The sequence below is a fragment of the Musa acuminata genome, chromosome BXJ1-9, assembly GCF_036884655.1.
Source record: "Musa acuminata AAA Group cultivar baxijiao chromosome BXJ1-9, Cavendish_Baxijiao_AAA, whole genome shotgun sequence".
Classification (NCBI taxonomy): Eukaryota; Viridiplantae; Streptophyta; class Magnoliopsida; order Zingiberales; family Musaceae; genus Musa; species Musa acuminata.
In genome coordinates, this window is record NC_088335.1 from 9,516,438 (window position 1) to 9,587,139 (window position 70,702).

General features: G+C 40.0%; 8 protein-coding genes and 1 non-coding gene across 10 annotated transcripts in view; 4 read left to right on the plus strand and 5 right to left on the minus strand.

Moving 5' to 3' along the window:
• Positions 1–5,983: 5,983 nt before the first annotated feature.
• LOC135593094 (phosphoinositide phosphatase SAC2-like) lies at positions 5,984–28,711 on the minus strand. The gene is made up of 16 exons (XM_065082916.1): positions 28,149–28,711; positions 24,045–24,249; positions 23,800–23,965; positions 23,154–23,376; positions 21,652–21,728; positions 21,274–21,461; positions 21,098–21,195; positions 20,818–20,951; positions 20,606–20,734; positions 18,403–18,862; positions 16,153–16,274; positions 15,899–16,012; positions 15,060–15,248; positions 14,497–14,637; positions 13,860–13,956; positions 5,984–6,452 (listed from the first exon to the last, which is right to left on the minus strand). The coding sequence occupies exons 1-16, from the start codon at positions 28,242–28,244 to the stop codon at positions 6,333–6,335; spliced, it is 2,559 nt and encodes an 852-aa protein (XP_064938988.1). The 5' UTR covers positions 28,245–28,711; the 3' UTR covers positions 5,984–6,332.
• A 1,174-nt stretch (positions 28,712–29,885) lies between these two features.
• On the minus strand, positions 29,886–29,959 carry TRNAT-AGU (transfer RNA threonine (anticodon AGU)). Its single transcript has one exon. It is a non-coding gene; the product is annotated as a tRNA-Thr (tRNA).
• A 5,775-nt stretch (positions 29,960–35,734) lies between these two features.
• LOC103997917 (auxin-responsive protein SAUR76-like) lies at positions 35,735–36,397 on the plus strand. Its single transcript, XM_009419262.3, has one exon. It carries the CDS (start codon positions 35,789–35,791, stop codon positions 36,179–36,181), a length of 393 nt encoding a protein of 130 aa, XP_009417537.2. The 5' UTR covers positions 35,735–35,788; the 3' UTR covers positions 36,182–36,397.
• Positions 36,398–39,305: 2,908 nt separating this feature from the next.
• Positions 39,306–40,329, plus strand: LOC135594261 (dormancy-associated protein homolog 4-like). 2 transcript variants are annotated; one of them, XM_065084660.1, is made up of 3 exons: positions 39,306–39,638; positions 39,749–39,851; positions 39,942–40,329. In XM_065084660.1, the coding sequence occupies exons 1-3, from the start codon at positions 39,395–39,397 to the stop codon at positions 40,147–40,149; spliced, it is 555 nt and encodes a 184-aa protein (XP_064940732.1). In that variant the 5' UTR covers positions 39,306–39,394; the 3' UTR covers positions 40,150–40,329. The 2 variants fall into 2 exon arrangements, with proteins under 2 accessions (XP_064940732.1, XP_064940733.1); XM_065084661.1 differs by having other exon boundaries at positions 39,310–39,638; positions 40,015–40,329.
• Positions 40,330–43,096: 2,767 nt separating this feature from the next.
• LOC135594526 (uncharacterized) lies at positions 43,097–43,717 on the minus strand. Its single transcript, XM_065084895.1, has one exon. It carries the CDS (start codon positions 43,715–43,717, stop codon positions 43,097–43,099), a length of 621 nt encoding a protein of 206 aa, XP_064940967.1.
• Positions 43,718–46,817: 3,100 nt separating this feature from the next.
• LOC135593095 (trihelix transcription factor ENAP2-like) lies at positions 46,818–48,472 on the minus strand. Its single transcript, XM_065082917.1, has one exon. It carries the CDS (start codon positions 48,252–48,254, stop codon positions 47,073–47,075), a length of 1,182 nt encoding a protein of 393 aa, XP_064938989.1. The 5' UTR covers positions 48,255–48,472; the 3' UTR covers positions 46,818–47,072.
• Positions 48,473–58,621: 10,149 nt separating this feature from the next.
• Positions 58,622–59,299, plus strand: LOC135594262 (ethylene-responsive transcription factor ERF017-like). The gene has a single exon (XM_065084662.1). It carries the CDS (start codon positions 58,681–58,683, stop codon positions 59,257–59,259), a length of 579 nt encoding a protein of 192 aa, XP_064940734.1. The 5' UTR covers positions 58,622–58,680; the 3' UTR covers positions 59,260–59,299.
• Positions 59,300–62,063: 2,764 nt separating this feature from the next.
• On the minus strand, positions 62,064–63,611 carry LOC135593098 (protein TIFY 10a-like). The gene is made up of 5 exons (XM_065082919.1): positions 63,364–63,611; positions 63,047–63,227; positions 62,733–62,965; positions 62,590–62,647; positions 62,064–62,505 (listed from the first exon to the last, which is right to left on the minus strand). The coding sequence occupies exons 1-5, from the start codon at positions 63,515–63,517 to the stop codon at positions 62,334–62,336; spliced, it is 798 nt and encodes a 265-aa protein (XP_064938991.1). The 5' UTR covers positions 63,518–63,611; the 3' UTR covers positions 62,064–62,333.
• Positions 63,612–70,268: 6,657 nt separating this feature from the next.
• Positions 70,269–70,702, plus strand: part of LOC135593096 (pollen receptor-like kinase 3) — a 2,338-nt gene continuing 1,904 nt past the window's right edge. Inside the window, exon 1 of the mRNA XM_065082918.1 lies at positions 70,269–70,702. This exon is cut by the window's right edge and continues 1,015 nt beyond it. Within this exon, the coding sequence (XP_064938990.1) occupies positions 70,292–70,702 (411 nt within the window). The 5' untranslated portion in view covers positions 70,269–70,291.

The window sequence follows — 70,702 nt, forward strand, 5'->3', positions numbered from 1 at the left end:
TGATTTACTTTATAGTTTTCTCATATGAATTATTGATTATACATGTGGTAAATAAAATTAAAATCTAATTATTGCTTTTAGAATTTTATTTACTTATTCACATGTATATATATGAAATTGTGAAATAATGTATACCTTTCACATGAATGCATGATTTATATAAATTATTAATTGTAAGTATAAAATCTATAATTATGCTATATCTGAAATGCTGAAATGCGGAAATAACTTATATGCTAGGATTGAAATCAAAGTGTATAGATCTAATTATTACGATGCGTATCTTTTGATGCCATCTCATTAGAGATCTCGTACCGTCTTTGATCCAAGATTGCTGCAGCCACCGATCCACCGATCCAAGAGTGCCACCGTCTGTAGAAGTGCAAGGAGTAGATCCTTTCTCCTCTCTTCCTATACTTTCACAGGACCCACTGAGATTGATGGAATTTTGGGGAGAAAGGGTTTTGGGGGAGAAACTGAAATCTCTCGGAGAGGTGCGTCTGTACGTAATGTGCTAACACTCTCCCAACCCTAAAGGTCCTATCCATTTTATAGGCGAGAGCAAAGGGTCTACGATGAGATCTCAGGAGATTTCCTCCCATCAAGGTTTTCTCCCGAGGAATCGTTCCGTAAGTGGACTTAGTATATTGGCTAAAATATCTGAACGAAACCCAATTAGTTATTATATTATATATTTTATTTAATTATAAAAGGGTCACATAATCTAACATTCTCCCAGGCGACTTTGGCAACTACTAGTCAGATAAAACTTAGAAAAATGAATTACAAATAATATTCATCAATTTCTTTAATTTTTGCTAAGCAATTCAATAATAAAATAACCATAATAATTATTGAATATTAATGCTAAGCAGTTCAATGATAAATAACAATAATAATTATTGAACATTAATGCTAAGCAATTCAATAATAAATAATAATAATAATTATTGAACATTAATGCTAAGCAATTTAATAATAAATAATAATAATAATTATTAAACATTAATGCTAAGCAATTTAATAATAAATAACAATAATAATTATTGAACATTAATGCTAAGCAGTTTAATAATAAATAACAATAATAATTATTGAACATTAATCAGTAAGAAAACTCATATGATAACCATGATAATATATAAATATTATTTCACAATTTCATATATATACATATGAATAAATAAATAAAGTCTAAAAATAATAATTGGATTTTAATTTTATATATCACATGTAAAATTAATAATTTATATAAATTATGCATTCATGTGAAAGGTATACATTATTTCACAATTTCATATATATACATGTGAATAAATAAATAAAAATCCAAAAATAATAATTAGATTTTAATTTTATTTATCACATGTAAAATCAATAATTCATATGAGAAAACTATAAAGTAAACCATAATGTATAATTTTTTTAAATCAAAAATTAAATCCAATCAAATAATCAAAAATATAATTATGATTAAAATTAATCATAATTATAATAAATCATATTTATCCATTTATAATTGAGAATATGAATTAAATTTCTCAATTTTGATAAAACCATAAATATTTGAAATGTTATAAATCAGAAATATGCAAATGGCAGAACTGTAATTTTGACATAAATTAAACCCGAGGGTAAAATCGTAAATATGTTGACAGAACATAACCTGAAATTACAAAGTTTGCAAAGGGTAAAACTGTAATTTTTGTAAAACCCTAGCCTCGAGGACAAAACCGTAATTATGTCAAAAACCCTAATCTACCTTCGCCGCCGCCGCCTGCCCGAGCGGCGCTACCGCTGCTGCCTGCAGCGCGGCCGCCTGTGCACGGCTGCGGGCTGTCGCCTGTGCGCCACTGCTAGCTGTCGCCTGTGCGTGGCTGCCAGCGGCAGTTCTAGCCTGCGCACGACCGCTGCCGCCGCAGGGCTGCTTCTGCTCACGCGCGGTCGCTGCCGCTGCAGCGGTTCCTGCTCGGCGTGGCTAATGCCAGCGTGCGGCCGCCGCCTGTACACGACCTACTCACGCACGACCGCTACCTGGGCTGTCTGCTTGCGTGCAACCGGCCGTCGCATGGACGGGTTCTGGCCGTGTGCGGCCGGTCGTCGCATGGACGGGTTCTGTGATGCACACGCTACCTAGCGTGGTCACAGATTCGCAGGTGGGTCGACAGTGACCATTGTTGTTTAGCAATTTTAAAAGATAAAGGTAATTTTATGCATCGTAAATAAATTATAGATCTAATGCATTTAATCTAAAAAAACCGAGCTCTTATACCAATTGTAAACATAAAATCTATAATTATACTATATCTGAAATACGGAAATAACTTATATGTTAGGATTGAAATCAAGTTTATAGATCTAATTATTACGATGCGTACCTTTTGATGTTATCTCATCAGAGATCTCGCATCGTCTTTGATCCAAGATTGCTGTAGCCACCGATCCAAGAGTGCCACCATCCTTTCTCCTCTCTTTCTTCCCCTTCGGATCGTTGTGGGATCGCATAGCTTTGACCGGCGAGATTGAGGAGCTCGTCCCGGTCATACTCTCCTTGGATGAATATCTGCAGCGATGAATCCCAGCGCCGCCGCTTCTCCCCTGGAAACCCTTCCATCGAGAGGGTGGCTCTCCACTTCCCACCACCGCCCTGGAAAACTCGAGTTCGATCGTCGGTGACTCTTCCGCCTCCCCAGTTGTCATCTCGGTGGGCTTGGATCCACCGATGGAACAGCTTCGGCGGGACGAGTTCCCTGTGCGCATCAGGCACCAGCACCGCCCTGCAAGCTGAAATGCGTCACCTCACGTCGGTCACGTTCCGCCGAAGGATATGATCTACGTACAGGGTCAAGCATGCGCTACAGACTGCATGGGAGCATGCCGGCTTCGCAGGAGCCTCCGTCAGCAGTGTCGGCCTGTCGCACACCATGTACAAGGTGTTGGCGGCGGTGCAGCAACTCGAGTGGCCGAAGGACGCGATAAGCAACTCTTGGAGTTGCAGTTCCTCAGCCAGCTTGTCGTTCCATTCGGCCGGGCTGTGTAAGGTGCCGGTGACTACGTCGCCGTGGATGACGAGTGAAAAGAAGGAGGGAGTGTCTGCCATGGCGATCGAACTAGGCTGGCTACCGAATCACCTCTTGGGTAAAAGAAAGCTTAGGGATGAGACAGAGAAGAGAGGCAGGAGAAAATGTTGTTATATCTTGATAAAGATAGAGAAGGCAATCAGTAGGATTGCGATCTATTCTCTCTATCATTCACCTTCCTGCCAAAGAAAGCTTGATGGAATGACAGTGATTACAAGTTTAAGATGGCAGTTTACCCACTCAGCTTAATTTTTTAGATAAAAATAATAAAAATGTTTAATAGATATTATCTTATCAAGCTCATAATCTCTTAATTAAGCAATTACAACTTAACACTAACACTCAAACTAATCTATAGAGGTGTCACATCATAAATGAGATACCTACATTTAACTAAAAAAATTAAAAATATTTTCATTACATTAAATGATATTATGTGTGGACTCGAACATAAAACCTATCATTACGATGATGTCCCAATACGAAAAAAAAATCGATAACTAGAATAGAAAAATTAACAGAAAATATAATTGTTTTTTTTTATTTTGGGTATCACAACACTGTATGTGATTTTTTTTCATATGATTAATCTAGTCATATCAATATTTTATTTGTATTGTATACGAAAAAATTACCACTAAACTGTAATTAGTACTTGCAATTATGGCCGCAACGAGATACAACAGTAACAGTATCCACACCGAGCTTTTGAATAATGTTTATTGAGTCTGTTTAGTCGAGTTGTTTATTGAGTTGGTTTGGTTCAGTTAGAGTCAAGTAGAGGTTTATTTATTTATTATTAGAGTTCAAGTTCTAATGAACTCTGGGTGGAACTCTATAAATAGGGATGTAACTACTTCTTTTCGATTATATATGAAAAATACTATTCTATCTTTTGACAAATCCTAGGAGGTCGATCTCTTCGAAGCGATCAAGGAGGCCGATCCCCTCGAAGCGATCAAGGAGGGCCGATCCCCTCGAAGTGATCATCCTCTTTCTCTTCTTTTTTTTTATGATAAAACTTTAAGGTCTTATCATTTGGTATCAGAGCGACGATAAGACTTTAGGATCTTATGAACCAAAACAATACATAAGATAATTAGGTCAGATGAATTTTATTCAAACAAAGTAATCAAATTACAACCATAGAGATATTATGGTCAGAATTGTCTCTTTAGAAAAGTGTTGAGTTACCACAGCAAAATAGAAATGGAGAGGAAGCATGATTATTGCATGATAATGCTTACTTAAAGAATCTTTTAATCTGGTGTAGGAAAAACTAATTTGAAGATTACTATAAATCAGTGATTTGGAAACTTATATTTTTTTGTTTTTCAATGAACAAAATCTGAAAACAAAATTAAAATTTAACATTTTCAATTCTTTCTCTTTTTTGTTACTAAGCAAGCACTAGTAAAAAATCATGGGAAATATCAGAAGTCCAACACAAAAAATGGAAACAAACATATCAAACTTGAGACTTCAGATATAATTCAATAAAAAATTCATTTTGGTAGAAAGTCAACAAAAAAAAAATCAAGAGAACATGTATATCGAATGATGATTTCACTATATAATTTAAAAACCTTGATACTGAAATACAAATATATATTGAGAACTACCTTTTACTCAGAATGCATCTCTCTCTCTCTCTCTCTCTCTCTCTCTCTCTCTCTCTATATATATATATATATATATATATATATATATATATATATATATATAGAGAGAGAGAGAGAGAGAGAGAGAGAGAGAGAGAGAGATGCATTCTGAGTAAAAGGTAGTTCTCAAGCAATTTGATTGGTTTCGTTCCCTGCACCCGTCAATCCTCTCTACAGTAACATTTGCCTTGGGGACACCTCTGCCACCTGAGCTTTGCTGCCAGCTCCCGCGGCAGGAGATCCTCCCTCCCCCTCTCACCCTCCTCCAACCCCTGGAACTCCTTGCAGTCAGGACCATGGTGCCATGGCACCTTACAGTAAGCACAGAGCATCCTGTTCCAATGCGGGCACTCAGACACTGTTATGGCCTCCTCACCATCTCCAGCTTCCAAGAGAGCTGAGCACTCGTTGAAAGGGCAGTAGAACTTAGCTTGGATCGCCGACTGACACAGCACGCTGCAACACCGCTCGAATTGATTGACTGATGATTATCTTATATAATTATTATATTTTAAATAATTTTATTTATATTGTAAGTAGTTTTATCTAAGTAATTTATGATTTAGAAAATTATTATCATGTAGATAGTTTTTATATCTAATTTAATCATGAATGATATGACAAATAGTTACCATTAGATATTATTATAAATAGAATCATTTGACATTTCGCCAAAGATGTTATTATTCATGGAAACCGTGGACTTGCCCACTTGTTTTGACTTCCTCGGACATTTCCTCAATTTTAATCACACATCCGAAATAGATAAGAGACTTCCTACTATTGTATTAATATTAATTGGACTTACTTAATCATTTGAATTGATTCGTACTTAATACATTAATTATCCCAATGCTTGATAATACATCAAGTCATTATATTTACCCTGCATATAACAAGCACATTTGAAGTCTGCCTTTTGACATAATGGATAATCCGATGTCATGCCACATCTCGTTACAAGTCAATCAAATGTCATGCCCATATTAGTGTCGACTCGATGCCGTCTCGTTTGACATATGCATCTCAAACGTGAGATGCATTCATTGTGTCTCAACAAAAACACCATGGCCAATGCTTACATTACTTAGCCTGACATTTCGGAGGGAGTTGGTATTGTATTGAATGCTAGCAATGTGAATCGCAGAGAACACAGAATGGGAGGAAAAAAACTGAGATATTAGTTTTATTCAGCACATCTTGAGGCATATATAACCGGAAAATTCACCAAACACTTGAGAATAAAAAAAAAAGAATTAATGATACTTGAGAAGCAACAATGTCTATATCAATATTTACATTGATTTGAACTTTGGGTTTCCGTTTCAGAGAAACCCAGACGAACTTACCTATATATACTTGTACTTCTGTCAGACTATGGAAGACGATAGCACTGCCAAACAACGCACTCTTTGCACATTTCTCAACCAAAATGGAGGAGTGGGAATACCTCAACACAAAATGCATACCCGCACCTTTTTTGTCTTCCTTCACCCAAACCCTTTTTCATTCTTGCCGTCATCCAATCCTTCGGTGATTTGGAGCCGACAATCAGGTGGATATGCCAAAAATGTAACTATAACATCCGGCATCAATGGCATAAAGTCTCTCCATGGATAACCCAACGGATAAAACTGTCAGAAAATTCGCTGAGAATATCGTAGTTTCGGACAGGATCATAAGCCAATTCCTTCCCCGAAATTTGCTTCCTCTGTGATAATGATGGTGACAAATTTATTCATTCAAAGGTGAATAGAATATTGGCTACAACTCAGTATTAACTAAAAATATGTTTAAGTTGAGAATAAATTGACTGTGCCGACGTAATGAGACAACTTGTATAGTACAATATTTCTCAGGATTTCTATGCCAAAAATTATCAATTGTGCTGCTCACTTGCCCAGGTAGACCTGTGCAAGAGAGTATGCGCATGCATATACAGATATAAGCACATTCGAAATGTAGAGTCGACTGTTCAGATGTATCAATTTATAAAATGTTGTACAATATGGAAACTACACAGATAAGTACAAAGATATACAAACATGATAAAGAGAGATAAGTTTATACTTTGTTGTGTAACACGTGACAGACCAACACTTCGAATCCATAGCTTGACAAAATGTTAACTAAAGCAAGGTTTAAAATCTCAGTTTGGTGCCAATAACGATTGGTGGCAAGACTGATATTATTCTGGTATTGATTGACTACCATATTCAGTACAGATCAGTACCACCTGACCGGTGAGAGAGAAACATAAAAGAGAAGGATGAGAAGCCTGAGGGAAGAGGGAAGCAAAGAAGGCAAAGGAGACGGTGGTGTAGTAGGAAGAGGAGAACAGGACAACAATTCGAACGAGGAGACAGCAGCGACACAATGGGATGGAGGCGACGGCAGTAGCAATGCAACAGGAAGGAAGATGTGGAAGGGAGAAGATGAGAGCACATGAAAGAGAAAGAATATGAAAGAAAATAGGAATAGTTGTGAGTGACAGCTTAAGACAGAGCAGAGAGAGATGATGTACTCCTTATGTTTATGGATCAGTATTTCTATTAACAGAATCAACTTGGTTATGACAACAATAGTCTTTAATATAATTAAAATAATCTCCACATATAAGACCATCAACTTTCAATATTATGTGGACTGCACATGTCTACAATCATATTCCATTAAATCAGTGCACAATCATCTAATATAAGAGGATTTTTGAAGATCATGTTGAAAATTCATTCCAAAGAAACATTCTCAAAGGTTGTCTTACACTGCTATGTTGCAGGGCTTAACCTGATGTAGAACAAAGTAGGGAAGTAGAGAGAAAGAGGGGGGAAGAGAAAGAAAAGTGTGAGATAAGAGAGGAGAGTCAGAGACTAGAGAAGATGCAATTCTTTTCATTCAAATCTAAAATGTTTGATCCATTAACAAACTCCACTATTTATAGGGGTTTAGGAGCATTGGTACAATTAATGAAGATAATGATTCCCAAGAGTATGACTTTTAGAAATCCAAAATGTGACTTCTAAGATACCTAAATAGTAAACGAGTACACTTAATAGTTAATACCAAAAGACTTTTCAATTTTCAGCACAAACTTTTAAAATTTCTAGACCAACTAATTGATGATTTTTATTGATAACTTTCCCTAAAATATTTTTTTCTGAAATCCTTTGTAAAACTAGATGGTTCTCCATCATTCTCCCCGATGGAAAAAACCTCGACCTCGGAGAGTGATCTGTAAAGTACTAATCCAATAAATCTGGTGCAAAGTTACAAAGTTCTTCCAAAGTAATCCAAGTGACATTGTAAGCTGGACAATCATGCCACTTGACAAGAAAGTGTTGAGTAATGCTAGTAGTAGACGCAACAAGGCGATCATCAAGAATGACCTTTACATCATCCCTGTGTTATGGAAGAATCGATGCTTTAAGAGGATTGTCATCTACAAAAACACCAATAGATAAGATGAAACTCAAAAGTACCATGATATGGAGTTAAATCCTCCACATTAATACTTAAGTCGAAAGGCAAATCTAGCATATATGCATTAAATCCCAATTTTTGGATAATGCGTGGCATACAACTTTTTAAATGAGTTTTTAGATAATCTCTTAGGGGCGACTACGAACCAAGACATAATGGCCAACTTAAAACTCTTTGACTTATGCGATGTGCATTAGTAGCAAGTTTGTAACTTTCATTACTTAGAGCAATTCTACGTCGAAGCTCAGCATACAAATCATGAACATGTTAAGCAAAGGGATGGGCTTGTTCTGAGGCATGATAGTCAAGTTGAAGGGGTGCAAGGTCAATAGGGATGCGTGTAGTATAGCCAAGGATAATTTGAAATGGGCTTTTTTCGGTGGAGCAGTTGACTAAGTTATTGTATGCAAATTCTAAAATAGATAAGGTTAAATCTTAGTTTCCATGTTTCTCCTCATCTAAACATCTAAAAAAATTTCCCAGGGAACAGTTAACAATCTTAATTTGATCTTCAGTCTAAGGGTGAAAGACTGAAGAGAACTTCAATATTGTGTCAAACAGTTTCACAAAGTTTTCTAAAAGTAACTAACAAATTTCATATCCCTATCGGACACCATGGTTAAGATCAAGCCATATAATTTAACCACTTCTCGAAAGAACAATTTAGTAATGTGTGAGGCATCGTCAGTCTTATTACATAGGATAAAGTGGGCCATTATTGAAAATTGATCAATAACAACCAGAATAGAGTCATGGCCAAGAGTTGTTTTGGGAAGTCCAAAGACAAAATCTAAACTCACATCTTGCCACGATGAATGTGAAATGGTTAATAGGGTGTATAGGCCAGTATTACGTTTGTGAGTTTTGGCAATTTGACAGGTGTGGCACTGCGATATCACTCGAGCAATATCTCGCTTTAAGGAAGGATAGTAAAATCTATCCTCAACAAATGCAATGGTCTTGTCTTCGCTTAGGTGACCTACTAATCCGCCTGCATGCATTTCCTAAACAAGGAAGTCTCGAAGGGAGGATCGAGGAACACACAATCTAGTAGATCGAAAAAGATAACCATCCCTAAGAATGAAGTCCATATGTTCACGACGATTTCCATCTTGGACTTCTTGATATATGTGATTAAAGTTTGGACATTGGGTATACTCTTCTTTTAATCGCTCGACTCCTATGACCTTGACACTCATGGTAGATAGGATCGTAGAAATTCGACTAAGGGCATCAGTAACTTTGTTTTGAGTGCTAGAACAATACTTAACTACAAAAAAAGTATTCGTTAAAAAACACAACCCACTTGGCATGTCGAGCATTTATCTTCTTTTTGGCATTTAAGTACCTTAGGGCCTGGTGGTCAAACAACAAGATAAACTATTGTAGTAGAAGGTAATATCGCCAATACCTAAAACATTGTATAATCGTGTAGAAATCTTTGTTGTAGGTGGAATAATATTGTTTTGCATCATTGAGTTTGTCACTAAAAAAGACGATAAGCTGACCCTCTTAGCGAAGAATTTCTCCTATGCCTATACCAAAGGCATCACAAGTGACCTCAAAGGGTTTACTAAAGTTAAGGTGTCTAAGAACAGGAGCGGTGGTCATTTTCATTTTGATGTCAGCAAAGGCTTTGGTAGTAGCCAAGGTCCAAGAAAACTCACATTTCTTCATGCAATCAGTCATAGGTGTCATAATAGAACTAAACCCTTTAATGAATCTCCTACAGAAAGAGACTAATCAATGGAAACTACGAATCTCGAAAAGGGTTTTAGGCTTAGGCCATTCTGAAATGAAGTGGATCTTTTCTGGATTAGTGGCAACACCTCGAGCAAAAATGTTGAAGCCCAGGAATAGGACATGGGTTTGCATGAACAAACACTTTTTCCATATTGACATAGAGCTTAGCAACTTAAAGGGTGGTAAAAACCTATCGAAAATGTTCTAAATGATTCTCTTTGATCTTACTAAAGATCAAGATGTCATTAAAGTAGACTATAACAAATAAGCCTATATAGGATCGTAAAACTTGGTTCATGAAGCGCATGAAAGTGCTTAGGACATCGGATAGACCAAAGGGCATGACTAGATATTTGTATAGGTCATCTTGAGTTTTGAATGTTGTTTTTCATTCGTTACTAGGTCTAATACGAATTTGGTGGTATCTGCTTCTCAGAAAAATTTTTGAAAACCAACTAGATCCAACAAGAAGGTCTAGCATATCCTTAAGTCGAGGAATCAAAAAGTGATATTTTATTGTTATTTTGTTGATTGCTCAACTATCCACACACATCCTCCAAGGCTCATCTTTCTTAGGGATTAACAGGGCAAGAACAACACAAGGATTAACGTTGTGTCGTACAAAGCCTTAAGCTAAAAGTTCTTCAATTTGCTTGTTTAACTCCACTCTCTTGTTAGGATTCATTCTATAATGTGGGAGATTAGAGAGCTGCAATCCTGAGATAAGGTCAATGATAAGAGTGGCAACTCACTAGGTAATTCCAAGGATATAACGTCAGAAAATTCATCTAATAAGGATTTAACTTCAGGAGTCAAATCAAGAATAGTGCAAGGGCTAAGAATTTCTCTAGCAATGATGGCCACACAAAATTTGTTGTCTATGCTCTCTATTTCTAAATATTTCGGATCTAGCAAATGGAGATTCTTGGTGGTTGAGGCTTGCGTAAGAGACTTGGGAGTTCCTGTTTGGTTCTTTTTTGACGGTTTTACTAGTCACAAGATAATGTTTTTGTCTTTATATCAAAAGGCAATTGTGTTTTCTCTCCCATGATTGGTAACATCAAGGTCATACAACCAAGGCTAACCTAAAAAAATGTGGATAAAAGTCCATTGGTAAGACGTCACAATAGATCTCATCCTAGTAATCGTCGAATTTTGATTGGTACCAGGCATCTTTCAATCACGAGTAAAGTGGTTTTGTCAACCCAAGCTACTTCGAATGGGGTTAGATGTGACTCTTCTTTAAAGCTTAGTTCTTTGATAATAGATTTTGAGACTACGTTCATAGTGTTACCCCCATCTATAACTAATTTGCAAGTTCTTTCCCCACTTCAGATCAAAGTATGGAAGACACTTGTCCTCTTCCATTCATTAGAATCACTAGCAAGAGAGAGAATAAAGTGGACAACATTAACATGAGCATCTTCAATTTCTACTTTGTTTTTGTCACTTGAATAGGCTTCGGGTTCGACTACTTAGTTTACATCCTCGATGTGATCCTCTGATTCTTGTCTTAATGTAAGGGTACATTGAGGATAATGGGAGGCAATGTGACTTTTATTATGGTAATAATGACAATGGATGAAGACGAACTAGTTTGCAAATCAATAGTTGAACGAGTTGGACAATTCGTGGTTGGGCTAAGATTGTTGCCAGTAGTGGGGATTTTTTGACTTAATAGAGCCACTACCTAGGGTAAATTGGGTAATAGTTTTATTGTCAAGAGACTGAGAAGATACTCACCGAATTATATAAAGTTTGATGTACTTCTCAATCTCAAGGGCTCATCGAAAAGCTTCTTTTATGGTGTTGGGAAAACTAAGGGAGCCTTCTTATTGGATGTCAAACCTCAACCCATTAGCAAATCTTTAGACAGTGATGATTTAATCCTCTTCTATTTCACACCTAAGTAAAAGTTCCTCAAATTGAGCCAAATTCTCTGCCACACTAGAATTCAACTGTTTAAGGCTTAAAAATTGTTAACCAATTGACTTCGAAAGTAGGTTGGTAAATATTTTTCATTAAGTTTTTGTTTCGTGACTTCCAATTGAGTGATGGGAGGCTCTCGACAGTGTTTGAGACTAAGTTGGACATGTTGCCAATATTTCCTAGAGGATTCTACCAGTTTCACTTTTGTAAATCGTACACATTCAATATCAATCATTCCATACCACTCAAAGTAGTCTTCCATGCTATCTAACGAGTCAACACTACATTTGGGTCAAACCTACCATCAAAGTCCGACACATACACTTTGATTCTTCTGGTCATTTCCCTAGATTGTTAGCAAACTAAACCTGTTAGCCCATCACTCAGGTTTGTGGAATTCTAATAGATTCTATGAATTCATCATTAAGGTCAAAAGCTTGGTCATCAAGAATTGTTGGGGCATGATTGTGAACAAGTGTCCAAGAGGTGGACATAGGATTTGTTTAAATTGGGGCTTGGGGAGTAGGTAAAATTCATTGATTTGAAGCTATAAATTATAGAGAATGGATATGTTGCCTAGCTGACTTATCAGCCTCCTCATTCATGGGTCATTTTTCAAGATGTTGGAGAGCTCTTAGGACTTGGGTCATTTGATCACATAACTGGTTTAATATTATGTCATGATCCGTTAGCTTAGCCCTAAGGGTGTCTACCTCACTCTTTTAGTTTAGGGATTCATCAAGATTGATTTGGTTTTCACCTCGTCAAGTCATGATTCTAATGCTATCGACAAATTACTTTTTGATGATGAGGTTGTTAATTGTTATAATGGATAAGGTAGAAATGTGATGTTTCAAATAGTTCCCACTTTTTTTTTTGTTCCAAATGGTTCTCACTTTTTGTTTTGAATTTTCTTTTTAACAATTTTCAAGTGTTGAAATTTTAATGGTACTATAGTTGTAGCTAAGGGGGAGAGAGAGGGTGATAAAAAGAGGGAAAAAAAAGAGGAGTAAACGGGAGGGAGAAGCGATAAAAACCATAATCTACTGAAATATACGAATTTTCTTTTCGATAAAAAAATATTAGTAAAGTTTTCAAAGATTTACCCTGCACTGAAAGCTACGTGGTCCACAAATTCCGTATAAACAATCGCCCCAAAGTCCAACTCCACACGCAAGGGGTTGACATTGGAGATGCAAGGATCCTTGAGTGTTGATCAAAGCTTTTGTTGCTAGTTGGAACCCAATGGGATACAAGACAGGTTTCTTGATGAGCTCTTATACCAAACTGATATAGAACAAAGTAGAGAAGTAGAGAAAAAAAGAAGGGAAGAGAAATAAAGAGAAGTGTGAGATAAGAGAGGAGAGCAAGAGACTAAAGAGAAGAGAGTAAGAGACTAGAGAAGATACAATTCTTTTCATTTAAATCTAAAATGTTTGATCTATTAACAAGCTCTACTATTTATAGGGGTTTAGAAGCCTTGGTACAATTAATGAATATAATGATTCCCAAGAGTAATCTCCTAAGAAATTAGTAGGCCTTTTAGAAATCCAAAATTTGACTTCTAAATAATCTAAATAATAAATAAGTATACTTAATTCAAGAGTGCACTTAATACAAAGTGGAGTCCCTAGAAAGAGCAAAAGACTTTTCAATTTTCAATGCAACTCTTAGAATTTCTAGGCCAATTAATTGATGACTTCTTGTTGATATCTTTGCCTAGAATAATTTTTTCTGAAATCCTTTGTAAAACTTAATGATTCTCCATCATAACCATTCTCTGATATTAATCCATTCAATTCTAGAGACCAAATATACTGATGAATTCGAGCAAACTTATAAGTAAAGAATCAATTCATTTTATTATGATAAAAGTGTATCATTAATCAATCAAATTCTTAACTGGAAAATGCTTCAAGTCAAAATATTAAAAACAAAATGGCAATTAAAGAATTATAATACTGACCTTAATGCCAGATCCATCTTCACATAGAGGAGAGATTGTCTCAGCATTCATGCCATTAATGTTTTCAGTCAAAAGATTCTCAATTGGGGAGTTCAACCTGCAATAACATATGAAATTTTATTTTTTTTAGCTTCAAAATCTCAGAAGTTTAGTTCCTAACATTGTGCTTGGCCTTTATTTCCTTACATTCAATATAACAACTTAATTTTCTGTATCCACTGACAAGAGTAACTTAGGAATCAGGATGCTCAGGATGGACAGAGGACAGCAGCATGACCCAAGTGGCCATGAAGGAAAGTGAAGGAAAGGAGTAGGCATCTCAGTATAAATTCTGAATTTCCTTGTACCCACAAGTAACCTATAGAGCTCAAGAAGGAACCAAATCCACACTATTCATGTGATATTGATAATAACTGAAAAAAAAACATATGACATATTCTTCTGCAACATGCATCACAGGCCACTGAAATGATCAAGACATTGATATTGCATAATATATCTATAGAGAATTAGATGTCTCAAAGAAGCTTGAGAGACACATGGACTCCAGAAAAAACAAAATATAGCTTTTGGACCATAACTAGCAAACAAACACCCAAGTCATATGCTCAGTGGAGTATTACAAAGAAAGGATTACCTATCATAAATTTCTTCATCGCATGAATTACCGGATGATGACAGCCAATCAAGATCCAGAAAATTTGATTCTCCATGTTCATAGACAAAATTGTGCTCACCATCTGCAAAGAGCTGCCTTCTGGACATTGTGGGAGTGTACCTAAACAAGATAGGTAAAGAAAGTTACCCTCCTGATAATAATGAACAAATTATTGGAAATCCCTTTTCACACTGCATCAGGCAGGAGAATTGCATGAGTTCATCTATTTCAGACAAAAAAGGCAACACAAACATACAAGTCCTAGAGTTTTAAAGTTCAGGGCCTTCAGGCAATTAATATCGCAAGTATTTTAGGTATAATTCTACAATAACAACAACAATAAACCTGATGCATTGCTCTGTCGGATACTCACAACTATTTGGGGTCAGCACAATCTGCAGGTCTCTGTTTGAGTATAAATAGCTTCTCTTCATATTTTTGAATTTGCGTTTACTTTTTGGTGGATTGGTGCACCAAAAAAATTAAGAAAAAATTGAAACTAATTTGTTTTTGTGCATTTACTGAAAACTGAAGCAGCTGACCTGGAATATGATACATCACTTCCACAAGTTGAAATTTCTGGTGTTGAACAGCAAAGATTCTTTTCATTTTCCTGTTGAATTCTTCCAGATAATGTTGAGGGTTTTCTCTGACCAATAGTGCGGCTGGAGAAAGGCGAATCACTTTCACAAAGAATGTTGCCATCTGATAAGGATCTTTTGATATAAGACCTGAAAATATATGAATATTAACTATGACATACATATATGTGATAGATGCAAATGCCTGATGACATCATAAATGATTGCATCAAAGATGAAGATATGGAAAGAATTTCAGCTGATAAGAAACTGTCAGCTTTCATCTTGCTTTACTCCTAAAATGATCAATTTACAAACAATGAGGAAAATCATAGAGACACATCTTGATTATACAGACTTCTACATTTTGTATTCTGGTAAATTGTCCATTGATTAACTCTCACTTAACTAGGCTGCAAGATAGCTTGATTCTGATATGTGTGTGTGTATATATATCAAAGACTTGCACAGCATTACATACATCTTAATAAAGAGTACTGAGCGATTTTCATTTTTTCATGGAGTAGAACTAATTTTATTTAGTTTAAAAAGATAATGGACATAAGGGAGAATTTGAAAACCATGTATGAACAAGACATCTGAGTTTTAAGATAAGAAATCATGCGATAACAAGAATTTTAGACAATGCAAAGAAGCGCATAAAAATGCTTAATCTCATGAGGGGGAAAAAGACAAGACAGAAAAAAAGGAAAGATGTGACAGTAAGCCTTTCCAAGCATGCTTGACAAAGAACATGAAGATACTGTTTATTATGCACAAAAATATTCACAAAACAAAACCTGGAGCATTCATCAGCAAAAGCATGACCACTTTTTCCCACACTGCAATGCTGATCAGAGTCCAGCTCCCATATTGCCGGTTTACCCTGTAGAGGTTGGAAATGGCCCAGAAATCTGCATTTTACAAGGCCAATTGGTTGATAAGGGCAGTGGAAATTTTAAATTGGTGGTCACAAAGAACTGAAATTTAGTTTTGAGAAATAAAAGGCAACAAGTTCAAAGGAAATTAGTAAGAAACACTGCTTTCGACATACAAATTTATTGCAGCCTGTTTTTCAGCATCCATATAGGCATTGCTGTAGTATCTTTGAAGTGTTCTAAAGAACTCTTGCGATTGTACTGCAGCTTTCCAAAGGCCTCTTCTCTCAGAGAATATCTATCAAGTGTCACAAGTTAAAATGACAAAACCACAAGTAGGTCAATCTACCCTTCTTTTGTGTGGAATTATATATGAAGAACAAAATAGCTTATTTGTTTCAGTATAGTAAAAACTAAAAACAAATATTAATGTATTACCAACTTTACAGTTAAATCAAAATCCTAGACTGAAAAAAATGAACATATGCATAAAGTATATTAACAGCAATTCCAAATAATGTAGAGTTTTTTTTTCATGTTTCCAAAGTTCTACATAGAAGAGCAAATCAGTGAAAAAATGGTAAGGTAAATTATTCCTTTTCTGAACTGACTGGAAACTACACCAATTTGATTAGAAGTTAACACTTCAAGTTATTAATGAACTTCAGAAATGATGAAATCAGATCTTCTAAAACAAGCTGAAATGACTGACAATTTCTCAGATAATCAGATTAATCAAACCAACTTGAAAAAAACAAATATGTTTGCTTTCAATTTTATGTAACAAAGTCTTCAAGGATAAACACAAAATTTGATTAATTTTTTATTAGTATAAAAGTTAATCGAACCCAACCTTGCATGGATTACTAAAATCATTCTGGGTCACTTTTTCTGTGCAACCAAATCAAAGTCAACATTTAAAAAATAATAATGCTGAATAAATAATAACATAAAAGCACCAAATTGTAGATTGTCATCAACAAGCATGATATACCAAGTTGAATATCAAAATAACCAAAAGCATTTACATTGATGATGTTATCTAATGATAATATCATTGAACATGAACAACAATATGGAGTTGGTTAATAAATCAAAGGGCAAATCCAGTATCCTATTAAAGCAGAAGTCACAAAAATCAGCTAGTTTCATCATAAATACATGTTCATGACTTGGAAGCATCCAATTCAGTCAAAGTTCGGTTTCTTGGTGACCCAAAATGCTGATACTGATGTTTATAAGTTGTATGCACAAGTGAAATATGAAATACGTGCAGTAAGATTTATCGTGAAAACTCTCCTGGAACCTCCTATTATGTTTCCATCATAGAGGTTGCATAACTGTTTCTGCAGAATGAAAGCAGAAACCTTTCTCGACACAACCTAGAAAACTTTCCTTCAAATAACTACTTGTTTTTAAGCAAAATATTCAATCTCCATTATGATTAAGCGAATGGAATAACTGTTTCTGCAGAACAAAAGCAAGAAACCTTCTTCACACAACATAGCAAACTTTCGTCCAAATAATAACCTATTTTTAAGCAAAATATTCAGTCTCCATAATGATCATGGGAATGGTTCTTACAGAATCCAATGACCAACTTTATTTCATTTAGTCATTCTCCACAAGCATTAGGGTGGCTTTCACATAATACAATAATTAATCTTCCAGCCTTTATCTCTTAAAAACAACTAGATTGTAAATAGAGTGTCAATTTGCAAGTTGAAACAGTAACTTCAAAAGTGAACTGATTGCTTTTTCAGATTTATGAAATTCAATATTTGGTTGTCAGACAAAGCCATCATGCACATATATCCCTATTAATCAAGTATGTGTCAGTCCAAGTAGCCCTGCAGTCAAATTTGTTAGGTTCACATCGTGAGATTTCAGAAGGAAAAACGGATTGTTCTTTTTTTTTTCCAAAAACAATGTTTGTTGAGGTCAACTAATTATCCTGCAATAAGTTCTCCAACGACCAAAAGGTGTAGCTACCAAACCTTTATTCTTAAATGTATGAACTATGAACATGCCCATTAAAGTTGGCAGATATAACATTTTTCAACTCATATCTCAGCTTGCCAACATATAAGGACTTTGAAAAGCTCTAACTAGCATAGCATGTAGTCATCCAATGTAAAGATTTTGCTGTTTCTACAAACATCAGAGGAAAATACACAGATTTACCTAATCAAGCACAACACATTTACATAGGTCACCCAGAAAGCTGGGGCTCTTTTTCCTTTTAATGAAGCTATTACCAAAAATTCAAAACTTGGGCCTCCAATTGTAAATTAATTTCCAATTGTAAATTGGAAACTAATTTATGATATTGAAGCAAATAACATCAAAAGAACACAAACTAGTTGGAAAACATGGTAAAAGTGGCCTTCTAAGTGATATGAAATTTGAAATAATAACAAATATACCTTGTTATGAGCAGCAGAACCGCCATATTGATGAGCAAGTGTGTCCCCCATTGTTTCATAAAAGCTCATTAAATCATCAGCCAAAGGGGCATCTAGATCAATCTTTGGTACACGTATTAGGCTTAACGCATGAAGCTGATGCCCAAGAGCAGCTAAACCATATGCATATTGAGCAACATTTGTGCGATCTAAACAGTCTATGCAATTTGTACGCAAGACTCCTTTCTGAAATTTAATGGGTTTCGTCAAGCAAATTCCGCAGTTGCCATCTTTATTTTCTGCAGTTCCCTGTTTGGCCTCTTGAGAAGCATCTCTTACCATTTTATCTTCTTGAGTACCATCTCCCATCATGTTATCTTCTTGAGAACCATCTCTATTAGTAGTATAGCCATCCGTGTTGTTGATATAGTTGTTGTCATTGTTATTGAAATTAAATGACCAGAGACCAGCATGGTCTTTCCTATGGAACATCACCAGCAAAAATAGTTTAGAAAACATATCCAGGCTCATGGATTAAGGTGCATGTTCTACCAAAGTACATACCATAATATGTAACATGGCAAAAAACTAGTGCATTCAGCATGTTGTGCCAATACAGAATCCAAACATGCAGCTCTATTAATACATGCCATAACATGATACATACGATATGCACTTAGTTACATAAAACTCATGGGTGGTTGGCACAGGCACACACTGCACAATTTAATTCTTGGGCAGGTGCATTTATTTACTACTAAATAATACATAGGAATATTATATGCATGATCAAATTAAAGAATATCCTGATAATATTGTGAAGACGATGAATAATTATCTTGACTAATTAAGTCTAAGAAACTTATTAGATAAATTATCAGAAGTGATGAGGTTTAGTGCATTTATGAAGGAAAACTATAGAACTATGGAACTAGTTTCTAACATGAAATGAACCCTCTCAAATCTGTACCTCAAGTTTTGGACAGGGAGTCTTTGTTTGAATTCGTTGAAGAATTAGATGGTGTAAAAAATTTTTTGAGAACTACTTAAGTAGTTCAGAGATGATGATTTTAATATGCCTTTTTTTTAAATGATGCTATTTTAAATGATAATTTTCGTCAATGATTTAAAAAAATATCATGCTACAGTTGACCAGTGTGGAATAGCACACCATCAGTATGATAAAAAATATCAACATATTACCAAGAAAAATTTTTAAAAATCAAGGTGTTAGCTTACAGTCAGTATATGCCAATCAATAACCTAGCATGCAATTTGGAGCCATTTAACATAAGGGTCTGCCTATAAAGATATAGGGCCTAACTCTGCTGACTAGAACTAAAAAAAGTATATCGAACATGATATTTGACACACATTTGGTTTAGAATTTCTAAATCCTATGTTCATTATGCTGTGTGTTCTACAATGTAATGCTTGTGCATCCTTGTAGATGGTTAAAGATCGCATAAGCTGCCAAAGGATCAGAGTGAAATTAAAATCAGAGACTCCCTTTGCAGCCTGAATATTTTTGGTACTACAGTGGAAACCATAGCTCAAATTTTGTAGGGGATAATAACATAGCACTGCAACAAATCATTTCACACCAAGTGGGTGAATGAGAATTTGACGTATAAACATCTTTTTAACAATATTGCACTTAAAAGCCAGAACTTTGTTGCTTAAGCACCAAAATACTTCATGATTCTGCTTCTCAACAAAAGGCTATGTGATAAAACTCCTCAAGAGTGAATAATCCATACTAAAATGTAACAAAGGTCTCATGAGTGATATGGTCATATTAAATTATTATTAATTGAGGAGATGCTCAGGAAACATCTCAATATAAACATCATTTTCCTTAACCTGAAAGAGCAAGATAAGCACAAAATATTGGCAGACTAGACCTAGAGCAAGAGGTCACTTCTGAAGATGTAAACTGTCAAAGTGCCATTTAAATAAGCATATAATCAGGTATTGGCATATCTAACTCTTAAAGGAAGATGAAGAGAAAGTAACATCCAGAAATGTAAATATTTATATATCAGCTCGTCAACATAAAATAAATTTGTAATTGGGTTTATTTTGGACAAAAGAACCAGTACAAAACTAACCTTTTACAAAAGAATGATGGAGAAAAAATTACAGAACCTAAAGCAGGAAATTAAAAGGACATATAGCAGATTCAGTACACTGAAGCAAAAAATTAAAAAGATAAAATTCTTACAAAATGACAGGCCCCCCTAAAGCAACATCAAACCCTAAAGCTGGTGTCACTTCACAATGGAAGAAGCCAGTTAGATTCAAGGCGTAGGTCGCAACTTTTCCCAGCAAAGTAAGCACACCTTTAGCCTTACTGCAACACAAGCTTTTGGATTAGAACTGCATGACTTAACAGGCATTATATCTTTATAAAGTATAGAACAAAGAGGTAGGTACCTCCGAGAATGTTTATGAAGGTCCCAGTGCAAGAACTTTAAACGATTTTCATTTGGCAGATCTTTATTTATAAATTCAATGGCATTAGCAAATTCCGAGCGAAGAATAGATTCTCGGGGTTTCTTCTCTTCGGACTGTAAAAATGAAAAAAAAACCACACAAAAAAGTGGCAGAAATGACCATCACATCCAATTTTAAAGTGGAATGCCTATTATAATGGAAAATTGTCCATCCATGCTTCATACAAGAAACTCTTGGGGGCATTCGATGTAGATTATACCTTAATCAAGTTTAAAATGATTATAGGGTTCCCATATCTTTTTACAAGATTCTCAAAATGAAGCCGCGTAGCTTCATAATCTGTATCCTTTCTATGCACTGCAGAAAAGAGAAGAGAAGATAAGACAGAAATAAAACCTTATGTGAACATCATGCTATAGCAAGTTTGATGCTTACAGACAATATCAGGCTTCAGATTCAGCCTTGAGGTTTCTTGTGACCAAAAAAGTGGTATCGAACCCCTATTCTGAACAACTGAACAAATATGAGTTGGAATCCCACCATGAATGTCTTCAAAAACAATTTGTTCTGTCTCAACATCATTTGCCACCCTACCCTTCTCATTAACACCACGCTTCAGATATCTGATCAATAGAATTCATCACATATCAAAATTGACAAAAAAAAAAGACAATATAGTTATAAACTTGTCAATCTTCACATATCAAAATACACAATGTACCGAGAAGTAAACATCCTCTTCACCATCAGGATTGATCTTAGTCACTCCCCTGACAACCATAGTAAAAGAATAAACGAAAAAGGTAGACCAACCTAGTGCCGGCATAGTGACGTGAGCGCCTGGCAATGAGTGTCAATCTAAAAATCTTCCCAGATACTGAAAGTTTTGCCTGAACAAACAAAATAAAAATCATTACCAGTGAATTGTGTTAAAACAAGGTTGATGTCCAAGAACAAGTAAATGGCAATAAAGACTAATAAGTTAATATGAGGATACATAATCATTCACATTGTTTAACAAAATTAGAGAAATTTGGTTGGTACCTTAACCTTTGTATATGTCATTGCATTTGTCTCAAATGCCAGTTGGTGCATATTCACCAATCCATTCAAGGACTGGCATTGGACGATCATCTGGTACTGGGTAGTAGTCACTAATTTTAGTATTTTCTACAACTGATACTGGGCAACACAGATTGCTTAATACACTGGTACCGTAGCAGTCCAGTAAATTACAAACTCCGTATCGGACCGAGATTTAAAACCTTGCTTCATTGACTTATCATATGTTGAGATGATTTCTTTGTTTCACTTCATTTTGTTTTCATGAATTTTGTAACTTGGATTTCATGAGCCTTACAGTGCGGCAGTGCCCCTGCCAAAAAATTTTAAAAATAATATATGCATTTCAGCCTTGACTATTAAATTGTAGATATAAGATCATGTCCCTACTATCAAATTACATAACCTTCTAACGTTGTACAGAAATTGTAAATGGAACAGATTGGCTCATGAAATAAACAACCTACCACATCTCACCAGTAAACGCAATGTAACTTGGTAAAATGAAATTTGTTTGAGCACTTCTGATTTGACTTGATCAGTCAGCAATCAAGTGGATGTAGAAAAATTGTCAGCAAAATGAAAAACCACCTTAACATAGTTCCTACTTCCTTTTAGTTGTCTTACCAGACATTAGCTGACACCAGTGGTACTTCTTAGCTCGAGGAAAATTGCATTCTTATGTTCCATGAAGTGATTAGCACCACTGAGGTCTACAGAAAAGAGAAACATCATCCAGCTGACACCAATGGTACTTGTTAGCTTGAGGAAAATTGCATTCTTATGTTCCATGAAGTGCTTAGCGCCACTGAGGTATACAGACGAGAGAACATTATCCGGATATGAGTTATCCTCCATAACTAGCGAGATGTCCAATATCTTAACATCTGTTTTAGAATCTATAATATATACTCATGTCAAACTCTTTCCTTCAGGAAACAAAGGAATACTAAGATTTTTAAATACATTTGTTCCTAATTGTATGGACATAACTAAGGATAGGTTTCTTTTCCTGGGTTGACCAACACATTGCCAAAAATTGCAGGTTCAATTATCCATTCAGCATAACATCCATGACTGAATGATGTATGTTTCCCAAAGCAAACAGCTAGGGACAAAAAAAACACATGCTTCCAACAAGAGTTAACATTTCTGGCAGAGCTAAATATCATACACATATGTCCAAGGCAACTGCACATTAAACAGTCACTTGTGTGTTGATAATAAAACAAACAGAAGTTAAAATATCTTACCTGCTTGAAAAAACCATATACTAAAGCAACTGTCCATAGAGTATTTTTAAGTTGATTATGGATTCCACGTGTCAAAAATTCATTCCAGACGAACATGGATTCATATAATGCTTGTCCTGTTTGACTGTCAGATATATTCTTTTGGAGGCTTCGCATGACATGGTATGAGTAGCTAAAAAAGAAGTCCTTTGTGAGATCCACTGTACATAATAACTTTTTGTATCTGCACCATCATTAAGACAAATTTATATTCTAAGGAATCACTCTGATAAAATACAACTGAAGAATCATGATGTTACACGACAAAGTACAAGAACGACAGAAAAAAACAACTTTATAATACATCTAAATATAATATACATTAACATAAAAAATGCATGAAGTCATTCGAGGATAATAAACATAACAAATTTGCCACTTAGGCCCCACAGATAATATGACTTGGAGAGAAATTATTAAATGAGTAATACTGTAATAGATCAGAAACTATCTGTAGAAAAAACCCTCTCAACTAACAAATTATCAAGAAATAATGATTTATAAAATAGTTTAAAGGAGACATTCAAATAACAAAAGGTGCATGTCAAAATATCACTGTTTCCATGCTCGTCAAAACATTTTATTAGTTACATAATAAAAAACAAACCTGTTTTCATTCTTAGAATAAGTCAGATTAGAGCTGATGGTAGAATTTGGAAGTGCAATCATCTCACTTTTGGTGACAGCATAAATAGTATGGCCATATATAGCACCAATTTGCCGCCTTCTAGTAATAAGCAGCATATAATAAGGCCCCAAAAACTTAACAAATCCTGAAATGATAATACATAAGATATCACAAGTAAAATACTGCAAATAAGCACCACAAAGAATAGCTGATACTTGACTTACCAACAATGCCATAACAGTTGGTGACAAATTTTAGTCCACCGGTCGACCTGTTTCCCTCATCTATTCGGTTCAACAATTCATTGCATTCACTTTCAGAGTAGGTTGTAGCATCCTCACGGATGTTAAGCTCCGAGAGTTCTGATCTGTCAATCTTTAACACTCTCCACAATGTTCTTTTCTTGTCTCTTCCAATCATATAAAATTTCTGCAAGTGATACAAAAAAATCACATTTTGACATAATGATCCAGAAAGCAACTGACAAAGAAAGTACAAGAGTGGCAGTAGAATAAGACAATTTAGGTTGTCTCTGAGGCAGTAATGAGTTTAAGATGCACATTTCCAGTACATAGATTTGTGCAAAGCACTTAACATGAAGCAGTTCGAAACAGAATGAAATTCATTACCAATAAAACAACTTAATGTTTATTGTTAAACAAAATGTAATTTCGTTGTAAACATAATATTTTTCTTGGTCGTGTTACTGAGTACCCAGTTCTGATCCAGATCTTAGCCCCTCAGAAATATTCTTCATACAATGATACTACTTTCAATCTCTTGGATAAGAGAGAAGCAAATCCAAACAAACCAGGAAAACAAAGAAATTACTAATGCAGTAGATTATTCCAAAATATTCTTTGAAGGAGTTCAGAAATATTTTGTAGTTCCCATAACTGCTACTTTATGTTGATTGCTATGCCTTCTTTATATTGGAGTCCACTTTCTCCTGAAATAATATTTGTGTGCTATTTCAAGTGAAGAGAAGCCTTTTGGGCATTTTCCCCGAAAAAAAGAAGACTTGGTTGATGCTCTTTGAATTGGACACTGGCAGCATCTACTAATTCGGACGTTAATTTGAAAGCATATTTCAACCCGGATAATCATAATCAAAATCATAAGACACTGAATGGAGTAGTGAGCTCAATGAAAAAGGTACTTGTAGTATGGTGGAGGGGCACGGGACAGTATGTACCCACCACCCTACTATTTTTGGATCCTGACGAGGATATGAGGGATATAAAATTCTAAATAGAAAAGATTGTGACACTTAAAAAGTTTCAGTTTGGAAAATGATCCTAAGTTGGATTGACATGTTTAAACAGATGATACTAATACTAGAGACTGTTACATTTCAACAATTCCCCATGTGAAGATGATGCTTGGTTAGATTGGCATTTCCTAATATATGATTCTAATACTTATAATTGTGGTTTTAACTTTTAACCATTTTGAGTTGTGTTGCCAAGACCTGTTAACACAAGTTGGATGATTAGATTGGTCAGGATCATCAAAAATATCTCAAAAGATACAAGTAGAAGAAAATTTTTAAATGCTAGAACCAAAAAATGAAACCTCAAGCAATTAATGTGTAATTTTTATCTTTTTTTTGTTTTACCTGATTTATCTTAAGAACTCTTTATAGCAGTATGGACTAACAGGGCACCTGGACATCTTTATGGAATTGGGACATAAAAACTTGGACATTCATCATTTGGACCAGATGCAGAAAAAGTTTACAAATGTAAGACCATTAACTTAACCAATGAAAGGAAAAAACAGAACTCGAAAGACAGAGTCTTAGATGAACAAGTATTCTTTCTCCTTCACCTGAGATCATTTCTGATTCTTTAATTTTTTTAAATGTTGTTCCTTCTGATATATGTTTTCTCTCTTTTAACCAAGTAATAAGCAATCCTTTTATCTTTTATGTGCTCTACCTCTCTCTAATGGGATAAATAGGATTTAATATTTTTCATCTTCCATTTTAGACCCACAGTCAACCAGAGGCAAAGACTTTCTTCAAAGACTTGAATAAACAGATAGGGTTCAGATCCCTAATTATTCAATGATCAAAAATGGGTCATTGATTTTCTTTATTTAAATAAAGCACAGAGGAGTAATCAAATCATCAATATCATTTCTACTACTCAGAATTTTTGCTTCAACTGTCTTAGAAGCATAACTTGAGCTCCATGTACATTTTAAGGCATGTGAGTAGGGATTTCAAAGCTGGTCCATAAGTTTCGTGATGTCACTTGTTTATTGGCAATCTCGAATGCTTAAGATAGTATTGCCAGATATTGGTACTTTAAGGTTCAATAGGTCAAGTTCAAGCAATCATTGATCACTTTGGGAATATAATCTCATGTGATATGAGTTGCTATTTAATATGCTGACTATTCTCTTGCGGAACTGCTTTTAGATAATTGGCTAAGCTATTGTAAATAGAATTCTCTTTCTGGAAAGCTTTACTTTATCATGTAATAATACTCAAAAAACCTCTCTAAATTTAGTTTAGACGTACTTGATTCTAAGTTGGATTTGGTACGGCCAAGATTTATGTGAATCGGGTGAAGATCTGTTTGAATCTCATCAAGATCCACTTGCATCTGACTAAGATGCATGCTCATCCAATCGAGTTCTGCATAGAATTAGGTTATATCTGCATCGATCCAATTATGTGGATTTAGGCAATATCTGCATAAAACCAACCTAGATCCACATAGAGTCCATCTAGATTTGTGTATATGTAGGTTAGATACTCATGGATCCAAGTCCATGCTGGTATTATGATCATCTTGGTGGTAGTAAGTTAGTAACCACTTATAATTCATGTACCCTTTGCTCTTTTACATGCATTTACAAGCATTTCAAATTTTCAATTATTTGCCCACTTCAGCATTTTTACGTGCTCATTGACACATCATTATTTAATAAATGGGTCACAATAAGACTAAAAAATAAATTTCAATACATTATTGAGTAAAAAGAATAAAAAATGGATTTAATTAGCTTTAACATGCCTCAGAACTGGTCTAGTCGATACTGAACAGTCCAACATGTATCAACTGAAGCCGGCCCATACTAACACATGCAATGACTGATGTGCCCTATACCAACCATATTGATACTGGATCAAGATTTTGACCTTTGCACTCAAGCAACTATAGGTGTAGTGTCTTTGTCTGATAGAAGTAATAACAGATAAAATTTGCCATGGGGATTGGCGTAGCCATTGCTTGATTAATTATTCAATTACTATATAATTATGAAAACTGATCATCTTGGAATTAATTTTCTTAATGTGTTTGAGGAGTTAAAATTTTCCTCACTGAAAATGCGTCATTCATTTTGTATAGTTGATCTAAAACAAGTAACAATTTGCTTTAAACTCCACATGTATTCTGCAACCTTAGCTGGGAAACGGAGACTTATGTGATCGAATATAACTTTTATATGCTTGTTACACCAGAAAAGATATTAAATGGAAAATGAGCTATTGAATTCACCCATATTTTATTTTTTTCTTAACTAGCTCAAAATGAGTAAGAAGAAAACAGCAGGGAAGGTATCAGTTACGTGATCGGTTCATACTTCATAGAACTTTGTCTGATTTGCAATTAAGGGTGCTTTTATCACATCAGATTTTCATGATGATCAGTGTGGGTACTCCAGGGAAGATATCAGCTATGCAATCAGTTCATACTTCATAGAACTTTGTCTGATTTGGAATCGGAAGTGCTTTTGTCACATCAGATTTTGATGATGGTCAGTATGGGTACTCTTTGATGTTTGTGAAGATGGCTTTTAAGCTGGGTGTCCGTTTTATCAAGTAAAAAAGTTTCTGCATTTATGATCCTGTAAGTTCATTTCCTTTTGATTACCATTACCCGCTTATGATAAAAAGTTACAGATTTTTGTCTGATGAATATGGAGCAAAGTCTTGCATGCTTGAGCTTAACATGTTTATGGTAGCGGCCACACGTGTAAACTATGCTACAGGATAGGGTATGAGAAGGGGAAAATTTAATCGTTTAGATGCAAGGTGAACACATCAAAAGTTTAAGAACATGTGGCAGTTTGCCTTTACATAAATTCTTAAAATTACAGACAAGGCTTCGTAGTTCAGCTACATATCAGAGGATGGGAAAAAGATGAGTAAATCGAAGACACTATCGAAGGAATTACATATGAAAAAGGACAATCAAAAGGAGCACATCTATAGAAGCTTTAGCACCCATGCAGATTAAGAATGACAGAAGAACAAGGAATCAAAGTAGAGGTAAGAGATAAGCCATACAGATGTCATTTTGGCAACTCCTTACCGATCGAGTCTCGTAGAGCCTAAATTTATGGAGGTAGAAGCTCGAGGCGTCGGGCTTGCCCGCGATCCGAGCCCCCGCACCGTCCTCCACCACCATCCCGTTCCGGATCCCGAACCCCGGGCTGGGGCCAGATCACTCGAACATCCCAAACCTGGCAGATCACCAGAACCTTTGCCAGATCTCCAGATCGTCCCACCGCCTCAATCACCACAGCTTCTTTCAGCGCCTCCTCCCCTCTCCTGCGCCAGAAGCCGCTTCCCGAATGCCCTCTTTTCCATCCACGGATTCAAATAACCAAAGAGCACACAGAACGCAGGGAAACCAGCTCGAACACGATCGAGAAGGCGGAAATTTTGCGATCTTTCAAACGAAAGTTCGAATCTTTCGAGGTGGAAACGAAACTGGAGGTGACAAACAGCAAAAGAGGAACGAAATTTATACGTTTTCGCGTTTGGTTTTAGCGAGATTGGGAGAAGGGTAGGAGAAAGAGGGAGGCCTCGAGGGGGCGAAGGAAAACCGCAGCTTCGGCGACGCCTTCAATCCGCAAAATCCCAATTTAGTTGGGGAAAATATAATGGAAAGAAAGGAAGTTTTATTTATTTGGGTCCTTCTTCAACCTTCTTTCGTTTCCTCCGTAGTCATGTGATTGGAATCCAATTAAGACCAACACTTAGCCAGCTTCCTCGCCGGTACCCATTTCCCCGTGTTGAACACGGGACCCACAAAGTGTGCAATAATCAGAAGGGTTTTCGGACGCGTAAGCGCCGGATGGGTCGAAGTAAATGTGATTTAGTTTATTTGATCTACCAATAAAAACCTCGGGCTTTTCATGACAGCGCCCCGGCTTCTGGAAATTACCATGGGCCCCCTCAAATATAATGGCATCAAAAGTACATTTTTGCCCTTCTTTAAACATTGGAAGGCTAACAATATTCAAATGATGAATCTATTATAATCTATGTTTTATGTGAATTTAAGGACAGTTATATTCAATTTTTAACATGTTTTTAGCGTGACATGCTTTCATTATCCATTTTGACTCCAACTTGAACAATAAAAGGATAATAACATTAAAATATTGAATTTATCATCTTTTTTATATTTAAATTTGATATATTTTCAACATTTTATATTCATTTTATAGTATACCTTAAGAATAGGAATAACATCTCCAAATAATTGTTTTTTTTAAATTTAAGGATATTTATATTTAAATTTATTACATGTGTAACAATCAAAATATTATCCATTTACTTCATTTTTTTTAAAAGAGAGAGATAATAATATTGCAATAGTGAATGTATAACTTTTTTTATTTTTTGAATAAATTTAGGGATACTTTATTTATATCTAAATTTGATATCATAATATCAACATGATTTTGTAGGATGAAAGGCAGAAAACAATTTTATTCTGGAGAAAAACAGTTCATATTCATCTTAAAACGTTTTTCTTTGGAAAAATTTCATTTGTGAAGTAGCCTTAGGTAATTTACGGAAACCATATAAATCTTCCATGCCAAAACGTGGGATTCGTTTCCATGGGTGGAGTATCATCGCTAGGGAATGAGTTGGGTGAGTCGGTCAAGCTTCCAACTCGGACCAAATTCACCTCTCGACTCAAACCGAGTCGCTGCAATAGTTCCACAACACGTGGAGCTTCTTCCGTTCATCATCAACGCTTATAACCCTGATTGATATTAATATTCCTCAAAAAACACATATTACCAAAGACAATTGCTTTCATTGAGATTCGAACTCAAGACCTCCCGCTTACTAAACGGGTGCTCTAACCAACTGAGCTATGAAAGCTGAACGATTGGTTTTCTGAATAATATTATATAAATAAAATATATCCTTTACCAGTTTCCCAACAATTCTGCTGCGTGGTGCCAAAAGCAGTGATGATCCCAACGAGAGTACGGTTCCAGGACCAAAATCTCTGTTCGCGTTGAATTGCTTAGTTTGATCTGTTCACTGGAAGTAGTTCGTGTTCTCTGTGTTCATAGGATGTCTGGAGGTATCACATGCACCTCCTCAACTTCCTTCGCCCTTTCTACTCATCTGCATGCAGAGAACTCTTAACAGTTGTGGTTTAATCTCTCTAATGCACCACCAATGATGAATGCACCCATTGATGTGTTTAGAAAAACTACTGTTCGATCCTGATCTTTATCGACATAAAAGAAAAACAAATTGTACAGAATGCTGCTGTCGAATGACATCCATTTTTAAGCAGCTTCAATGATTCCACCATCTCGGACGAACACATTGGCAATTTCCTTGAGGAGCTTCTGCTAAATGCATCCTTTTAGATTAGAGGAAGTTGTATCATGTCAGGAACATGAAGCATACGAATTCCTCCACTTTAATTTGGCCTTATTTCGTATCGTCTGTCAACAGAAAACAAATACGAATTATGCATTCCAAGCTTTCTATCTGCAGAACTAAATAAGCATTTGATATCCTTCTGTGACTGGCCATGGCTAATAGCAGACAAGAGTGACATCTGTTTGATTCAGACAAACTCATGCAGATAACTCTGTTTTTCGATTAGACTAATGTGTTCGACTGTTCCAAAAGAAATAGTGCGTTGGCAGTTGTCTGATTCAGCTAAAAGGTAGAGGAAATTAAGCAGTGCTCATTTCTTTTGTTTGCTCAGTGTTGAGATCCAAGATTTGAGTTCTGCAGTAAAATTGCATTAAAAGAACACATAATTGTTGACTACATTTGAGCTAAAATTTCGTTGTCTTCGAAGAAATATGATGGTCAACATCATTTCCAGTTGTTGTCTCATTTCTAGCCTCATGAGCAGAGGGAGAATTATTAGGACTGGTTGTCATTGTAGCATACATATGTCCCCTCGGCTACAAGATTCGTCTACGTCCACCTCCGTCGTCCACCGTATTGTAACGGATAAACTTCTAAACAAGATGTTGGATGTAATGCTTATGTCTGTCCGTTGTCTTTTGGCATGTTCATGTCTTGTACAGCAGGTAGAGGGGCGGCCGAAGGCTAAATAGTCCCATGTTAGTTGGGTTGGTGGCCTCTTTAGGCTTGTAAATAAAGATTGTGTCATGTGGGCACGTGCGAGAGCTTTTCGGTCTGTAATGGACCATTTTACCCTTTGTTGTGCAACTATTCAGAGCTTGTAAAGTCTGTTTGTAATTTGCATTGTCTATGAAGTGTTTTTCGGACATGTTTGCTTGTGGATCCCGATTGAGGCGTTCTCTTTAACCCGTTCTCTCTTTTGTTGGTCCTAAGGGACAATGGGAGACTTCGGGGAGGCTGACCTTTGTGAACGGACGCGCGAGGGTGCCGCACGCCTTAGGCAAAACCAGCTAAGGTCGTGACATTATGGTATCAGAGCGGGACAAGCACTCATAGAAACACTTGACATGCAAACGTGGGGGACCTAGCGGGGCAGCGTTGAGGGCAGTCAGCAACGTGCAACCGTTTGAGGGAAAACGGGCATGGAGATGTAGGGAAAAGAGTCGCTCAGAGGAGCGGGCATCTAACATTGGCATTCAGGGGAATGACCAACCCTTCGCGCAAGAGGCACCATGAGAACAGGTAAGCTTGGAAGAATTCGGAGCGCACAAAGGTTGGGATGGCTGAGTTTGAGCTACGGCTCAACGTTGACAACTATACTTGATGGTGCTCTAGGCAAGCGAGGCGCTTGGCAAGAATGAGACCATCCAAGGTGGAATTAGTTGCTCAACGACCAAAAGAGTTATGCAAAGCTCACAGAGGTGAGGGGAATTGCTAACTCGAAGAATTTGGTACTCATGCATGGGCTTGTATGCGGACGATGGAATGTTCGTGGCCATCCCAAGGTGACCGAGACTCGGCGCTATGGAGCATTGAAACTTTCTCTTCGGCATGCGAAGGATACGTCCGGAGGAGGCTGAAGTGTGCAACGAGTTCAGCATGTTGCTAGACCTTGAGGGGTGCAGCGGTGGTTGTATTGACGTGGAGGCGCAATCTAGCAAGTGTGTCTGCAGGAGGCAGAACAATGCACAGTTTGTTCAAGCAGATCGGAGTAGTCCAAGGGGATGGTGGTCTCCGAAACGAAGAGAAATATTGCTCCAACGAGATAGTTATCCAGGAGGGATAAGTCTCGGCACTCCAGAGGGAGAATCATGTGAGACGGACTTCACATGTTGAGGAGGAGTACCTCACGAACAACAACTCCACGAAGCTCAATGGACCGAGCAAGCAGCGAGGAGTTGCCGCATGATCTCGCTCGAGAGAATGCATTGGTGGATGCATTGCGAGATCAAGTGGGGGAGCGACCTGAAGCAACTTAAATGAAGGCACACTTAGAGTCGATATGGAGATCGGACTCAAGGGAGGGTTGACCCGTGGAATGGTGGGCGCGAGGGCCACCATCGACTCAATGCAAAAACGAGGAGCGGAGCAACTTGGGTGTAACTTGGCGAAGTACCCAAGCCGCCTGAAGGGAGCCAGTAGAGAAGTTGGAACATGGAGCAGAAGCATAGTGCTTTCCTTAGACAGAGGTCAAAGACATGAGCTCTTGCAGAGGCAAGGGTAGGATCATGTTGTTCCATGGGTCCTTCATTCTGACGGAGCGGACTCATCTTGCATGGTGCCAAAGACGAAGGGAGCTTCTGGGCACATGCACCTTATCTCGGAGGAGCATTTGATGGAGGAACTAAGGCGACTCAATTTGCGGAGGCGAAGTTGGGTTCAGAAGGCCTTAGCACGGGGCAAGAGGACGCAGAGGCGGGTACTCTTGAAGAATATGCCACAGTGTTGCCATTCAAGTTGCCATGAAGGAAGCAGTGCGCAGCGGAGATTGTGCTGGTAGGGGCAGAGGCCCAGGATCCAGACAATGGTGCACAAGTTATAGTGAAGTCGGAGGACTTCGGGAGCTACTAGGCGACAGACTGTCCTAGAGCGGTGCTTCATCTATGTGTGACCCAGGAGTGGGTGGATGAAGGTCGATTGCCAGAGGAGCGAACAAAATCGAAGGTGGAAGGGACCCTGCGATGTATTGGCAGAGGCCACACATGGAGGGTTCACAATTCGAGTTTATTCCACAAGGATCAGAATGCAATGGAGATGCCACTAGGAGGCGACATGGTGCAGCAGATCGTGGTGGAACAGTTCGTGGCAATGCGACACACACGACATAGTCCCGTGAGGGATGAGATCATATGGAGGTATGATCGGGAGCTACTGGGAGCTCCGCTTTGGTGAACAACACGACGACAGGAAGGGCTATGGATTCAAGGAGTGAAGGCCATGGTACCGCAGAGGCGGGTCTTCCGGGCGTGCACCGAATTTTGCATCGGATGAAAACCTTGGTCATCAGCATATGGGGGCTGGGTTCCACCAAGGGAAAAGTTCGAATGCAAGTACCAGTGACTTCCATGGGAGGGACTTGATCATACAGAGGTATGATCGAAGCAGCTGGAGAGTTGGACTGCTCCAGAGCTCATATTCGCTTAAGGGAGCCCGACAAGTCAGAGGACAAGGTCGAGTAAGCGAACGTTGCTACCAAGGAAGCTAAGGAGAACAGAATCGGTGCAAACTCTACAACGTGATGGCAGAGGCCATGGATGAGAGTTGCAGTCTGTCTTTCCATCGACCAAACGGACTGCTTGGAGAACACAGTGGTGTTGAAGCAGGGGGTCGAAAGGGGCGAGGAAGCGACGACGAGTCCAGAGGGACTTAGCTACCCAAAATCAAGCATCAGTTAGAATGGAGGTGGACTCAGAGGAGTGCCACGGAGACATCTCTACTGATTGTGAAGGAAAGGGATATAGAGGCGAGGCGACGGATACTAGGGCCATGGGCATGACAGCGCCATGGTACCGCAGAGGCGGGACTTCCGTGCAAGTCATTAATCCCTTGCTCTCACGGAGGGAGAGCGCTTGGTCGTGAAAGGGGCCGAGAAGGTGGAGCATGCAGAGGCAATCTCCAAGTACCGAGACAAGGCTGAAGGGCAGAGGCCAAGAAACTTCGTAAGACCGGTGTCAACAAGTTTCTCATCAAGATAGCCGTAAGTGAAGGACTTCGGGTCATGCAAGAGTGCACGACCAAGGAACGAAGCAGGCAGTACGCGGTGCTGTACCTTTGCTACTCAGTGGAGTAGGCGGCAGGGTTGATGGAGAAGACGGTACAATCCCAGAGGCGACCTCATCTATCAGAGAATTACTCCAAGTTGGGGTGAAAACTTCATGCATTCCAAAAGTTCAATGGCATTGAGAAGGTGAATCATAGTAACTAACTCAACGCAAGGAGTGCAAACACTTCAAGTGCTTCAGAAGTGTGAGCAAAGAGCAGGCGAAGGCCAGTAACCAGCTCGATGCATGAAGTACAACCTCGAGGAGGCGGGCGAAGTCAAGTAACTTTTGTCTTCTCAACTCTTAAGAGAATGGGCGAAACCGAGTACCCCAATTCTCTTATCTATCCAGCAGAGGAGCGCTGCACAAGTTCAAAGACCCTTCGAAGATAATGGAAGACAATAGTTGTCAAATCCTCACCAACGGTGATCAGTGCTACTGAGAGTAGATTGTCCGCCTCATTTCCCAACGAAATGCCAATCGAAAGCGGAAGTGATGCGAACCTACTTGGATGTGACAACTAACTGAAAGAAGAGTCAATGAGCAGATTTTGTGGAGGAAGGACCCAAAACTTCAGAAGTTTGCGAGGCGATGCTCGTTAAAGCTCCAACAAGCATCCACCCAGTTCAAGCAGCATGTGGAAATTTTGAGAGACTGGCGCACTAAGGATGGTCTTTTCCTTCATTTGGTGGATCCGCAGGAATCAACGAGGATCAATACAACTCAGCCAACCCCACACCAGAGTCAGAGTCATTGGCGAGTTGAAGCAGCATGGCGGATCAAAGGTTCGACTACTCAGAAACAACAGCGGAGAGCAGCTGGGAGCCAGGAGGCGCATTGCAGCTGGAGCGGAAGATTGAAGACTCAGCAAAGGCGAAGAGTTGCAGTGTTCCCAAAGGCTTCGACGAGGACGTCGAAGGGATAAGTGGGGGAGAATGTAACGGACAAACTTCTAAACAAGATGTTGGATGTAATGCTTATGTCTGTCCGTTGTCTTTTGGCATGTTCATGCCTTGTACAGCAGGTAGAGGGGCGGCCGAAGGCTAAATAGTCCCATGTTAGTTGGGTTGGTGGCCTCTTTAGGCTTGTAAATAAAGATTGTGTCATGTGGACACGTGCGAGAGCTTTTCGGTCTGTAATGGACCATTTTACCCTTTGTTGTGCAACTATTTAGAGCTTGTAAAGTCTGTTTGTAATTTGCATTGTCTATGAAGTGTTTTTCGGACATGTTTGCTTGTGGATCCCGATTGAGGCGTTCTCTTTAACCCGTTCTCTCTTTTGTTGGTCCTAAGGGACAATGGGAGGCTTCGGGGAGACTAACCTTTGCGGACGTACGCGTGAGGGTGCCGCACGCCTTAGGCAAAATCAGCTAAGGTCGTGACAGTATGACCAAACCTTCCCTGTCCACTTGCGCTGTCCTCTCCTCCTTCCTTCCTTCCTACCGCTTTAAGTTGTCATAACCCACCACCTTACACACATTAAACAACCACCAACTTCTCTCATTCTCGAGTTGGGCGTGGAGCCACCGCCAGTCACCAGAGAAGTCCGAATGGCCAAGAGCGGGAAGCTGAACAAGCTCAAGTGCATGATAAAGCGTTGGCATTCTTCGAACAAGATCACGCGCTCGGCCGGAGGCAGAGGCGGCAGCAGCGACTCGTCCTCCCGGTCAGCGACGTCGTTCCAAGGCGACGAGGTCCAGCCCGGGCTCCACACAGTCTACGTCGGCAAGTCCCGCCGGCGGTACCTCATCCGCTCTGACCTGGCCGGCCACCCGCTCTTCCGGGTCCTGGTGGAGAGGTCGGGTGGGTCCGCCGCGGACGACTCCGGGACGGTGGTGGACTGCGAGGTGGTGCTCTTCGAACACTTGTTGTGGATGCTGGAGAACGCCGACCCGCAGCCCGAGTCGCTAGACGAGATGGTAGACTTCTATTCCTGCTGTTGATGGCGAAGCAGATGTGGCTCTTCTTACTGAATAGCATGCTTAAACCATTCGTTTTCTCTATTCTGTTCTAGATTCTCAGATGTGGATGCTCTTAGTTTTAAGGATGTCCTACAAAATAATCATGTATATTGTTATGCAAAAGAATTCAAGGCTGATCGGTTCTAGTTTCTGGCCCTATCAGTCTCTGGAATAGTAGCTTTCGATTCTTTTTCTGTATGTCTGCGTATTGTCTGATATGAGATTCGAGTGTGACACGATGAAGGAGAGTATACTGCTGTTCATGTCGCGTTCCTGCTACTGCACTGCACTAACTCATGGTGTTCCATCAAACTTGCTTAATGTACAGATAAGTGCAGCATTCGTTGCAGTATCATCGACGCATGACCTTCTTATCCACAGGGCATGAGACTGCGAAAGCCGTCATCTTCGTTAGCAGAAAAGAAGATTCAAACACCAGTCGTGAATCACCTCTCGGGAGCTGGCACCGCGCTGATTACGGAGGTGGGCTCGACCGAGAAGAAAAGAAGAATCCAAGGATCATGAACACTTCCTACATACGTTGTTGATTTGCTTAGGAGAAATTTGACAGGAGAGATTAACAGAACCATGACAACCCTGAATGGTCAAACACTGCCTGCCTGCCTGCCTGTCCATGTGCCATGGGCGGAGAAGCCGGACTTCTACTGCCTTCCGGTTGTCATGCCCTTTGTCGTCTAAACAATACCATGCATCGACTCTGGATGAGATGTGGACTTCTGTCCTACTCCTTCAGAGCACTGTTAGCTTGAGATTGCTTCTCGGATACGTGTGACTTCTCCTCCGGTTACAGAGGCTCTAGTCATGAGATGGCAGTGCAGATCCATCGTGATGCATGCGTGGCAGAAGGAGCACATGGAATGTTTCATGATACTTTAATGGACAAAGACACCTCGATGGGCCTTATCTGATCATCTTGGTTGTTCCACAGAGGATAAATACGGAAACCACTTGTGCCAACATTGATGCCACGTGAGCCACACACGTGAATCGATTCCACAGATCGAGATTGATTCATGATAGGCTTAGTTGTCGGCTACTGCTTTTAGTTTGCACTCCCACGCGTGGTTGGTTCTTCTGCATGGCTTCATGTTCCAGCGTGCATGGCCGACCATTTTGAAAGCTCAGTCGGTGGAATGATGCCGGGACGACGCTCTTCATCTTCAGCAAAAGCTTTATAGGGTTACAGAAGCAGTGTAGCTGTAACTACAGTTGGCTTGTTCTTGCAGACGTGAGCTGATAGATACAGGAGCTGAAGCAGTGGTGAAGGAACAGCACTTGTTCTGGTGCTTGCTATATATTACTAACGTCACCTCTCTCTCTCTCTCTCTCGTGTTTGTTTTACAGCGAGAAACATAGTGTGCTTGTGTGTGTTTATATTAACAGGTATTTATATTGCATATTCTTCCCTTTGATTTCCCATTAGTATATTGTTCAATGTGATAATAGTAGGGCAGAAGTTGGATAAATGGAGTGAGTCAAAAAAAGAATTGTCATGCCACAGATAGGATGACTGACTTTAAATGAAGTAATTGGTTCATGCCCTCTATTAGCTGACTGAGAGGAGAAACTTGCTGTTATTCCCTCCCTATTTGGATGTTAGTTTCCAGCAAATAGATCAGAGAAGATGAAGGCTGAATTAGATCTTTGGAATCATCCATCGAGGAAAAGTGGTTCCTAAAATGTTTTAGGGTTAATGGCGTAAGAATTGCAAAGTTATTAGACTCATGTGGTGTAATTTAAGAAGGTTTTCATGTGGTATTGGTGCATATGAGCCTAAATTTCATGGGCCAAAAGGGTAGAGTTCATGTTGTTGCTTGTCCTTCTCCAATGGTTAAAAGAGTCTCCCCACAGTATTGTCTTGTAATCCTTTGTCTCTTTCAGCTCATCTACACAAAAATAATCTCAACCACACAGGCCACTCTATCAGCCTACCCAACTTATGATGTCTCCACCCACAAAATGATAACTCTCTCTCTCTCTCTCTCTCTCTCTCTCTATATATATATATATATATATATATATATATATATATATATATATATAGAACACATTTTCATGCATCAGACAGCATTTATTATTTTTCACAATGCATTGCTATGACTCCAAATTTTAAGATATTTAATTAAATTAATAAATTTAAGATATAAATGCATGTTTCGACTGTGATATAAATAAGAATACTTTTGAGTATCTGACTAAGAATTAGTTTGCGTCTGCAGAAGGGGAAAAGGTTGTGATGACATCAGCACAGGGAAGGGAGGGGACAGCTTTCCCGCGACGGGGCAAGGTGACGTGACACGACACGCTGTGAGGTTGCCAGGCGATTCTGGAAGGCCGGAGACGGCCCCCCCGGGTCACGGTGGTGTCGCGGCTCAGACGCGGTACGCCCCCGCTGATGATGCGGACCCCACATATGACGTCATTATTCATTTTTTCGTTTTCTTTCACCTCGTCGTCCGTCCGGAATGGGACCCACCGTGACCCGGTCCCCTCGCCGGAGGAGTCCCACCAGCCGTTGGATGATTGCCCGCCCGTATGCCGTACATTATTGACGGTACACCACATACCCCCGGGGGGGGGGGTGTACCCTTTCTCCATCTTGTGGGCCCCACGTCACTGATCGGTGGGCCCGAGCCCAATCGAAATCTCCCAGCAAGAATCATTCCGACACGTCATGATCTGCATGAGGTGGCCATCATCTCGGAAGCCGCCTCCTTTTCATCACTTATTTCCAAACATCCACCTCAAAATTTCAACTTTAAATTAAAATTTTAGGTATAAAATCATAAAATCAAGTAGCATATTTCTTGAATACTAAAGTCAACAAAACTTATTCAATCCATATCAGTAATCGATGGATAAGCACGGATGTAAATATAAATAAATAAATAAATAAATATATATATATATATATATTCAAATCAATATGAATATTTAATTAGTCAAGAAATTAAAACCTTCTATCTTTTCTATTAACATTTATTACCGCCTAAAAAAATAAAAAAATAAAAAGGACGGGAAAATATGAGCTTATCCGAAACAAATACAACCCCATCCGCTGCTATAACTACCGAACCCCCCGAGTCTCCTCTCCTCCTCTGGAAACATAGTAATACTAACAGCAACAGAAAGGCGTCTCCTTGGAGCCCTCTCTATCTTCCATCCAAGGATCAAATGGGTCTTCTCGACCAACTGTGGGACGACACCGTCGCCGGGCCTCCGCCCGTCGGCAAGCTCCGCAAGTACAACTCCTTTTCCCCTTCATCCTCCGCTGCTGCTTCTTCCGCCGCCGCCGCCGCTGGCGGCGTTGCTCAGGTCACCCGCAGCATCACCATCCTGCGCACCGCGTCCTCCTCCGCCGCCACCTCTCCCCGCTCTCCCTCCTCGCCGGCCAGCGCCCCGGACTCCCCCCTCGCGCGTAAGTTGCTCCTCCTTTTCCCGCCCCTCCTTTTTCTCTTCTAGAGGTTTCGCGAGCGGAGCTGACAAGAACGAGTTTTTTTCCCCTTGTTTGAACTACTTCTTTGGCAGCGCCGGGGCCGTGGGGAGACTGGAAGCGGTTGCGGAGAAAACCGGTGCCGGTGGCTGAGGGAGCGGGGATGGCCGAGCCGAGAACCCCCACCGTCTATGACTGGTTCGTCCCAAATCTTGGTGCCAGGAAACCCTAACTCATATTTTTTGGTGATAAAAAGGCTCTGCTTTTAGTGATTTCATTCATATTTAGGGCCACTGGAACGCAAAAGACTGTCTTTTTACGCTTGCGCAATTGTAATTACCGGAAGAAACATGGTTTGCAGGGTGGTGATAAGTTCTCTAGACAGATGAAAGTGAGATGGGGGAGAAAGCTTGCTAGGAAAGCTAAGAGAAGAAGAAGACAGTCGCAGACAAGGAGTTGCCGTCACCTTTGTTTGTATCTTGATCTGTGCATATGATGCAGGTTTTTGTAGCTATAAGAAAGCTGTGCAAGGAGTCAGGAAAAAGTTTGTAGGAGACTTTTGAGCCATGGAGGGCACAGCATGGACCTATGCAATCATTTCCCCCACTTGGCTTTGTCCCCTCCTTATGTTTGTAATCTTTGTGCTTGTGAATTAAGCGGTGGGTCTTCTGTTCAATGGAATGCTTGCTATCTAAATTTTGTTGCACCAAAACTTGAGATTATGCTTTGCTTGTGGACTTGAACATCTTAAGAAAGTTGACAAGGAAAACATTAGTTGAAATGCACCAAAAACAGGCAAGAAACATGGTGTGAAGGGATTACATGTTCATCCTTGTGTGCTATTTGATTAAAGGAAGAGTTGACTGAGATCTCTAGATAAACACTCGTATGGATACATACTGGTTCACTCCAGATCTGGCTTGTCTTCAAGATCACAAACAACAGCTTTTGTGGAACTAATGATTGCTGAAACATGGTCTGGTCTACTTAGTGTTGTTGTTTTGTATTTGTGATTAGTCTACCTTTTGGATTATTTGTCTGTCTGTCTGCAGAGTCGACAGAATCTTTCCTTCTTTTTGTTAGACTCAGTTGAGCCTGTGAATCCACTGGCACAAATGCACATAGCTGACATTGGAACTCCAGGTTAAAGCTTAGTGACACTTGCAAACAGCAAGCTTGCTGTGTAGCTGAAATTGTGGTTGTGTGATAGTTTTGTGTGGATAATAGATATATTATTATTACAAAATTACTTTTCATTCTTTTACTGATTTAAATAAAAAAGTGCAACATCTTAAAACACACAGATTCCCCAAATTATATCCCAAAACATTTCAGAAAAGGGAAGAAAAAATAATGCTTCCCAGTTTCAAATAACAAGACATAATAATCTGATCACACTTAGTCCTTTAGTTTGGTGAATTAACTTTGTTAATGATAGAGGAAATCAGCCTTATAAAATGTCACCAAAGAGTCTTTTCTCAGACACTGCTAATGGCTTATGCTGTCTGGGTCAGTATTATCAGATCCATCCCACTGGATCTATCATCAAGAAGTTATCACATAATATGTGCTAATCCATTTTCAATATTACACAAGTACAAAACCTCATGTAACACATGGTGATTAATTATATTATATGATGGAGCTACAAGTAGATATTAGTGAGCTAAATATTGAATCTACACTTGGATGGTTCCAAATCTCTGCATTAATTCCTTAATCAAGAAGACTCTGCACAAATAATTGTTGACATGTCAATTATCATGCTCCCCTTATATTTAATGGCAAAGGTACTGAAGCAGTAACAATTCTTTAATTGATAACTGCCCCATAGATAATTCTTAGCTCTAAGTTTGATAAAACTATATTTTCCCTGAGTAGAGTAGGTTATTGTGGTACCTTTCTCTTGCTTAATTATGAAAACTATATTATATATTGCAGGGATGTGATCCTCTAGATTGCAGTAAGCAGGGATTTGGCACCAAATAAACCAAGCATTCATGTATGCTAATGAAGAGGAGGACCACCACAAAGTCATTTGGACTAAGCACTTGGGCACAATTTGCACTAGGATTGAGATTTATAAATACTGAAGATGAAAAATGGGATTGAACACCTTATGGAAACACCTAAATTATACATTATCCTAAGGCATTTATCTAGATAAAAAGTATCTTAAACTAGTTCAATGTATTAGTCTTGGGAGATTGAACAAAAATTACTTGGTGTCTTTAGTGTTTGAGAATTGAAATATGTTATTAGGATGTTCTATATCAACTTGCACTGATCTATAAGAAGAGCATCCTACATTTCATCATTTCTTCTCTTTGTTTTATTGCTTTATAGGCTATTAGATTCTAACCAGAAAACAAAAAAAAAAAGTGTAAATGATGCACTTATTCACTGTCTTCCTCCCTCTTCTCACAGGATGACAGTGGCCAGAAAGAGTGAGGAACACTGGTTTGTTTTGGTGAGCATTAAAAATGGCCTAATAATTGCTGCAGTCACCAAACACAAGGTTAGGTTGGTGCTAATGTGTCATTATACCTTTCTGGTGTAAAAAAAAACCCAATTATAAAGATAATTAATTTGAATGTACAAGCAATTTAACATATATGTTGCTACACCTAAAATACTACTCTAGCAATGAGGTACCAGATCCACTCAATAAAATTTGAGAGTTTAAAATATTATCCAATATTTTATAATAATTAGATGGCCTAATTGATAAAAACTTTAACAGTTTATCATAAGATCTCCAATTTAAATCTTACCTTTGCCAATAATACTTGCTGTTTTTCTTCAACTTACTTTTCAATTAGATAATATTATTTATTTTTAAACATATGATTTCTTAATTATGTATTAAATCATCCCTATATCTCCTATATTTTACAAGGATATGTTAAAGAAAAACCCTTCTAAATAGGTAAATTGGCCTGTTGACACTTTCATAAGTCAAAAGAATTCTATGCCAAGCATAACTTTTCTATGCTAAACTCCAATCTTAGCCACATTAGCTTCATGAGAGGGACTGTACTGCAAAGATATATGATTACCCTACAACTTCTCAATACTTTTGACCATATCTAAACCATAGGATGATCTCATAGATGAAATCCTCATAAATCCAACTTGGCATAATACAAGTATTTTAAGTCTTTTTGGCTATCAAAAGCTTATTATATATATCAACCAACTACACTTTGTTTTGACTAATTCATTCAGGCATATGTTTTTTCCTTGGATTTTTAGCTGAATGAGCAAGTGAACCACCAAAGAACCGTGAGTGTGACACACTGCTCTCAAAAGTCTTAAATGACCTCGAATGCAAGAATTGAATGAGAAGGTCGCCAATCTCGTTTTCTGATCAATGAGAGGGCAAAATTGTACTTTTACTGATGGCAGAGACATTTACACATCTCACAAAGTTGTATTCCCCACTAAATTGGATTTTGCGGCGGCCGTCGCCTCGCCGTCAAGCCGCCGTCTGCCCCATCCCACAACCTCACCACGCTTCCGTTAAGCGCCGTCATATCCTGGTAACGATACCATCCCAAGTCCCACCGCCGCCGCACCGTCAGCCCCTCCCACCGCCACCCTTGATTCCATGGCGCCGCTACACCGCACTCGACGCCGCGAGCGCCGCCATCCTCCCCCTCGTGGCATTCGTCCTCCTCCACCGCGCCGCAGCCGTTGCAGGAGGCGCCGTGGTAGTAGGCCGTGAACCGGGCCTTGGTCGCGCTGGCTTCCTCCACGCGGCATCCGGTAGGCCGCGCGATCGGCCTGTAGTCCTCGCGATTGGTCGGCTCCGCCTGCGGCTTGGCCGGCTCCGCGGGGACGGCGGGACCGGGGATGGCAGGCTGCGGGGGGGAAGAGGAGCGGGGAGCCGAGTGGGAGAGGGGGGAGGCGTCAGACTTGGTTCCGACGATTCTGATGCCCCATAGGCCGAGCGCCGCGGCGAGGACGGCGGCCCACGCCCACACCGAGCCTGCGGCGGCGCCGGGGAGGGAGTAGAGGCGGAACGCCACCGCCTCGAGTGGCGGCACATCGAGCACGTCCATTTCGGGACAAAACGAAGGATGGGTGTGTATTATGGGAAGAGTTCTTTTCTCGACTCGCCCTCCGAGCTGCAGCGAGAAGCACACAGGGGCGAGGGGTATATAGAGGAGAGACACCAGATCAGGGCCGTTGGATAGGAACCGATGTGATGCGGAGATGCTGGGAGTACATGCCGAGGAAGATGCCTCGCCGATGCTGGGAATCGGAATCGTGGACGACGGAGGTCGCGCGATCCGGTGGATCTCCAAGTGGGTCCCACAGGACTTAGGGTTGCGTGGGACGACGGTGTGCAGGTAGCGCCGTCGTTTGGTGCGGGTGCCAGGCGGTCCACGTCAGTGTGGCGCCGAGCTTGGTTGATCTCCTGTCTCACACGGAACACGGGACATCCTCGCTCGAGGTCGCAAACTCTCTTCCAATGCTGGGCTCCACCATGACTTCAATTGTTGTCCGGAAAAGAACTGTTTGTTGGCTCGGGAAGAACAGTCGAGCACGGATCCACCGCCGCTCGGTTGTCCGGATATTAACTTCGTGGCGATGGAGTTTCGGGTGATATATTAATATCGTCAACGTCACAGCCGAGTCACACTCGCCGGGGGAAGGGGGGGAGGGACCAGGACACGTGTTGGGTTCTGCAGGCTTGTCGTCTGGCGGCGAACAGCGGACAGCTTGCTCGTCTTGTCGTGTGGGTTCAATCGATTTGTTGCTTTGTGGCCAATGAGAGGATAAAGGAAGAGAGGCATACGTGTCAAGATCAAGATCATGCCCGTGACGTTGATCACCCTCTTTGGCGTGTTGGGTTTTCTTCTTCTACTCGCTTCCTGAGATGGACAGCAAAGTCTCCTCAACCTTAGAAAACACCAAACTATACACATTGTTTTATATTTATAGGTATAAAATCCTCAAATAATTCACCTCACCAAATGATTGACAAGTCATCCACCAGTAGATATGAAAATCTAACAAATTATCTTTCTATCAAAAAAAGGTAAGAGACAGGAAGGAATTACCCTAACACGCTACAAGTATGACGATTGTTCTAATATTGTCTCAGAACTTTCTTCGAAGAAGATATCACGATCACAACATAAAAGGATCAGAAAAAACTTTGAGAAAAACTAAGAGTAATTTTCTTTTATATCTTCTCATTAAAATTTTTTGATATTTAAGATATTTTTTTTTCTTCCATGTAGGAGTTTTTCTATTCGTCAATTCCTTATCCTCTAACTAAGTAAGAAATCATCCAAGTAATTTGGCCGCCAATGATTCCTTATCCTCTAAATAAGTAATCATCCAAGTCATTTGGCCACCGCTGATTCGTACTGCGTCAAAGCAAGCCAAATCCTCTCAACCCATGACGAGTTCATCACGGCATGCACCATTAAGATACGGCCGAGGACGGCGCAGCGTGTTGGCGCTTAAATGGTTCTAAGTCCAAGCTGTACGTCATCAGCAATGGCGTCCACAGCTGAAGGGATCGGTAAGCTGGAGATGTACGCAGCAACCTCAACCAAGTCCATGTGTCTCCCGTGATCGATCCCACTTCTCCTCCGAGGGTTTCCCTCGACAACCAGTGGTGGGTGGTCTGCCATTGATCCAGCGGCCATGGAGGTAGGTGCTTAGGTAGACAGCCCTGGGGTCTTTCCCAATTCAACCGTCATCCATGACATCTCATCAACCAAAGCCTTTCCGGCAGCCTAAACTCTGACGACAACCAACACGAGACGCCATGTTTTCAGGTTATATACTCACGGTAGCAGTGAGGTACTGTCGTGTTGCTGCACTTACCCAGAAATGGGGTTAGAGCGGGAGAAGGGGAGGGCGAGCCGTGCTGGAGAAGCAGGGCACGTGTTCGTGCCATCGGAACGGTGGCGGCGGCAACGCGTGCCCGCCCTCTCCAGCTCGGACTCGCTCCTCCACCATTACTGGAAAAGCTCGAGAATGAGTTGCCGAAGGTATCAGGTATGCATGTCATGTGTTCGATGAATGTGATGCAGCTGATAGGTTTCATTCTTCTATCTCTTTGCACTTGTAGATGGCAAGAGGATTTCCATGGTAATTAAGAGGATCTGTACTTAATCCTTGGCATTTCAAAGTTGATTCTGCAGTTTGTCTTTTGTCCAACTCATAAACATATCCTCTAATTGTACCTTACAATCAAAATATTCTTAAGACCATTGTTAAAAAACGAAAAATAAAAAGCATATGTTCGTCCGATGTATAAATTTATTATTATTATTATTATGTAAAAAATTTATGAAGGCAAAATTTTCTCATATCTATATATATATATATATATATATATATATATATATATATATGAGAAAATTTCGTCTTCATAAATTTTTCACATAATAATAATAAATTTATATATCGAACGAACAAGTATACATATTGGTTGACCACTTATGTAAAATCATTTATGTTAGATCAACTATAGAATGTTAATTGGCCACTTGATCCGTATTGTTTGCTACGCTCGGATGAACATGATTAGAGTTATATTAGTACTTCTTAGAATAATTTTATTTTATTTTTTTTGAAAAAAATAGATTCCAAATATTTACAATATTTGGATAAACTGAAAATGTATGTACAGAACTGAGTAGTGAATCATGTCATTAAGAAAAGGCAAAATATATGAGCCAATTGATATCAGTTTAGGATCTTTGAAAAAAAAAAAAGTATTTTTAGTTTTGACACTATATGTAAACCTTTTTCCAAATAATACCAGAATTATTCAACAAAAATGTTATGAATGTGGTCTGATGAACAAAACTTCTTTGGAACCTTCTCATACTTCATCTGTTCATCATCCACCATATGGTTTTGGTATCCACAAGAGAGTGTCAAATCCCCAAAGCTCACTCAGTTCATGCAATCTTAACAGTAAAGCTGGCTCAATAGATCCACTTTTGACATCTATAAGTGACTCTTTTGCAGCATACAGAAACTGAATGCCCAATGAAGCTATTGGCAGTTTCTATGGATCACACTGTGTGAAGCCTCCTGCCAGAAAAGAAGTTGCGACCAAATCAATATATTGCCGTGCACTTTTCTTCCTCAGTCTCTCATCTTTAATGAAAACAATGGAGTAAAATAGTGTAATCAGTGAAGAATTGTGAGTGGCATTCTCATTCTTCTGCCATCATCTTTTTGGCTAACTGATTTCCAGGATAGATTGTCAGAAACATCACATTCATAGATTAGAATTCATAAGATTCAAATAGAATGAGGCTGAGGGAGGATTATAATACAATCATCCAACTCGATGTTTGAGAGGTGGAGGATATGGATGGGGGCGAATGACTACGAGATGCTGATAACTACTGACTAGCAAAGAGGTTCCTTTAGCTTGCACTAGCCATTGTTGTCACTGTTGTCGATGCTATTGTTGTTGTTGTTGGTATCATGGTGATTGTGGTGGTTGCTGCCGCCACCTGCAACATCCATCCTTTTCTTCCTACTGTTGCTACTACTACCATGGTGGTGGTGGTGGCTCTTCAGCTGCGACAGCTCCATCTGCGTCTTCATCAAAAACTCCAGCCTCTGCAGCTCCAGCTCTCTCGTGAACTCCATTCGCTGCTTCTCCATCTCCATTGCCTGCCGCAGCTTCGAGCTCTCCACCCGCTCGTACACCTCCCCGAACCGCAGTATCGCCCGCGTAAGCTCCCGCAGGCCCGCCGTCCTCCCTTCCTCCTCCTCCTCCTCCCCCTCTCCCTCCTCTGGCTCTTGGCGCTGCCTCTTGCCGTTGGCTTCCTTCGGCGGTGGCGGCGGGAAACCGTCGGAAGAGTCCGCGGACGAGTCCGCTGATTTGGAGGACACCGATGGCGGCAACGACCTCGCCTTGTTGAGGGCCGGGTGGCTGGACCGGTGCCGCTGCGGGATGAGCTGGGTGAGGCGGGCCGGGGGCCGGATGGGGATGCCAGCGGGTATCTTGGTGCTGGAGGGCGGCAGGGCGCCGGTGGGCTTGTGGTTGGGACCGAGGAGGAGGTCGAGGCGGTGGAAGAAAGGCCAGGAGGAGGTGGTAGAGCTGTCGGAGGCCGAGATCTTGGACTTCTCGATCTTGTACTTCTTCTTGAGGGTGTCGATGCGGTTCTTGCACTGCACGTCGGTCTTGGGGGTCTTGGTGTAGCCGTCGCGGCTGGTGACGGCGTCGGCGACCTCCTGCCAGTGCTTTTGCTTGAGGTTCCCACGGCTGAGCTCCAGGAAGCGCTCCCCCCACGCGTCGATCAGGGTGGAGGTGGCGCCCTCGCTCCAGCAGTCCTCGCGCCCGCCGCCGCCGCCGCCGCCTCCTCCTCCTACTACGGCGGCGGGGGAGGGGCGCTGCTGCTGTGTGGAGAGGGCAAGGGCGAGGGCATGGTACGGCGGCGCGGCGACGGTGACGGGCTCCGCGACGCGGCCGTTGCGTACGTGGGGCGAGGGGTCTGAGGAGAGGGGCACCACGGAGACAGGGGGTGGTGACGACGTCGTCGACGGGGATCTGGAGGCGGATTGGGACTGCGAACGCGACGGGGACAGGGCGTCGTCGTCGTCCTCCATCGTCGACGCCAAGATCCGGGCTTTGCCGCGGCAGCGAGGGAGGCCGGCGACGGCACGAGACGGGAAGAGGGCGAGAGAGAGGGAGAGGATAGAAAGGGAGGGATCGGAAGAGGCAGCGGCGGCCGGCCGAGAAGAGGAGGGATTTCTTTTGGAGAGGGATTCGTCCGCCGACCGGCGTCACGCTTTTGATTGACGGGCGTTTTGGGCGTCCGATACGATGCACGTCTGAAACGTTTTCTCATATCGTTTCCTGAAATCCCAAGGGAATATAACGGTACCAGTTGGTGGGCTCGACGGAGGTTGCGTTGGGCGTGAACAGACGACGTCAGCGTACATCCCGGACGGGCCCTCGCACGTGTGAATCGCGGCGTTGGGCGCGTCACATTCGGTTGCGAGCAGTGGGACCGATCGCCGAGACGGAGAGCTGATTCTGGACCCATCGTCCAACCGGACCGCCTTCCACCCACCGCGTCATCGATCCGATTAATAGGTCAATCGATTTGACCCGTCTATTTAATTATATATATATGATTTATTCCTGCCCCTTTTCCTTTTTTTTTTCTCCTCTTTGATTAAACCGATAAATTGATAGATAAATGATAAGTTTAATAAAATATTTTAGAATAAATTTCTGAAAAAAATCTTTAGCTTTGAGAAATCTGTAATGAGTGTTTTTATTTTTAAAAAATTTTCACAGAACGTTATTTTTTTTTCTAAAAAATGATTTTATTATCTATCGTCGTCCAGTCGTCCAATCGGCTGTGGCTCTGTCAGTGATTTTTATTTTATTTTATTATAATTAACAATTTATTTTGTTTGTTTGGTGTGACGGGAGAAGGGAGCGTACGTGGAGATTTTGCTGCTTCTCTCTCCATGGCTTACGTGGACTATAGAGTCACTCATGGGTGGTGGTCCCAGAAACAGCCAGTGACAGCTTGGGGGCCACGCGCAGGCGGGTATGAGAACGGGTACGACAAGCCAAGCAGGATAATGGCTTGAAGGGTGCAAGTACCACCACATTTACCTCTGCTATAGATCACCGACAAGTCTTTAATCCCAGATGGATCCTTAAAGACTTGCTTAACAGCATTTACCTCTGCTAGATCACCCACAAGGGTGGAAGTTGCATGAGCATTAATGTAATTAACCTGTATGAAGAACATCTTAGTCAGAAGACATGATGAAAAACATAACACCTACATTGTTCTTGCAACAAAACTTTCTGTGGCCACAACATCTTTTAGAGTGGCAACTGGAAGGATGCCATTAAAACTAGATGTTTGATGTCTACCAATCAGAAATGATGAGATTACATATAATATTTATGAAAGGCATCTTTAAAAGTTTAATTTAAAAATTGAATGGAACTTCACTCAGATGGAATTAGTACAAAACCAGAATGGTGCAATTATAAAACAAACTCAATGAATGGACATGAAAGAAAATTCAACTTTATGACATCTCACTGACAGGAGAAAGTATTTTTAAAGATGTTTTTCATGCAGGGAAAAAAAAAAAAAAAAAGAGTTCTGCAGATGCATAATAAATCTGTATAGGCTGATGATTGGACAATTTATGATCTCTTCCATTCTGGTGAATCATCGGTAGTTCTAATTAACAATGCAAAGGGCAGTCAAGTGCATGAGGGGAGCCACAAATATACACAGACATGCTCCTGCACACAAAAGGAGCTATGCTGATGAGTCAAATCCTTGATGTCTTCAACCAAGGCTAAAACGAGGAAAACATCTGAAGACGTTCAGACATGCTTGGAGTTCCTTAACTAGAAAATAATAACCAAAATAGTTGCCATTAACAAAGCCGAATTATGTAAAAGAATTAGGCATAAAAAGTGGTTGAGGATGAAGGCTGCTGCGTGAAATGGCATGGTTAATAGATAGCAACAGAACTATCCATGTGTACAGGTGCACACACAAACAAAATTGGCACTTAGTATTATGAGTGGAAATACATCTAATATAGTTTCCAACTCCAGCAAATATTTATGATGAAATAGCAAACAGGTAAGAAAATATTCCACACGCATGATAATAAAAGAACAAATCAATTTGAATGCTTCACACTGCTAAAGATAATTGAGTTACCTCTTCTGGTGCCACCCTAGCATCTTCAAGACTTTCCTAATACTAGATGAAACTCCAAGCCCATCAGCTCTAGGATCTGTCATATGATAGGCATAACAATTCACAGCACCTCCCAGATACTCACTCAGCAATAATTGGTGCATCGCGCTTCATCGCATGTTCAAGGCTCTCCGGAACCTTTTCCAGGACACATAGTAAGAAACAACAAAAAAACAATCATGAATAGATTGGCGAACAAAATATACAGAGAAAACAACTCATGTGGTTAACCACATTATACAAGTAATATATGGTGCATTGTTTACTTTGGTCTCTAAGTATTCTCTAATATGGAAATTTGACACTTTAGACATCTAATGTCTGGCATGATAATAAGGCAGAAACCAATCAAATATCAATAATTTAACTGTTTGAAATAACTGAACAAAATTGTAATGTTTAAATATTCACTTATATATTATATTTCCATGACTATGTTGAACTCATCACTTGAACAATGCTATGCATATAAACATCACTTGAAAAATGATTCAATAAGAGATGGAACATGAATGAAGATTGACAAATTGTAAATAGGTCAAGATCATCTATAAAAAAATAAATGCACAACAATGACAAAGATGATGATGACAACAGAGACAACGATTACAACAGGTCAAGATGTCCCAAGCAGAAGCATTAGCATTTTTCCAGTCCTTCAGCTCCACCAAGCAATATCACAAGTCAAACTTGGAGAAATCGTTGTACGATGCTGATGATTGATGGCAACTGATCCAGAAAGCTTGAACAATTACAGTTTGATCATTATCTAGATGGTGAAAGAAACTGTAGAAATATCTCCGTGGCCAACTAGTATAGTACGGAACTACGGATCTAACAAAGTCAAGCCTGATGAAGCCCAGAGTTCCTCTGGGCACAGCATGAGATTGATTTTGAGCCTAAGTGTTCCATCAAGCTTGGTTTTGTTACACATTTGAATGAGAATGAATAGACCATCCTTAATCAGAGCGGACAAATGAAGCAGTTTTTAAGTGACAATCATTAGTTAAATAAAGCATGGTTTGCAGTATCGGTCCGTACCGGTCCGACAGGCTTCCGGTACGCGGACCGCATGTTACCGGTCCGATACTGTAATAGTACTGTAGCATTGCTACAGTACTCGACACGCCTGAATATATCGCTCGGTACACCTGGGTGTACCGAGCAGTATACCGTACCGTACCGATATCGAGCCCGGGTCGAAACTCCGATACGATACGGTATTGCGAACCTTGAAATAAATCATGATTAAATTTACATCAAGCTTATTTAAATTAATCTAAGCTTGACTCAACCTTAAGATTTTCACACTAGAATGATGCTTAAAGTTATTGCTTTCCAAATATATATCCCAATATACATTGGCAGAAGCATTTTGCATAATATTTTCTTAGGTCAACAGCCCTAGGGATGAAATCAGGTAGCACAAATATGCAAGTGATTATGTACAATCATCTTTTTAAATACTAATTGATTTAAATTGATGATACAAAATATGCACACTCATGATGATGACCATGGCATCTTGCAGTTGAGCAAACATGCTTGAAGTTCATGATAAAAAATTGTTGCAACTTAAGTTCTCCTTTATAAGATCGGAAAAGACTGTTGCTCACTGTACATAATTATTTGGCACCTTTGTCATACTATTTATCTGTCTCTTGTTTTTGCAAATAAATTATTGAATTTACTGTTTGCTTAATAAAATGTAAGAATAAACTCTCAAGCATAAACTAGTGAAATGGACCACTAAAGATGTCTTCAGCTTTATGCTACTTAAATATGGTTATTTGTTTCTTAGCCTTCTGCCTAGCAAATTGGAAACTCAGTTGTCTCTATGCAAATGATAGTTACACTTGAGATAAGATTTTCACAACCGCTCGAGGAAATCTCTCTCAACTAATCGATCTTGATAGTTGGGAGAGATTTTCTCGAGCAATCGTGGAAATCTTATCTTCTTTAACACTCTGCATCTTTAACGTGCATTGTACATGAACTCTATTTATAGAGATTTCCTCGAGCAGTTGTAGAAATCTTATCTTCTATCGATAGACAACCTCAATAATGAATTAACACAAAGCTTTCTTCTTCCCAATCTTTCCCATACCAAAATAACATCAAAGACGCAATCAAAGCAACTATCATAATCCAGTAGTGGCATAACTATATTCTTTCTAAAATCCAAGAAGACACTTGAAAGTTTTGAGTCAAGTCAACCACATAGGCAATGCTTGTGAAAACGTAACATGAAAAACCCAATTGAAGTGGTTCTTTCACTTTCAAAGAAACGAAAGCAAATCTTTCAGGAAACAATAGACGAATGGTAACACTTTAAGAAAATACCGAGTATCAGCCAAAAGTAATTTTTTTTAACCATTTTATCTTTGATGGATTTTCTCTAATTCCAAACAAAGTTTCGCACTACTGCAATCATGTCTGATAATATTAATCAGAGCCTGGACAGCATCACTCATGCAATTCATAAGTGAACTATAATCATGAAGAAAACATCCCCAATTGCATTCCCTGGTTTGTGAATATAAAAGTATACTTTATAGTGAAATGTGAAAAGAGGCACACCTTATCATGAGCTTGACTGCCATTGACAAGGCAATACCTCAGGTAATCATCAAGCCGCCGGTCGTTCTTCTCGTCAATGTACCCCTACGACGAGAATCCTCTGATTTGCCCTGCGAACTTCGTGGGGAACTTGGAAGCGTCGAACCGGTCAATGTTCCCGATCCCGCTCTCCCCTTCCAGCAGCTTCTCGTAGTACGCATCCACGTCGTTTCCGAACACCGAGACGAGCCTCATCCCGGTGATGACCACCCGCTTCTTGGGATCCGTCTCGCGACGGGGCGCGGCCTCGGCGACGGAGCCGGCAGAGGGCGAGGCGGCGGCGTGCGGGAGGCGGAGGGCATCCACCGTGGGGATGCGGAAGGGCCAAAGGCGGAACCCTAGAGGAAGGGGGGAATCCGCGGGGCGGGCGGAGGCGGGAGAGCGAGTTCAGTAGCGTGGAAGCGAAGGAGCTTCGCATGAATAAATGTGAGAGCGGGAGTCGGGGGCGTCGAAACGGATGCAGGAGACTTGATGAACTACCGGATCTAGTGTTCCACTGAAACCAGCAATATATGCGGAATGCGATGCCGCAACGTGACACGCTCACGCAACCGGCGTGGGTCCCATGCGTCAATCCGCTGTCGCTGATATCAAGGGGGTAGCTGATCCCGAAGCACACCTGTTCGGTGGTGATTCGGTTGCTCCGCCCGAACAGAGGACAGCAAATCCGAGGCAGCCGTTTAACGATGATACCGATCTACTGGCTACGTGGCCGAAGACTATTAGCCGACCATGCTCGTAAGCAATTTACCATGATTTCCCGTAAAAAGCATATACGATCAGAATCGGCTTGCGGCCCTGTGAGTATTAACTCTCTTTTAGCAACGCTGGGTTAGAATTTATTGATCATTTATTTATTATCTTGGTGCTTTATTTCATTGGTTTTCTATTGTTTATATGTGATCAAGGAAAGTCCTTCGCTGCCAGATTCTGTATATCCTTGCAAAAGAGCATTTATTGCTGTAGTTTTATAGGTTTTCTAGAATGTTCGAAATGATGTTTTCAAATATTTTTTTATTTTTGAAAATTATCTTCTACTTATATTCCATGATGAAACTGACGAAAATTAAGAGAAGCGTTAGACCTCGCTCTTTTCTCATTATATGGAAAAGCCTATCGAATTAAGCTGCAGTGGTTCTTAAGATCATATGAATGTGGCTCTTTTCTGTTGTGTTTTTGGGATTGTAAGTATCTTATCACATGAGATGGTAATTATTACGAGATAAAGACTGTTATGGAAGAATTAGCTTGACTTTTGCGTAAGATTTGCGTTGTGTTCATGTCGACGATCTCCTCTCGTGGGGGCGTCAGGGAGGCGTCGGCGGTCTTGTGGTTGGGACCGAGGAGGAGGTCGAGGCAGTGGAAGTAGGGGCCCGGAGGAGGTGGCGATGACGGACTTCTCGATCTCGTACTTCTTCTTGAGGGTGTCGATGCGGTTCTTGGTGTAGCCGTCGCGGCTGGTGACGACGTCCGCGACCTCTTGCCAGTGGTTTCGATTGAGGTTCCCACGGTTGAGCTCCAGGAAGCGCTCCCCCCCACGCGTCGATGCGCCCTCGCTCCAGCAGCCCTCGTGTCCGCCGCCTCCTCCTCCTCCTACGGCGGCGGGCTACTGGCGCTGCTGCTGCATGGGAAGGGCACGGCGCCCCGCCCTGCCAATTTCCTGTAACTCTTTCTTTTCCTTCCTCTCGTTTCATTCCCTTATTCCTCCTTCCCCGTCTCTGAATATTTATAATGGAGTCGAGAAATAATGAGACCATATATATTATTGATATTAGTTTAATATTTCTTATTATGATGCAAATTGGTCTCGAAAATAAGCATACTATTAACTTCGGTTCATCATAGAATCGATCGAGTCAGCTTGGTTTGTGTAGATTTCGAAGGTACTGATTAAAACTTTCGTATATTATCATTACATCATATGCTCGATATCTTACAGAAGAAAAAGAAGACAGGTCCAACTGCGTGATGCTTCTTCGTAGTTCGTGCTATGTCTCCATCGGTGATCGTCATGGGGCCACGCACTGGCGGGTACGACGACGAGTCCGGTGGGAACGGAAACGACGATTCATTTTCTCTCGAGACGGGGGATCGTGGATTCGTTTGTCGCAGTTACTTTTGATGGACATTTGTTTTCGAGGGCTGCAAAGGTTTTATCCTTTTACGGTATGGTAATACTATGCCAACTTGTAGTATGATTGATATCGATCTATCCACTTCATATAATATAAAATTAAACTAAGTCTATAAAAAGAATATGAACTTCGCCGGTTTATTTATATTGATATACGAAGATCATTTCATATAAATATAATATTTTATCATATTTATAGATGATCTATGAAAGTCTCAAGTTATTGATAATCTTAAGTTATATATAAATGATGTTGAGAAATACTAAGATAAAAATATTAAAATTATCATATCTAATAGGGGTGATAAATTTTATGATAAATGCGATAGTCATATTAGAATCTTAGCTCTTTTATTAGATACTTAAAAAAATTAGATATTTATATTCGGTATGTATTACTAGGTGTCACAATAGAATAATACTGTTGAAAAATAAAATTATACTCTTATAGACATAATTAGGAGTACAATAAGTTATTTTTCTATGGTTGAGTTTTTCTAGGGTAAAGTTTTTTGGACAACTATAAATATTTTGAACAGAGTTTCGTAGAAGTCAATTTCATCAACTCTATTTAAGTTATGTACTAGTATTAAACTTAGTTTGAGACAACTATATATTTGAGGTTGTCCAAAGATAAAAGTCTTCAATCCACGTGAAAAAATTGGACTCAAAATTTATTTTTTAGTATTTTATTAATTATTTAAAAAAATTCAATGAATACAAATTTTATTACCCTAATCCTAGTATGAGTAGTAGATATTGGTAATGTAAGATTTGTAAAAAATGATAAAATTAGTGAAAATAAAAATTCTCGGAAGATTAATTTTGATATGAACGAGATAGAAGTTATTACTCCTTTATCATTTCTTAATTGAGATATTATTATTTCTCAAATCATTAAATAATAAAATAATATTAATAAACTCGTATATGATGGCATCGCTAATAATCTCGTTGAACAACCACATGTAATAGTTTTGAAAAGATTTAAAAAGGAAAAGATGACCTACCGTATCTATAAATATTATATTATGACATAGAAATCAAATGATCTATTATCGTTTTCACAAGTCATTAAAAATAGCTATTTTGAAATATGATATGATATAATAAAAAAAGACTTAAAATCAATAGGCTAAAATAGTGTTTGAGAACTCATAAAATTATATGATAATTGTAAAAGAGTTGGTCGCAAATAAGTTTTAACAAAAATATAATTTAAAAGGTAATATTGAATGATAAAAAGTCAGATTTATAGTCAAAATTTTTTATTATAAAGAAAGTATCAACTATAACGAGACACTTTTTATTAAAAAAAAAACTTATTAAGAATCGTTATGAAATTAGTAGCTCATTATCATTTTGAGTTACATTAAATGAGTATGAAAATAACATTTTGTGAACGAGGATGTAGATGAATAAATCTATATAGAATAACTTAGAGGATTCGAAGAGAAAGAAAAAAAAAGGTTTGTAAATGTATAAATCAATTTATAATATTAAATAAGTTTATAGACAACGGTATATAAAGTTTTATAATATCATTATTTAAAATTTTATGATATCATTATTTTTATTCGATTTAAAAAAATTTATTGATCAATGTGTATTTTTTTTTTGTTAGAATGATTATGTAAAATTATCCTATGTTATCGATTGAAATAAGCACATTTTAGTTTCAAAATCTTATTGTTTGTTTGTATTTTTCTTTGTTGTCTCTCCCCAATCAGAATGGTGCTAAAAATATTGCAATGTGTTGTGAGTACAGAAGTTGAAGTTACGTCCAATGTTTTTATTATTATCTCTATTTTATTATCATCGTTTGGATTGAATCAAGCTGGAACTATAATCGAATTGGCTTGATAATTCGTTGGTTTCAAACTGAATGTTGTGAATGATTCAATTTTGATTCTTGACTTTAAAAAAATAATTTTGATTTCAAATGAGTTAAATATAATAAAATATAAAAAATAAAACATAAATATAATTTATGTTATGGTTAAATCCTAAGTTTAAAACCAATTAACCTCGGTTTGATAGAATCATTTAATTTGATTAAAAATTTTATAATTTTATTCTTTTTATATAATTTTTTTAAGCCGTTACACCCATTATAGTTAAAACTGTTATCAAATTACCATACAAGCTATAATTCCTTGTATATGATGTGCATGCACTGTGGTTGATGTGTCAACACGGTTTTGTTCACGGGTCAATGTCGGGAGTCTTCGGTCGTCTGAGTTAATAGCCGAGGTCGGGAAGCTAGTTGGTGGTTGTTGCACGAGAAATTGGTTGATAGCTCTCGGGATGCTGATCGGTGCGTCAAGGGAGGCGATCTATCTTAATCGAGATGATCTTGCTTTGGGGATGATCGCTCTCCTGCACATAAGGCCCCGTCGAGTGGTTACCGATTATGGCCCTCGACGAGTAAGTTAGTGTGGGGTTCTGCTTTCTGCTCTTTTTTTTTCTCCTCGGGTCGGATGCCGGCCAAAGGCTTTTATACTACTGTATGAGAGTTAGTCGTATGCGGGTTTGGTGTGACGGTCGATCCTCGATGGGTGAGAAGGTATCTTTGTGCGGTCGCCGTCCCGGGATGTGCGGAACGATGCCATGCGACATCGTCTCGGGCTTACCAAGATGGGACATACCGAGCGGTATCTTGGTATGGTTACTGGCTCAGCGTGTGGAGGTGCTTCTCTTATTGACTTTATTGTAGCGTGACGTGGTATCGATTGCGACGTGACCTGGGTTCGAAATATATCTTATTAGTTAAAATGATCGATGTTGCCTTCTCTTGTAAAGATATTTCCTGTTTTTGAGTGTGGGGCAAATGACTAATGACTATGGTCTCTTTTTACCTATGATGACTATGATCGGCTCGTAGTAAACGGCGAACAAATCCCCACTGCAGCACATAAATAGTCACGTATCTCGTGGACTTCAGGCAATTGGGTCAACATCTGAATCAAAGTTGAGCTCCATCGTATCGGAAGGCCTATTTCGTACGTATACGCTCGAAGGGAGCGATGGCGCATGCATGCGTTCAACAGCGACTGCGAGCCAACGGAGCAGCTTTTACCTATTTGCCGAGATGGTTGAGTTCGCAGTAGCGAGGGATGCAATGCACCACGTGGAACCCATGCATGGCCTTACGCGGGTGGGGACGAAGACGGGCAGTCTCACCACTCCCCACGCTCTCACTACGACACGTAGAACAATAGGTCTACTGTTGACTTTTGCCCTTCATGTCCATTGCCGATTTACTCCGGGACCCAGGTGAAACCCAATTGTACGGCAGGTATGCGTTCAGGTAGCGTAAAGACTGGTTGGAGGAGAGGCGTTGTTTTTATTGACCACGCGCAAGCGTACAACGTTTCGCGGTTTTGACGCTCGGACACGCTTCACCACGCGCTTGGCCGCTACCTTATATCGGCGACGGCATTCCGAGTCGTGTCATCACCAGCGCCACCTGGGGATTTGCACGAACATACTGCAGGTCAGCTGAGGCTTGTCTGTCGGGAGCAGGAAGATGACGGAGCGCGAAGGCGGCGTGCCGGCGGCGGGGGAGAGGCGGTACAAAGGGGTGCGGCTGCGGAAATGGGGGCGGTGGGTGTCGGAGATCCGGCTGCCCAACAGCCGCAAGCGGATATGGCTCGGGTCATACGACTCACCCGAGAAGGCGGCCCGGGCCTTCGACGCCGCCGCCGCGTGCCTCCGCGGCCGCCTCACGCGGCTCAACTTCCCCGAGACGCCCCCGCCCCGGACGGCCCAGCGGCTCACACACCAGCAGATCCAGGCCGCCGCCGCCCGCCACGCGGCCTCCGCGTCCACGCCGCCGCAGCTGTGGCATCCCCGCGCCGCGAGCTCCCCGTCGGAGGATGCCTCGGACGGGTTCACGGCCGGGAGCGAGGACACGCTCGACTGGTCGTTCATGGACTCGCAGGAGGCGGCAGCGGCGCTGGCGGGAGCCGGAGAGTTCCCGGACTTGATGGACGACTTCATGTGCGACTTCTTCTCGCCGGTGCAGATGACGGCGCCACTGGCGGAAGTGGTGGAGGATCAGTGCGCCATAGATTTGGGTTCGAATTCTTTTCTGTGGAGCTTCTGAAAGAATATAAACAGCGACACAAAGAATCAACAACGGTTCATTAGATAACTGTATGTCTCACGGTTTGGTCACAGAAAGAGAAGGATGAGCTCGAAGAGTTCTTCTTCTTCTTCTTCTTCTTCTCCGCTGGCGATGTTTCTGACGTCTGCTTGGAGATTTTAACTCCGCCATTTAATCTCTTCCTCAATAATAAATTCTCACTATATTCTTTCAAACAAGATGTACGTGAAAACAAGATAAAGATGCACAAGGAAGACCATATATAGCACAAGAACAACGATGGCCTGTGAGAGGCTTGTCTGCCGGCATGGTGTCGGTGCTGGTCGAGACATTTCTCCACGCGTGATATGATGGGAGGTCCGTGGCAAGTGGTCTTGGGAAAGTATGCATATTATATACGTTGCAGGTGGAGGCAAGTGAGCACATGTTTTTGACGTGAGGATTTCATGCAGCCATGGGAAGCAAGTACCCGTGAGCTCTGAGCTCATCCGTGACTTCAGCACCAACTTCCTTTGGTGGTGAAGGAAGAAGCGAGAAGAAAGAAAAGAGAGGCTGAGAGAGAGAGAGAGAGAGGGGTGGAAGAGGGCGATAAAGGAAAAAGGGAAAGAAGGATGGAAGAAAGATTGGCAAGTTGATCGTAGATGCTTGTGAGGCAGAGAGGAAGTGATGGAATAAAATGGACATTATGTTGACTAAAAAGTCAACTGAAAAAAAGCCAATAAAATTATTAGGGAGAGAGAACATGTAGATAAGAACTTGTTGAAGTTCCAGTGGAATGTCTTATGCTTTGAAGCCTCTTATTTGTAATTGTACGGTAAAATGATTATTGTAATCAATCAATTCAATACAATTTGAGGGTCATAACACTGTATTGGGTGTAGCCAACATTGACGTCGATGTACTCATTGCCGACGTTAAAAGAAATTGATTTGGTTCCAACGCGGACAATCGACACGATTGTCAACGTGGACATGTACGTGTCAATCCAATTGTCATTCTCAATACTCACAAATGAATTGACCAAATGCATTGTGACCGTTTAAAAAATAATAATAATAATAATAATAATAATCAAACTCTCATTTTTGTCCATCTGAAAAAATAAAACAATCTACATTAAAAAAATTGTTTTGTTGCGTGTACGAATTAAGTCACGACATCATGATTGTATGCTTTGCGGTACACTAAGATTCTCTCTCTCTCTCTCTCTCTCTCTCTCTCTCTCTCTCTCTCTCTCTCTCTATTATTGTTTGATTTGGAATTATGTGATGGAGTTGTAATCAGGGAAATTATCTTCCTACATGTACGAGTGGCATATCAAACAAATTGACCGAAATATTCTTCTATTATCTATCTATAAAAAAAATCACCTTCCTTCATGATATACATTAAATGACAAAATGATGGAGCCGTAGTGAGGTGGCTCGCCTTTTTGGTGTTCCCTCGTTAAACACGTGCGTCCATTCCCCAAAAATATCTTCCGCGAAGCATCCATGCTCGCTTTGCCTTTACATTCTGATCAAGCTTCATAAAGCTCCCAACACACATCTAATACATGAAGCGAACGCATGATTTAGGTTAGGTTGATGAGTAACTTAGAATAATAAATAATACTCCTTATAAATATTCACAATAAACCTCTCCATGTTAAAGTTTATGTTCCACTTATCCGAAAAGTTTCGTCCGATAGATTCGAGAGTAAAAGGTTAAATTACTTTTGATTATTATTTTTATGTTACAGTATCTAGATGTGATGTGAGCATAAAAAAGGTCAAATTATCTACAGTAGCATCACTTAGCCTTGTCTCTTAATTAAATTAAATTAAAAGAATATCAAAGAATATTTTATTTATATTTTATATTATTATTCTTTATTTTATATATTTACTAATTTAATCGTAAGAAAAAAATGAGCATCAAAGAGATCTTGTGAAGATATTTAGAGTATTTAGAATGTTTGACCCAACTAAATGCTTTTGAACCCTAAGATGAAACTTCACCACGGTTGACTGGTCTCTTACAACCAATCCAACGAAGAGAGATACGAATCTTGCAGTCTAAGAACCAAAACAGGACACCCAAGTTAAGAAGGACGAAGAGAGAGAGAGAGAGAGAGAGAGAGATTCGAATCCGGCCGGCCACAAGTCCACCCACGAATCCCGCGAGTCTCTGCCGAAGAACAGTGCGGGACGACTTCCCGGAAACCCCCTCTCTGTCTCTCTTGTTCGATCTCTTTCCGAGGAAGCTGCAAGGAACCCTGCGGCGGTGAATTAAGAAAAAGGAGCGGAGATGCGCAGGAGGAAAACGTGACGAGCAAAGCTCGATGACGCTCTACTTTCCACGACTTGAAAGTTAGGTCTCCACATGCAAGCAAGCAAGCAAGCAAGCTTGCCTTTGCAGTGAAGCGGCATCGGCTGCTGCTTACAAGATTTCCATGGCTCCATAGAGCTTGGTGGGCAAGGGAAGATGAGCAGGACCCATTATCCCTACCAAACTCTGCTTTCTACATCGCATACTCATCGGATGGTTCTGTACATGATCATGCTTACTGATTTCAACATGAGATTCTCACATGGCCATTAGAAATTGTCGGTTGCGAATACGTTTTGAAGTGCAAGAAAGAAAAGCTTGCATCTCTGAATGGGGAGTTGTCACTAGCCAATTAATAGCTGCATGTGATCTCTGCAAGTGCCTTTCCTGACCGTAATCTAACCAGACATCATCTTCTCATAATCTTTACGGTGAAGAAGAGGGAAGGAAAAGGCAACGGCAGTAAGAGAATGTCAAGAGGGTTGCACGTCTCCTTGAAGAAGATGGATATTATTTAAGCGTAAATATTGCTGCAGATTTCAATAGGTCTGAATGGCAAACAAGAGCATTCCCTGTCGAGGAAGCTCTTACAAAAATATAGGCTGCATCGATCAAGAAGAAACAACACTACCACCTCGCTTACTGGGATCATCCTCGCACTAAGAGGATGAAAATGGAGGCTAGCAAACATAGATAACAGATCTAGGAATGGATCACCGTAGTTAAAAGTTCTTGACATGGAAGTGGGAGAGCAGAGATGCTGGTCAGACGAGCTTCCCTTCACACCGATACATGTGCTGTTTGCTGGTCTCCGAACCGTGCTCTGCCTGCGGGACTTGTCGGCCTAAGTTGAGCCAGGACTGGCTGGACTCTGGCTTGGCCTCGTTGGTGGCCGCCGACGAGCCATGGACTTGATACGGCGCCTTGGTGTTGATTCTGAAACATGTTGTTAACAGAGACAAGAACGTGAGGTTTCAGCTGTGGTACTACATCATGGACACTCGAGATTGAAGTACGCACCGGTCCTTCCTCTTCTCGAGGAACCTATGGAGGGAGTTCTTCCTCGCTATGGGCATATCTGCAGTCCATCCGGAAGCAGCTGTTAGCATCGCCAGTCGTAATGAATTGGGCAGGAGATTGTCCACGGAAGAAGGATTAATTACCAGAAGCGGTGGCCTTGGCGAGGCTATCGGCCGGTGAGATGGGGTCAGGCTTGGGGGGGCAGTCGGCTCCGGCAGCGGCGGGGTGGGGGGTGGAGAAGCTGAAGTTTTGAGATGAGATGTTCTCTTTGCTCGCCATCCGCATCAGATCCTTGGCTTTCTCGGCCGGGAAGTCGTCGAAGACCAGCACCTTCCCCCCGTAAAAGATCGTCAGCTGGCCCTTCTCCGTCTGTCGCCTGAGACAGCAGTAAAAGCATCTGGTTTAGCTTCTCCAGTTATCGGATGAGGCGATCCTCGGAGCAAGTTAGAAGACTTACTTAATCTCCGGGGTCTTGCCCGATTCCTCTTTGGCCAGAAGACCCGAGTCAAAGCCAGAGTTCCGGGGGAAGAGATCCATGGATTTGAGAGGGTTCTCGTCTTCGTTGTTCTGAGTTTGGTCATCTCCCGACACATCCGCCCCCGGCAACAGGCTCATGGTTGTGGGCGCCCGAGATTTACCTGCAACAAAGATCAACCAAATCTAAATCTCATGAAGGAGCAAAAAAAAGCTGTAGATCAGACATCAGGAAAATTCTATTTGGGGCTAATGAAAAGGAAGAAGAAATGAACTGTAGGGAAAAAGGAAAAATCTCACCTTTGGCTTGTTGATCAAGAGGCTTAGCGGCCGCCATCTCAAGGCCAAGGCCACCGAAGCCGTTCTTCTCCTTCAAGTACTGGCTCAAGAGGCTGCATGTGAGCGAGAAGTTGGACTTCTCCCCCTTGTTGTTTCCCATCTTCTGATCTGCCATCTTCCTCCTCCCCCTCCAACGTCGCTTCCTTTTCTTCTTCCTCTTCCTCCTCTCCCTTTCCTCGGGTCAATTTGAACATTTGTGCCTCCTCCCCACTCATCTCTAGGCTTTTGTTTTATAGTCTCTGTGCATCGGCATCGGCATCGGCTGTAGGGTGAGAGCGAAAGGGAGTAACCAGCGAGGAACGGGTCAAGAATCACGTGCTCTTTTGGTTCAAGTGGAGGAAAGGAGGGAATGAGGGAGGCCGATGGAAAGAACACAGGAAGGAAGCGGAGGAAGAAAAAGAGGGCCTCCAAACAAACACGTGGTGTCTTTAGCAGACAAAAGTCCACCAAAATAAAACCAGCACACAGAAGATGAGCACATGACACAGACACACACCGCAGCGGCACGACTCGATAAAGCGGGGAGATAGATGCTGCCACGGTGCGAGTCCGGATGATGCCAACTCATGTGCACCATCCTTCCCGCCCATCTCGCATCATCCATCATCGCCCGCATGCGTATGTACACACCTTCGTACATGCATGCGTAGTTTGGTTTCGCCATGCCATGTCATGTCATGTCATGTCATGCGGATCACGTTTAAAGTAATCGTGTCCTGATATCTTCTTTAAACTTCGTGCTTTGTGTAGTACACATTACATGTGATCGTGGTTCACGCATTCCTTCCTTCCATGGCCATCAAAATCGAGTCCGAGTCTCGGGTCGACGGATCATTAGTTAGACCGGTGGGTCGATGATCAAATCACATGTTTAATATTATTCCAAAACTATAATTATGTATTGTATAAAATATAAGAATAATATGGTGAATGAGGATGACATGAGACACATTGAGCGAGAAAGTAGTATTTGCATACATCTATGAATTTAAATATATTCGATAATAGATAAAAATTGAGAGTTTTGAATTCTTGAAAGCACTGTCACAAAGGGTTTAGAGTCCGAATTAATAAAATAACCTTGTAAAAAACTTAGTGGAGTTTAAATTCGCATCGTAAACCTTTTAAATATATTTAAAAATAATAATCATGTGAATTATATTAATTTTAATATTTTTTAGGACTCTTCAACTATCTAATCATTGAATCACAACAACTAACTATCTATATAGTAAACCAATCAATCTGGTCAAAGGTCTATCGATTTTTGATTTCTTTATTCCAATCGAACAAATAAATTCGAGTTTAATAATTATTTATATTAAAAATATTGGTGATAGAAAATAAATATAAAAATAAATAACTTCAAACTTTATATATATATATATATATATATATATATATATATATAGTATTATTAGGAGAAATTTTGAGTTATTTTTAGATATTTATGATATATTTTATACTTTAAATATTATTCTGATGATAATGTATTAAATTCTCTTATAAAAACTTGAAGGTACGAAAATGATATATTTTTTATAATATATATATATTTCATGTGGGATATAATTTGTCTTGTTATGTTAGGTTAGATAATAGAACACCATCACTCTTTCTCTGTCCTATCTTTATCTTTTCTATATTGCATGAGTTACACATTTTTTTTGTTATAATATATTTTTTTTCCCCTTTTAAGTGATGGATTTGGATAGATGCAATGGATTTGTATAGTCTAATTGTGGCGTGACTATGTGGACTCGTGACTTAAGCCGTGGAGATAGATAGGTCGAACGAGAGGCAAAGGTGGGACTGAGGCCATCAATTCACATGTGACTTCTTAGGAGCCAACAGTCGATCGCTTGGAATTGCCGCGCGGGTGTGTGTCTGTAGGTGAGAGGTTGCAATTACCCAACCACAATTTTAATGCTAAATAGGAAGCCTCTATCTCTCTCTCTCTCTCTCTCTCTCTCTCTCTAAAATGTTAGGCCAAATTTGTCCTCTATTCATTTTCCATTCAAAATGTCGAAATTATTCTACGAATAAAGTTGTGGTTTGGTGCTGAAGATTGTACCCGACTAATATACGACGAAGAAAATAAATATTTTAATATGATGGAGTGAGTGTGTAAATGGTGTGAAATATTCGTATAAATAATATTTTTGAAGATTAGAGAGAAGTGGAAATCGATTCTTGCAAGTGCTAAAATCAATTGGAATTGTATATAAATCATTGTTTATGCATTATCCATTGTGCCTAAGTGAGTTCTCCGTGATGCAAAAGTATAATATACTACTAAAAACAAAAAATTATATTTTAACATGTTGGTAGTCGATATAAAACAAAATTCGGTACTTGATGACGACGGTGACAAATCTTAATACAATTTGAACATAATCTATGACTACTCGTTTGGTTGGCGAAGTCGATCTTAACAAACTCTTTCGTAGGAGGGACATCGATATTGGAATTGCAATGATAAAATAAATTTGTATATCTAAGTTTGTCTCAATCTAACTCAATTTAAGCGGATCTAATATAATCAATTAACTCGATAAACCTAATCCACACTATTGTTATCTATTACTCACACCTTTGTTATGATTGAGGAAGAAGATGATCCACATCAATCCCACGGAAAAGGGATTCAAAATTATTACTAAGTTTATTCTATGAGATTTATAAGGCTAATATTCATTTTAGATAATCTCACACAATTTGTCCTTTTGTGATAGTCCTCTAAAGATGTTTTTGAGGGTAAAAGGTGACGATAATGCTTATAAGACATTGATTAATATAAAAATCAATATGCTTGCACCTAAAATAACCTTGACTCCACTCGAGTTGAGGGTCACAAATGAGCGGGATTAGAGGAAAAAATCATGTTTTATTTTGAAAAAAATAAATGATAAAGACGAGTTATGATATGTATAAGCAAGATCTAATTTTTCCAATAATTTCTTTCTTCATCAATCAATCACATGTGATTTTATATTTTAGTAACAACAAGAAAGAATGAATGACAAATAAGTTTAGTGGAAGAATCAAATTTAACCTCGTACAGTCGGTCTCATGAATGTTGTAATAAGTTAACACCATTAATGTTCCTTCCAAATGAAACCATCAGATCAATATAATCATAATCGATCAAATTATTTTATTAAGATGCAAAGATGAACGAGGTGAAGTTGGTAGTGTGCCTTTAACTCGATATGATCCCAACATGCGAGCCCCACGTACTCCATGGAACCGATAAATTGGTTTAAACATGCATTCCTCTCTATTCAAGACAATGCTTGATAAAAATAATAGAAGATAAGAACAATAATTGAAGAAGCTTTATTGTAGAAATGAAATAGCATTGTAGAAATGAAATAGCTTTTGCTTGAATCCATTAACATGTTCCCTCTCCTATTTATACAAATTAGGAGGAAGGATTTCCCTAACAGAATAGAGGATTTTCCTCAACAGAATAGAGAATTTTCCTCATATAGTTAGGAAAATCTTATCTTCTATCATGCCCCCGCAAGATGGTGCTCCTGACAAGGATACCAATCTTGGATCGATGCAAAGAATTATTTACAAGCGAGAGGCTTCATGAGTAAGATAAGTGTAGATCGCTGCTGCTGCTGTTGCGATTGATGTTGTTGTGATGGCACAGGCGTTCCCTTCATTCTCCTTAAGTCTGTCAAATGTTGACAGATCAGCGAAGACTACCGCGGTGAGGAAGATGAGGATTGACCACGGAGCCTCTTAGGAATGCAACGGCATTGGTCGCTGGCCGAAGGCAAGAGTGAAGCCTCGCTTTTCTCAATGACGTTGGTCGTGGTTACGATTACGACAACTGCGACGGTAGAGAAGAAATCTACAGCAATATTGCAGTGAACTGCAACAGAGGAGGAAGCTGTAGCAAAAGAGGAAGCTGTAGCAAAAGAGGAAGGAAAATAGCTACAACGAGGAAGAAAGGTGGGGCAGTGCTGATGAGCAGCACTAAAGATGCCGTAGCGGAAGGGAACAGACGTTGGCGCAGAATGGCAACACTAATGATGAATTGGCAGCGAGAAGAGAACTTGCTCTAGGCAAGCGGCTCTGATACCATGATAAAAATAATAGAAGATAAGAACAATAATTGAAGAAGCTTTATTGTAGAAATGAAATAGCATTGTAGAAATGAAATAGCTTTTGTTTGAATCCATTAACATGTTCCCTCTCCTATTTATACAAATTAGGAGGAAGGATTTCCCTAACAGAATAGAGGATTTTCCTCAACAGAATAGAGAAATTTCCTCATATAATTAGGAAAATCTTATCTTCTATCAATGCTAACATAGTTAACCCCAATTATGTTATTAGTCTTCTCGATTCCCATCATTTGGTTTGACTCCTTCATCCGATGTAATCCATGTGTTCATCCTATCGAGAGTTTGGTGATGTGTGAGTTGTAATCATTATAACTTGATAGGATTTGACTTTTTGTTAAAAATATTAAAGTTGAAACTCACAATCATTCTTTTATTCGTTTTGGGATGATAATTGGGTGTCAAAAAAAAGATCATATCAGTAAATTTGATTCAAGTTTAATACGAGAGCTCTAGATTCTTTGGATGGACTCAACTCTCTTGGTACAAATTTAAAATCTAAAATGATCATCAAGACATTAAGTAAACTAAAAATAATAATAAGACATGACGAGAGTACTAATCATGAAATAGATTTTAGTGATGGTCGAAAATGGTATGATATTAGACATGTTAATCACGCAAATGAACAAGCGATAACACTTCCAGCTGGTTTCCTTACGATGGTGACATTCCATCAAACTATATTATTTGGTTACATGTTTTCACAATCGGAAGAAGAAAATAATTTCTACGTAGCTTCCTATTGTATGAAAATATTTGAACTTAAGATGATTTTTTTTTGGTAAAACATAAATGAAAAAGACAAAGTTTGCATAATCGAGAAACTATCAAAGTTTTTACTAACTAAACTAGCTAACACCTTTGACTTTAAAATTTTTCTTATGATATTAAAATCAACTTGTTAACAAACCAAATTGATTGGATAATTATTTTTAATAACATTGTTTAGTTATAAAGAAAAAAAATCATGTAACCAAAATAACAAAATAAATCAATATTAAAAGACACAAGATTCATATAGTTAGATGCCTTTGACTGATGTAAACAAACTTAAAATTTTTATTATATGATAATAATAAAATACATATATTGATTTAATAAAAAATCAACCTCAATGCATATAAATCATGAAGTATTTTCTTCAATCCCTAAGACGACATATTTGGAGCATTCAATATATATATATATATATATATATATATATATATATATATATATATATATATATATATATATATATATATATAAAGCAATCAAACGTTTTGGGAGTAGAATTCTTTATCCTTTCCTCTGAGTTAACTAGTTGAATTAAGAAATCTAAAGATACTTACGTTAGCAACCCTAATCTCAACTAAATCTAGAAAAAGAAAGGAAGAAGTAATTGGATAAGGGTCCGAGTTCCGAGTTTGAGGCATGGAGGCCACCGATCACACAAAGTACTCCCGTCTTCATCAGCATCATCTCAACTCACCTCAGGAGTCCGAGCGTAGATAGTAACCCCTCACCATGCCAACCTGTGGGCCCTACGCTCCACTATCAATCAACGTCAACTATCCCGGACGACACCTCACACCTCAAACGATCTGACGGAACCTGGTCAAACGAATTAGAACGTGGACCGAGGCCCATTAACGACCTGTTCAGACTCTGTTCTTCACACCACGCCAACACCAGTGTTAGATGCAACCCACTCCCTGCAAGCGGTCGCATCCGATACGGTAAATCGCCCTATAAAAACCCCACTCCTAAGAAGGGCGAGGGAGGGGGGGGGGGAAGGGAGAAGAACCACTCCACTCCACATCACTAACTTATGTGCAGGTAAGGAGACAAAGCTATTTCCCTGGGACGCAAGGAGAGGACGCCTTTCCCCCGAGACATCCCGACGAACCCAGACGTGATCTGGCCCGCGCGGTCGGTCACTTCGGCAACCCCGAGAAACCTCGAACAAAGATCCCCGTCATTCAGTCCCGAACCAAGCCGCGTCGGCCCCGAGACACAGCACAAAGTTGTTTACACCAACAATTAGCTACAACATTAATTACAATTAAAATTAAACGAATAATTCAGGATCGCACCGTATGCCATTCAAAACAAGAGGTTGCTTCACCGTACGTTCGGTTCATTTCGGTTTTGATTCCGAACCGTTGCCTGATTTGGGTTCGATTTGGAACCGCTGGCTCGTTGATCGATTCCAAGTCACCGTACGAATGGTTCGTTTCCGGTTTGGTTTGCCACCGACGGCGGTTTAGCCTTATCGATGGAAAGTAAATTAGGCACTCACGATTGCCATCCGATGTAGCAGCATCGCACGAGATTGCGAGTTTTGATGTGATGTCTCCCGTCTTTTTGGTCTCAATGTGCCAGCTGCCATGCTTATTGGAGAAACGAGAAACGTCACATCGCACCGAATACGAATCGCACTTTGACACGAGGTTTGATCGGATCGACAGGTGGAGAACGACAGCCACTCATCAAAGTACGTTTTGGGCTTCATCAAAGTGAGGAGGAGTTGGCCTGATTTAGGCCCATCATTAATTAATATAATCTGATCGAGCAAAATTATGTAGTTGTTGACTAGGTCAACATTGTCGACCTGGAAACGGTTGACGTTTGTGTTCTGCTTCCCGCTCCCTATTCTTAGTCAATCTTCCCGTTCCACCGACCCTTGTCTCTTCCTCTCTAATTTCCCCCCCATGTCCGAAGAAGAGAAAAAGAAGGAAACAGCGGCCTCCATCCCGGCTCAGCCCATGGCCGCTGCCTTGGCCCTCCTTTTCCACCACCACCGTTGCCACCCCCGGCACCGCCTCCTCCTCCTCCTCCTCCTCCTCCTCCTGCTAGTGCCTGTCTACTCTGCTCCGGAGCTGGCCCCTTTGTCGGACACCAACGCCCTCCTACTCCTCAAGGACTCCTTCACGAACGCCACCGCGTTGTCGTCATGGACGCCCACCAACTCCAACCCCTGCAATCCGAGTTCCCCCTGGCGAGGCGTCCTCTGCCTCCACGACATCGTCACCGCCCTCCACCTCTCCGAAATGGGCCTCTCTGGGAGCATCAACGTCGACGCGCTCTCCCGCTTCACCGGGCTTCGAATAGTAAACTTCGCCAACAACTCCTTCTCCGGCCCCATTCCTCCACTCGGCCGCCTTCATGCGCTCAAG

What these genes read in the sequence shown, in the direction of transcription:
- LOC135594262 (XM_065084662.1), top strand. Translation starts at nt 58,681, where the DNA reads ATGACGGAGCGCGAAGGCGGCGTGCCGGCGGCGGGGGAGAGGCGGTAC.
- LOC135593094 (XM_065082916.1), bottom strand. Translation starts at nt 28,244, where the DNA reads ATGGTGGTGGAGGACGGTGCGGGGGCTCGGATCGCGGGCAAGCCCGAC. An exon ending in CAACTGTTATGGCATTGTTG is followed by an intron (nt 23,966 to 24,044) that starts GTAAGTCAAGTA and finishes TTATCATTTCAG; the next exon opens with GATTTGTTAAGTTTTTGGGG. An exon ending in CGTCACTATGCCGGCACTAG is followed by an intron (nt 21,462 to 21,651) that starts GTTGGTCTACCT and finishes TCTATTGATCAG; the next exon opens with ATATCTGAAGCGTGGTGTTA.
- LOC135594261 (XM_065084660.1), top strand. Translation starts at nt 39,395, where the DNA reads ATGGGTCTTCTCGACCAACTGTGGGACGACACCGTCGCCGGGCCTCCG. An exon ending in CCCGGACTCCCCCCTCGCGC is followed by an intron (nt 39,639 to 39,748) that starts GTAAGTTGCTCC and finishes CTTCTTTGGCAG; the next exon opens with CGCCGGGGCCGTGGGGAGAC. An exon ending in ACCCCCACCGTCTATGACTG is followed by an intron (nt 39,852 to 39,941) that starts GTTCGTCCCAAA and finishes ATTCATATTTAG; the next exon opens with GGCCACTGGAACGCAAAAGA.
- LOC135593095 (XM_065082917.1), bottom strand. Translation starts at nt 48,254, where the DNA reads ATGGAGGACGACGACGACGCCCTGTCCCCGTCGCGTTCGCAGTCCCAA.
- LOC135594526 (XM_065084895.1), bottom strand. Translation starts at nt 43,717, where the DNA reads ATGGACGTGCTCGATGTGCCGCCACTCGAGGCGGTGGCGTTCCGCCTC.
- LOC103997917 (XM_009419262.3), top strand. Translation starts at nt 35,789, where the DNA reads ATGGCCAAGAGCGGGAAGCTGAACAAGCTCAAGTGCATGATAAAGCGT.
- LOC135593098 (XM_065082919.1), bottom strand. Translation starts at nt 63,517, where the DNA reads ATGGCAGATCAGAAGATGGGAAACAACAAGGGGGAGAAGTCCAACTTC. An exon ending in TCTTGATCAACAAGCCAAAG is followed by an intron (nt 63,228 to 63,363) that starts GTGAGATTTTTC and finishes TCTTTGTTGCAG; the next exon opens with GTAAATCTCGGGCGCCCACA. An exon ending in GGCAAGACCCCGGAGATTAA is followed by an intron (nt 62,966 to 63,046) that starts GTAAGTCTTCTA and finishes CTGCTGTCTCAG; the next exon opens with GCGACAGACGGAGAAGGGCC.